This window comes from Chionomys nivalis, chromosome 1 (genome assembly GCF_950005125.1).
Source record: "Chionomys nivalis chromosome 1, mChiNiv1.1, whole genome shotgun sequence".
NCBI classification, from domain to species: Eukaryota; Metazoa; Chordata; class Mammalia; order Rodentia; family Cricetidae; genus Chionomys; species Chionomys nivalis.
This window is the reverse complement of record NC_080086.1, coordinates 154,555,400-154,623,871: the sequence shown is the minus strand read 5'-3', so window position 1 is coordinate 154,623,871 and position 68,472 is coordinate 154,555,400. Positions and strand designations below refer to the sequence as shown.

Genomic DNA, 68,472 nt, shown 5'->3' with positions numbered 1-68,472 from the left:
ATCCAGTTATGATAATTCTTAGGAGTAAGTGTGGAAGAAGGGGTATCGTCGTGTTAGACTGAGTGTCCGCATGCCACTTGTATGCTTGATGGCTCTCAGACCATAGCATTTCACATTTCATTTATCTTTTCCTTGAAAGGAAAAACACACGTGAACTGCGTGGATGTGCAGGATTCCACCCGAGAGAAAGAACTGTACCCACCACCTCAAAAGAAAGCTTGCCTTGCCCACTTCAGCGCAGAGAATAGCACTATCGAGGAAGACTGGACAGGAAGAAACAAGAACCTCCCAAAGCCCCATTCTATCCAGAAGTTGTGGTTCACCCAGTTTCCGTGGTTGGTCATGAATGAGGAACAGACAGTTCTGTTTTGTGCTGTCTGCCGAGAATACCCATCAGTCAGGGATAGAAGGTCAAGACTACTAGAAGGCTACACAGGACCGTTCAAGGTGGAAACTCTCAAATACCATGCCAGGAGCAAGGCCCATCTGTTCTGTGTCAATGCCCTGGCCACCAAGGACCCCGTCTGGGCAGCCCACCTTCAGAGTCTCAGGGAGAGTGCTGCAGATATCCGGACTAGCCCTGAACACCTCTTCATTGCAGACTATCCCACGTTCTACCCTCCAGGGCCCCTGGGAGACTTTGATGGCCTAGCTGAGCTCCAGTCAAGCCCAGGAACTGAACTAGAGGACCCCCCAGGGGGTGGAGCCGACCCTGCTTTGCGTCTAGACTGCATGTCAGATTTGAGGCAAAAGGAAACTGGCAGTGACATCCTCAGTCCCTCAAAGAGCAGCACTTTGTGTAAAGACACTATTGAATTCTGCAGCCAGGTAATGGGTTATTGATTGCTGTGCCTCAGAGAAGATTCCATGCTGAAAGTGACATAAATTGCAAAATGATGGTGGAAAAAAAGAACAGTAGTGATATTCAGCACTGACATCATAGGGTCACCAGGGCACACATGTTTTTCTGTTTTTTGATATTTTATTTATTTTTATTTTATGTATATGAATGTCTGTCTGCTCGTATTTGTACATCACATGTGTGCAGTACCTGTGGAAGCCAGAAGAGGGCATCAGATCCCCTGGAACTGGAGTCATAAGTGTTGGGAGCTGCCATGTGGGTGCTGGGAATTGAACCCAGGTCCTCTGGAAGAGCAGCAAGTGCTCTTAACCACCAAGCCATCTCTCCAGCCCCAACTCACATTATTTTAATGTGCTAGGTATTGCTTTAAATGTTTTACATGTATTATCTCATTTAACTGGGACAGCTACTAGGCTATCTTCTGTTTTATGAACAGCAAAGCCTAATCTATGGTACAGAGAGAGCATCCTAACTTTTCATACAAGGGATGATGATCTTTATCCAGCATCCAGAACAGCTCCAGAACGCAAGTAACGGCCACCATCACAGACAGCGTAGACTGTGTTGTGATGTTCAGTATCTTTTAACATCACAGAGTTTTCACAGGTACTGTGGCATGAACTGTGTCTAAGGTTACCCTGAGCTGATAGAGCAAGCGTTGCCAAATTCACCATAGTGAGAGAAAACTGAGATTCAGGAAAAAGTGACCTCATGGAGTCCAGAATCCACCAGCTGTTGTGGTCAGCACTGGCCTTTCCCCAGAGCCCTGGTGACCAGCCTGGTACTTTCCTTCCGTTTGGTACAGCTCTGCTGAACCCCAGAAGATGATAATGTTCAACTTGTATTTATTTCACAATTACCCAGTTTCCTGGAGAGTCGGTAGCTAAGGAAACTGTTCACTGGGATCTTTGGCTTGAATTTTCTGTAGCTCTCAATTGTCGCAAGCAAGTAGGATTTCATAGTAAACCGTTGGTGGTCAGGAGTCAGTGGGTCGCTCAGATATTCCTCATAGATAGCATCACAGGAGTCTTCTACTGGGTAGCCGAATGTTTTTCAGAATTCAGAGAAAGAGCAAACTTCTCTTCTTGTTGTTTTTTAGTGTTAGGAGGTAATAACAGGTCTGACCTTTAGAGTCTCGGGATTCTAGCAATGCGGTGTACTTAAAGCCCTCTTTAGTTAGAAGTTAGTCTCAGGATTCTAGCAGCATGATGTGCATAAAGCCCTCTTTAGTTAGAAGTACCGTTGGTTCTCGTTAACTCCACTTCCTTTACATCCTGTTGGTCGTCCTTGGAGGCAGACAGTCCTCTCTATAACCACAGAGGGTATCGGGTGACCATGGGTCTCCAAGTGACAGCATGTAGTCAGAGGTGCTGTTCTGTGAATTTCTCTCTTTCCTGAAGATCCTTGGATCTGACTGAGCCAGTTTGGTTTATGTTCTACCTGGGGCTCATAGACTTGATCAATTTCACCACAGAATTCATCCCTGGGCGGCTTGGTAGGGTCCCCAGAAGGAAGGTGTCCTCAAAAGACTGCCTCTCTCATTCCAGCTGGGGGCTGAGTGCTGCTCTGTGTTGCAGGAGCCTCCTGACAGTGAGCAGCTGAAGGTGTCCAGGGCGCTTGGGGAGCTCCCTGCAGCGTTTGAGGATGTGGCGGTGTACTTCACTCGGGAGGAGTGGGGCCTGTTGGACAGGCAGCAGAAGGAGCTCTACAGAGATGTGATGCGGATGAACTACGAGCTGCTGGCGTCCCTGGGTAAAGCTCTCCGTCAGCTTTATAACCACTGTCTTGACGCAGGGGCCTCGGCGCACTGTGGCCTCCTTCCAGTTCCACCCGCTCCTCATGGGCCGAGAGTAAGCCTATCTTCTCTCAGAACATTGCCAGCTTCGGGTCACTGTCCTGTATCACCTCTTCATCTGCCTTCCTCTCCGTCTCTCCACCCATCCTTCACTCACACTTGTCTGATATCCGATACGTGCTGGGTGCTATGGGGCCTTTAGGGACTAGTGGCCTTGTGGCATCATCAGGTGTTTGAGCGAAACTGTGAAACATCTGAGTTCCATAGGAGAATTCTGGAAGAGTGCCCTGGGGCTACTGAAGTGGGGCAGAGAAATCTGGGTGTAGGAGGGAGGAGTCAGGAAGTCTTCACAGAGAAGTATTATGAGGGCCACAATCCAGGTCCCCTGAATGGAGGAAGGGTACCCAGACAGGATGGAGAAGGGAACCAACATGAGCTGAGCCTGAAGACAAATGGGCTTCTCAGGGTTCCCACTCCATCTTAACGCCTGAGGCTCGTCCATCTCTTCCAGGTGCAGCACCTGTCCTGGCAGCAGGCCTGGGCCTGGGAGAGTTAGGGGGGAGCAGAGTGTGTTCTGACCTCCCCCGCATTTGTTTCTCACTCTTTACTTGGCATCTTCGTGGCAGACACCCCAGCTTGCCATGCAGCCCCAGCTGTGGAGACAGCTGCTCTAGAGCTGGTGTTTCTTTGTTGCACTGGTGTGCACTGCAACAGGAGTTGCAGAACAAGCTGCTGGGTGCGCGCAGGAACTGCAGCGGCAGCTCTCATAACTTCTGCTCAGGAATGACTTTGCTAGAATGGGAAATCCAGACTCCAGCTATAATCTGATTACTTTCTAACATACCCTTTTTGTTTTATTTTTTAGTGTGTATGAGTGTTTTGTCTGCCTGTGTATCTGTGCGCCGTGTGTGTGCAGTGCTGAGACCAGAGGAGAGCATCAGATCCCATGGAACTGGAGTAACAGATGGTTGTGAGCTGCCTTGTGAGTGCTGGGAATTGAAACTGAGTTCTCCGGAAGAGTAGACAGTGCTCTTAACCACTGAGCCATCTCTCTAGCTCCACTTTCTAACATAGTTCTATATACTTATTTTTACTGTTATTCTCACATGTGTGTGGTGCAGAAGTTTGAATCCAGGGCCATGTATGTGCTGGGTAAATGTAATACCTCTGCAGTACACCAATCCAGTTGTTTTCAGTACTCAGATGGCTCCCCAGATAGTCCAGAAGTTACTTCAGTAATCATTATTTTATGGTGATGGAGGACGTGTGTGTCCCCAAGATCTGGGTGCCTGTGAATGTGGTGTGCTTTCAGAACATCAACACCACTACTATACAGCTAGGAAGCAAAATGCAGGGGGAAACTCATTTGCAAATATTGCATGCCAGCTGGGCAGGGAACGGAGGTAGGAGGCTCACTGTGAGTTTGAGGTCATGCGAGGTCAGAGAATTCCAGATCAGCCAGGGTTACAGAGTAAGACCTTAAATTAGACAAATAAATAAAATAATTGCATACCCACTTTAAATGTTGGGTTTTCTTTTTTTGTTTTTAAGTAGCCTTCAGTAGGAAGGCAGTTTGCTTCCAGATAATTCTGCATTTTTTTTAAGTTTTGAGATATGTTTCTTGTATCTTATTCAAAATACTATGATCTGCATACTTAGCCTTGCTTCATAGTTTTCTTTTGGTAAGATTATTATTATGATGATGATGATGATGGTGATGGTGATGTCTGGAAGCGGCAGCAGTGGCTTTTGCTGTGGCCTGAATGTCTGCCAAGGGCTAGTTCTATGTTGAAAGCCTTCTGTGTATTTGATGTGATATTTAAACCAGTTCTGCAAGTAGGCAGTAATATTTTCCATGTGAGAGAACCCAGACCGCAGCCATTTATCTGGTAAATGTCCAAAGTGAATCCTACTGCCCTGTCTACTGAATGTACTTTGGACTTGGATAAAATCCTTATTTTCTGTCGGTTACTAGTTGGACTCCCTTTCTTTGAGTTGAAACATTTTTGTTCATTATATTGGTACTAAAATGATGGCCATGCATAAGGTAAGGTCGTTTAAAGGGTCAAGCAGCAGACGATGCCAGCCAGTCGTTTAGTTTGCTGTAGCTAACAGTTGGTCTTTCACACTGTCCCTGCAGGATCACTGTTGGTTTTGTCACCTTGGTGAGAAGTGGATGACGTCCCATTGTGGCACATTTGGACCACACACTTCCTCTTGTTCTTACTTTAATTTACCACCCCCCCCCAACTGTCTTCTGAGGGTTTACAATGGGAAAGATAATTGCAGAGTTAAAATGAGATTGTTTCCGAGTTTGTTATTCTTGAGTCTGACTTTTATTTGCTCTGCAGTGCTAAGGATGGAACTGAGGGCCTTGCTCATTCTAGGCAGTTGCTTCACTGGTGACCTGAAAGGAAATGGCCCCCGTGGCTCACAGGGAGCGGCACTGTTAGGAGGTGTGGCCACTGGGGTGGGCTTTGAGGTTTCAGATGCTCAAGCCAGAGCCAGTGTCCCTCTCTTCCTGCTGCCTGCTGATCCAGATGTAGAACTTGCAGCCCCTCTCCAGCACCACATCTGTGCTTCCATTCATGATAATAATGGACTAAAGGTCTTAACTGTAAGCCAGCCCCAACGAAATGCTTTCCTTCATAAGAGTTGCTGTGGTCATGGGTTCTCCTTACAGCAATAAAACCCTAACTGAGACAACCACTGTCTCAGGGTTACTGTTGCTGTGATGAAGCACTCTGGCCAAAGCACCTTGGGAAAGAAGGGGTTTATTGACTCATGCTTCCACATCACAGTTCACCATCAAAGGGAATGAAGACAGGAACTCAAGTAGGGCAGGAACCTAGAGGCAGGAGCTGATGCACAGGTCAAGGAAGGGTGCATTCTTATAGAACTCGGGACCTCCAACCCAGGGATGGCACCACCCACAATGGACTGGGCCCTCCCCATCAATCACTAATTAAGAAAATGCCCTACAGGCTTGCCTACAGCCTTGTCTTATGGAGGTGGTTTCTCAGTTGGGACTCCTCCTCTCTGATGACTCTAGCCTGTGCCAAGTTAACATAAAACCATCCAGTACAACCGCTGAGCTTCAACCCCAGTCCTTGACCAGGTTTCAAACAGAAATCTCAGTTTGATGCTATCAAGTTTAATATCAATTTCCATCTATTCAGCAGTTGGATGGCTCAGAGCTTCTCAGCAGATATAGACTTCTGGTTTTAGCCACTCACCTGTCACAAGTACCTGTCTGCTCCAACAGTCCTAAACCTACAGAGGCTATTCATCTTCTTACAGGGAAGAGGGATTGATCCTGTTTTGATTTTTCATGGCTTTTGGGGCAGAACCCAGCGCCCCTGCTCTGTCTTTGGGTTCTGTCTTCAGCCTGTTTTGCTTTCAGTGTGCCCTATTAGTCTTTCGTTTTGGGGTTCACTCATTTAGAACGATGCTGTCTGTCACTCTGCACGCTACCCAACTCTTCTGTTAGTCCCATGTTTTTACGTTCTGTTTCACACTTTGATCATGTTTGATGAGGTCTCTTGCTTCCTGCCAAAAATCTTCTAGAAATCTAATTTACATTTGACTGTTAAGCAGCTAAAATTTGTTGTTGGGTATAGTGGTGCATGCCTGTAATCCCAGGACTCAGGTAGCTGAGGCAGAAGGATCAAGGATTTGAAAGGCCAGCCTGAGACTCTGTGAAAGAAAGAAAAGAAAAGAAGAAGAAGAAGAAGAAGAAGAAGAAGAAGAAGAAGAAGAAGAAGAAGAAGAAGAAGAAGAAGAAGAAGAAAGAGAGAGAGAGAGAGAGAGAGAGAGAGAGAGAGAGAGAGAGAGAGAGATGAATATTTGTCAGTAATGTAAACACCCAGGCTGACCTAAGTCTTTTGGGTTTTTGTTTTTTGTTGTTGTTGTTTTTTGTTTTTTGTTTGGTTTGGTTGCTTTGGTTGTTTGAGACAGGGCTCGTGTATTTCGGGCTGGCCCCTTCAACACATTGTATAGCTGAAGATGACACTGAACTTCTAATCTTCCCGCCTCACCTCCCAGGTGCTAAGACTGTAGCATGCACCACACCAGGTTTATATTGTGCTAGGGATGGACCCGGTGCTATGGATACAGGGCAGGCCCTCTACCAGCTTCCACAGCCCCTCAGCCTAGGGTTTTTATTAGTAAAGAAGGCATTGTGTGCTGAGCAGTTGGGTCCTTTACATCAGATGAGCAGTGCCTGCCTCTGAAAGAGATTCTTAACCACAGCCAGACCTGGGTAGTTGGGGAGAAGTTGTATCACTAAGTGGAAACCAGAACAGAGGGCAGCTCTCTCTAGGAGATAAGCAGGGATGTTAGAATGGCCAAGGGGGAGCCAGAGGGCCAGCTTCTCCAGAGCTGTCACAGGCCTGTGCCTTCTAAATTTCTTTTAGATCTGTTTTTTGAGGGGTGGACCCTACCACCCTAGGAATTATAGTAGCCAAGAAGGATCAGAAATCTTTATTGTGTTGAATTTCTTCAGGTCAGGAGGCCAAGTAAGCTCAGCTGGACTCCCTGCTTTGCTTCTCATAGACCCAGAATCAAGGACTACTGGTCCAGAGACTCTGCCTGAGAGGACCTGGGGAGGAAGGGTTGCAAGCTCATTCCCGCTGGTGGCAGAATCCTTTCTGTGGTTGTGGAGCTCAGGGCTTGGTTTTCTTGTAGTTCATTGAGCAAGCTGAACCCACAACTTCCTATGACAAGTCCCACTGCAGGGAGAGGGGTGGTCCATTCCCACCTTCCCTGTGGTAGGGGAGGGACTCACCACAACCCATTGACAGCTTTCCCACACATCTTCAGCACCTGCTTCCTGACCTCTGCAGTGTCCTCACTTTGATTCTTCACAGGTCAGTGGCAACACCGTCTGCTCTCTGTGTTTGTGCCATGATCCTACTTGAATGGTAGATGGCAGGTGCCTCATTTAAAAAAAATAGTTATTTGATAATTTTGTACAATATATTGTATTCACCCCTGTCCTCCAACTCCTCCCAGATCCACACCCTCTTCCTTACCCATTTAAAAAAAGAAATCATTTAAAAAAAGAAAAACTCACCGAGTCCAATCTGTGCTCTTGGATGTATAGTCTTTCATTTGAGCATGGTCAGCCTACCAGGGACTACACCCTTGAGCTGACTCCCTCTCTCCTAGCAGCTACCCATTGCTATGGGGGTGGGATTCTGTGCCCACCTCCCTGCCCAGTGCTTGGAGCTTGCAAAAGCCTTGTGCATGATATCTCAACTACTTTTGGCTCATAGATGCAGCTGCCCTGTTGTGTCCAAAAAATGCTGGCTATTACGATCTTCCCGCTCCCTCTTCTGCAAAGATCCCTGAGCCTTGGGAGGGGGTGTATGATACAGATGTCCCATTTAGGGCTGAGCAATCCACAGTCTCTTATTCTCTGCACCTTCACAGTTGTGGGTCTCCGTTAATTGCTGTCTGCTGAAGAAGCTTCCCTGATGAGGGTTGAGGGGTTTTCTAATCGATGTTATGATAAATCATTAGCAGTTGCTTAAATACTGTGTGCCCTTAGAATTATAGTACGTTCCCCCCCAGGACCTATGACCTGTCTGGCCACAGGTTCTTGGCCTCATTAATGATGCCAGGTATAGCTTCTATCTTACGGAACTAGCATTAGGTCTAGTCAGAAAGTGGTTGGTTACTCCCGTGACATTGGTCCTGCTGTTGCACAAGTGGGCATGTCTTGCTAGGCCAGGCATTATTGTAGCTTGCAGGGTTGACAAGTGGATAGACTTGTGATTCCTTTTCTCTCGGCAGCAGCATGCAAAGCACCGGCCAGCACTATGAGCGCTAACCAATAGGGATGAAGCTTCTAGGTCAGTACCAGCTTGATTTCTCCATGTTATAGGACTCAGTTCAAGTAGCATCTTCATCTGTAGGGTCTCATCATCAAATTCTAGAAGGTAACCATTATCGTTGACAATGGTCTGCAATGTTTGGGGATCTATGGTACCTCACTAGCCAATCCCAAAAGAACTAACCCGTTTCTAGCACTGGGTTTTTATCAGCCTGTGGTATCTAGTCGGGGCCTTGTTGCCCCATTATAGACAACAAAACTCCATTTAAACTCTTTTAGAATTATATTTATTTATTTATTTATTTATTTATTTATTGTATATGTGTGCATGTATGTGGGTGCGTGCTTGTCAGTCAGAGGACAGCTTGTGAAAGTTTGGGTCTCCCGTTCCACTATAGGTCTCAGGAATTGAAGCCAGGTCGTCATGCCTGGTGGCAAATACTCACACCTGCCGAGCCATCTCCCTGGCCCTGGTGCCTCCTTTTTGATGCCTTCAGCCCAAATAGGCAGACAGCGTCATACTTAAGCACCCTGTTGCATGTGTTCACGGTTCTTCCTGGTTTAATTTTAGATGTTACCTAGTGATTCCTACTGTGGAGGATGAAGACATGGGCTCTTACGCCACGCAGGTCCACTTCTCTCCTCCATCCTCTCTGAACAGGTATAGACGCTTTTGTGGTCACATCAGTGTAACTTACTTGCCTGATTGTGCTTATGTGTTATTTACTGCTCAGTGCTATACTCTGCTGTGCCCTTCACTGTAGAATTTTTTCACCCTGGAAGTGGGATTTTTTTTCATATTTTTTATTTGGTTAATTTTTTTTTTGTACTCCCTCTGATTCTTTCCAAACTCTCCTGTGGAGTTAAGAGACACATGTGGGGTGGTGGTGGTGCATGCCTTTAATCCCAGCACTCGGGAGGCAGAGACAGGTGGATCTCTGTGAGTTCGAGGCCAGCCTGGTCTACAAGAGCTAGCTCCAGGACGGGCTCCAAAGCTACAGAGAAACCCTGTCTCGGAAAACCAAAAAAAAAAAAAAGAAAGAAAGAAACACATGTGATGTTTTCCCTGTGGGCAAACATCCTGAGATCTATTGACTTTCATTCTTTTCCTGGGCACTCTCGACCTTCCTCTCTCCTGCTCCATGTAGACGAGTTACCGACCAGTTACTAGGCCTGCCGCACAGTTGTGACTCAGGGCTTCCTTTGCCGCTTTCCTACCTCCTGGATCTTTCCATTTCATGGGTGTTTTAGCAGACACATCTTCTGGCAGCTTTCTAACAAATGGTCGATGCAAAAGCTTCTTCTTAAGACCCTGCAGGTGCCTTCCTGGCGCCCACCCTGTTGAGTGGTGACTTGGTGGGCGCTGGAGTCCAGATGGGAACCGTTTCCTTAGCGCGGTTTGAAAGCATCGTTTTGTGGAGTGTTTACCCCTGCTGCTGGGAAATGGAATACTCTGCTTATTCCTAAATCTTCGAGAACAGCATAGTATTTCTCCTCTGAGAGCTTTAAAATCTATCCCAGTGGGGGGCTGGAAGGACAGCTCAGCAGCTACCATGAACTGCTCTTGCAGAGAACTCTTACTTAGTTCTCAGCACCCACATCTGGCAGCTCACAACTGCCTGTAACTCCAGCCTGGGGCACCTGACACCTCTGGTCACTCCTGTGCATATACCTGCACACAGACATGTGCATAATTAAATGCGATAATTAGCTTTTGAGAATCTATTCTGGTGTTCCAATGTATTTCATCATATGCTCCAGGGGGTGTTACTGTTTGCTCTGCGGCTCCCCGCCGCAACTTTGTAGCTGGGGAAAATGGCCTCCTGTGGTTTCCTCATTCTTTTTTCTTTTTCTTTTTTTCCTCAAAACTCTTCTGTTAGCAGATATTTCCTAGACTTAGACTCTGTTTTGTTTCTTTTTCTCTATTTTCTGCCTTTTATTTTTTACAACTTTCAGATATATGTCTTTATTTTACTTCCTAACAATTCAGGTTTTTGGGGGTGAATTTTCTGGTTTTGCTATTGTTTCTGAGCTGTCTTTCTTCTTTCCTGCAGTACCATCATGGTTCTTCCTACTGTCAATATTAATTCTTTTTCTTAAAGTCCTTTATTTTTAAAAATATTAATTTTGGGGCTGAAGAGGGGGCTCAGGGTTAAGAACATGGCTGCTTTTCCAGAGGGCCTGGGTTTGATTCCCAGCATCTACATGGGTGGCTCACACTTCTGTGACACACATGGTGCACAGACATATGTGCAGACAAAACAACCATACATATCAGTGAATTAAAACTTTTTAAAAGATTGATTTTATTTATGTGCATGTTTATGCATGTCTGCCGTGTGTGTAGGGTGCCACGGAGATCAGAAAAAAGTCATATCTCCCAGAGCTGGACAAGGGGCAGTTGTGAGCCACTAGTGTGGGTGCGGGAACCTAAACTTGGTCACCCTCTCCCAGCCCCTCAGTATTAATTCTTAGTTCCTATTTTAAAGTTCCATGTTGCTCCCTGCAGTATATCTAGATCCCCTGCTTGTTTTAGTCTCTCGTTTTCACATAGGAGACTTTTCTTAAACGATTGTTTTCTAAGTTCATTCCTATTTAAAAACAGAACCTGCTGGACATGGTAGCATATGCCTTTAATCCAAGCCCCTGAGAGGCAGAAGCAGGTCTCTGTGAGTCTGAGGCCAGCCTGGTCTACATAGTGGATTCCAGTACGGGAAGGGCTACATGAAGAGACCCTGTCTCAGAAAACCAAATAATAATAATTAATAATAATAATACAATCATTAGGGTAGGTAACGCTGTAAGGACCAACTGTAATTTGAGTGTGTCGTAGAAGATACTACAAAACTCAGGATATGTTGGTGTGTGGAAGGAAAGGGAGGACAGTTCCAGTTCACAAACATATACACCTAGGTGTATGCGCGCGCACACACACACTCACACACACCCACATACACACCCTGTCTGTCACTGCTGCAGAGGGTGCAAGCCCCAGCCAGGGTGCTTGGTGTGCAGCTGTACCGCCGAAACTATGAACGAAAGCCAGTTTGTTATAAACACTCCCCTTCCCTCCTCAGTGTCCTGGGGGCTGCTCTTGGATTGTTTTCCTGGTGTGCTCGGCCTCTGTCCTCCTTCCCCTGCCGCGGTGCTGTCTCCCTGGTTCCGTGACGACCTGAGGGCTTCTTGGATCTCTGAGCAGGCACTCGTCCTATCAGCTGTCTATTCCTTTCCCACTGATGACACCCCATTCCCGGACACTGGAGCCCACATTTCTGAGTCGGTCTGAGGTTCTGTGCTGCAGACCGCCAGCCTCCCCTGTGGTGCCTGTCTCCGGGTGTGCCTAGCGCGGTGTTTCCCTGGGTTTGTGCTTCTAGTTATTCTCTATCTTCTAAAGCCATTTCGAGAAGGACGGCTGTTCTTCAGTCTGCCACACTGTAATCATTTACCTACTTTGTGTTTATTAAGAGTAGACATGTGATACACACAAATATCCATGTCCTGCACGTGAATATTCAAGTGCTCCAAAGGATAAACCGTCCTTTAGTTTCTCCCGGAATCTACCAGTTACTTCTGTGTGTTTAAAACTGTGTGTTGGGAGGGGCATATGTATGCCATGGCATATATGTGCAGATCAGAGAACAGCTTGAGGGAATAATTTCTCTCCTATCACTGTGTGGTTCCTGGGGAATTTGAACTCGGGTCATCAGGCTTGGTGGCAAGCACCTTTACCCACTGAGCCATCTTGCCGACCCATTCCTGCACATTTTCACAGACATACAAAAGCATGGAAGGGGAGGGTAATGGACTTGACATTAAACAATGTAACAGTTTTTCTGCATGCCCTGAGCTAAGTAAAGAGTAGTGTGTAACTCTCCTAACCCTCTTTCAGGGTCCTTTGCTGATGGCAGGCATCTTCCAAGGTTCTTCGTTCAGATATTTGCAGCTAGCTAGCCACCTGCACAAAAGCCAGCTGCAGTTCTGTGGGGGTGGGGCTCAAACAGTCAGTTCACGGCAACTTCAGCCTCTTGTAAAGGGCTTCGCACTACATCCCTGCATCTTTCTCCTCTTTTATTCTTTGTTTCTTTTCCCCACTTCCCTTCTGGAAGTATCTCCCTAGCTCTTGGTTCCCACAGCTGGCCATAGAAGTGGTCCATCCTGGCTAAGAATTACAATCTTCCCTGGCCTCTATTTTGGCATTCAGATGAGTATGCTCTAAGTCTGTCCTACTAACTGGCCTTTAGGAAGGACAGAACCCAGTCATCTCTGCATATTGAGGACCAGGTCTAGCCTGTGGTGGACTATGTGCCCTGCCAGCCCGGTGACTTTATGAATCTTCATTTCCGCAATAGAGCCACCTGATGCCAAGCCAGATTTGATCACCAAACTGAAACGGAGATCCGCACCCTGGATCAAAGACCCCAATGGGCTAGCGTCAGGGAGAAGTCGCTCCCTAGGTGAGTCTCGCCTCATCGAGTTCTAAACTGCACAAGCCTGGACACACGTAGCACAGGAAGCCACACTACATGTGAGTTCAGCCATGCTTATCCTGGACCGATGGTGTTCCTAGGCCACAGGCAGACAAAGACGAATAAGGGGCTAACCCTGTCTGAGACTGTAGAACAGTCTAGCCGCTGGGGCAGTACAGAAGAAATAAGGTACTCTGACAAGCAGAAGTGCTGATAGCTGTGGCCATGCTGGGGGAGGTAAATGAGAGACACTGGACCTGCCTGTCTGAGCGACTCTCTCTTCTCTCCTCCTGGGGAGCAGCAACAGCTCTGTGGCCGGTGAGAACTCCATGTTTTACTCATCCTGGTCCATAGCTCACTGGCCAGTAGCCACTCTGTGTGAGCCTTAACCTCCTTTCTGAGACTCATGAGAGGGTGAAGACGCTTGGGTTTAACCTGGCGAAGCTTCACAAGATTGAAGTTGTCTGTTTATCGAATAATGTCTGTGGCCAAGGGTGGATGATTAAGTTCATCAGCCTCTGGTGTCTCACAGCCCTGGGGTAGCCAGTGAGTAAACAAACAAGGGTATGCTCCTTCTGTTCGGGAGCCAGGTTGGCCTTCACTCGTAGCGCTGGGAAGGGCTTGTAGAAGCTGGCATTGATCTCTAGAAGGAGAGACTGTGTTGGGCTTCTCTGCTTTGGTGTCTTACTCTGCGCAGGTGCCTTTGCTGGTAGATCAGAGTTTGGAACAGCAAAACCAAATTAATTTAATTTTTTTTTCAAAGGGAAAAAGAAGACCGTGGCAATGAGAGAAGCCAACATCCAAACCCAGGCCTCAGCTGCAGAGCCCACCTCACTTCCAACCTCTGTGGAGACATGTCCCTCTCACTGTCTTCCCAGCACGTGTGGAGGAGAAGTGGGCGGACCTGGGAAAATCAAGAGGACATACAGGCCCCGTTCCATTCAGAGGTCATGGTTTGGGCAGTTCCCCTGGTTAATACTGGACTCCGAGGAGACCAAGCTGTTCTGCTCTGTTTGCAGAGAGAGACCAACAATCCATGACAAGTCATCCCGCTTGGTCCAAGGTTACACTGGGCCTTTTAAAGTGGAAACTCTGAGATACCATGAGGTCAGTAAGGCACACAAACTGTGTGTCAACACCGTGGAGGTCAGAGGTGACAGCACTCAGCCTACCCTCACTCCGGAAATCTCCAGTGACCTCGTGGCCAACATGGAACACCTCTTCAATGCCGCCTACTCCATCGCCTACCACTCCAGGCCTCTGAATGACTTCGGGAAGGTCTTGCAACTCCTACATAACACCGGCACCACGCTATTGGGCAAATACCGGAATCGCACTGCCTGCACCCAGTTCATCAAGTATATCTCCGAGACCCTGAAGAAGGAGATCCTCAGAGACATTCGGGGCTCCCCGTGTGTGAGCCTGCTGTTGGACAGCTGCTCGGACTTCTCCGACCAGGCCTGCGTGGGGATCTACATGCGCTACTTGAAGCAGGCGGAGGTGAAGGAGTCCTACATCACCCTGGCCCCTCTCCCCAGTGAGACTGTATATGGGTACTTCGAGACCATCATTGCTGCCCTGGATGAGCTGGATATCCCTTTCCGGAAGCCTGGCTGGGTGGTGGGTCTGGGGACTGATGGGTCTGCCATGCTGAGCCGCAAGGGAGGCCTCGTGGGAAAGCTCCAGGAGGTCATCCCCCAGCTGCTGCCTGTGCACAGTGTCACCCACCAGCTGCCCCTGGCCGTGCTGGACGCTTGTGGGAGCGTCCCTCTGGTGAGGAGGTGCGATCGGCACATCCGAACCGTCTTCAAGTTTTATCAGTCCTCCAGCAAGAGGCTCGGTGAGCTGCGGCACGGCGCCGGTCCCCTGGAGCAGGAGATCATTCATCTGAAGGACTTGACCGCTGTCAGGTGGGTGGCCAGCCAAAGGCACACTCTGGACGTACTCATCGGGAGCTGGCCCGCCCTGGTTAGGCACCTTCAGAGTGTGGCGGAGGCTGGGGGCCAGACTGGACAGAGAGCCAAGGGCATGCTGAAGCAGATAAAGGGCTTCCATTTCATCAAGTTCTGTCATTTCCTTCTGGATTTCCTGAGCATCTACAGGCCTCTGTCTGAGGTCTGCCGGAAGGAGCTAGCACTGGTCACAGAAGTGAATTCTACCCTGGGGCATGCCTATGTGGCCTTGGAGAGTCTCCGCCAACAGGCGGGGCCTAAAGAAGAAGAGTTCAATGCCAGCTTCCAGGACGGGCAGTTCCATGGCATCTTCCTGGACAGAGTGGAGATGGCAGAGCTGTGGTTCCAGGCAGACAGGGAGAGAACAATCCTGAATGGGATCGAGTATCTCCAGCAGAGGTTTGATGCAGACCGCCCCGCACTGCTCAAGAACATGGAGGTGTTAGACACCACGGCCTGGCCTCGAGGGGTCGAACTGGCCTGCTTTGGGAACAGTGACATTCTCAGCCTTGCCAGGCATTTTGAACTCTCCCTCCCCGTGGGGTACAGTGAGGAAGTGCTTCTGGAGGAGTGGCTGAGCTTGAAAGCAGCTACCCAGAACCTTCCGTTCTCTGTGCTGTGTAAGAACGCCCTGACTCAGCACTGCCGATTCCCTCTCCTGAGCAAGCTCCTGGCTGTGGTGGTTAGCGTGCCCATCTCCACTTCCTGCTGTGAACGAGGATTCAAGGCCATGCACAGGATCAGAACCGAGGAGAGGACCAAGCTCTCCAGTGAGGTGCTCAACACGCTCATGATGACGGCTGTGAATGGCGTGGCAGTGGCCGAGTATGACCCCCAGCCCGCCATCCAGCACTGGTACCTGACCTCTTCGGGACGACGCTTCAGCCACAGCTATGCCTGTGCCCAGGCGCCTGCCCGCTCCCATGCCAGTGAGTACACAACGTCATTAGCGTGGGCACCAAAGAGGTGCCCCACCTGTTCCCAGTCACTTACCGAGCCAGGGGATGAACAAGTCAGCCCACAGAGGAGGGACCTATGGAGCGCTGCAGGGTCCCCAGCCACCTGCAGGGTGGGGCTGGAGGCAGGAGAACTATCCTGGAGGGGTATGTGACCTAGCTAGAGGGACCCAGTGCTCAAGACCATGGCAGCAGGGGTGGTGCCACGGGCAGTTTGGAGTGACCTGCCTCAGCTGTGGGCCTAGCTCCTCCGCAAGCCAGTGTCCTGGTGCTGGCATGTTCATCCAAGAGTTAGCACACAACGGTCTGGCCAGTAGAGCACATGGTGCTAAGATGAAGCCCCCTGCTGGAAATGAAATTCAAGGGCTGGAGGTGTTGGGCAGGGGTGGTTTCATCTTCTATGCTGGGTTGGGTTGGCTTTGGGCCAGGTAGAGAAGACGGCAGTGGGGGTCGGGGTGGCTGTGAGGGACGTGTGTGGGGAGGTAGTTCATTTGGGGCTGTGGGAACCCCTAGAGCAAGGAAGCCTGAAAACAGATGGGGAGCCTCTGTCAGCCACCAGCCAGAGGGTGGGGTTGTATTCCGTCATAGGACAAAGTACTGACAGCTGAATGGGAAATCCCCTTCCTCCCGTCCTGGAGACCAAAGCCTGTGAGGGTTCTCCAGCCGATCACCTTCCTTCTCCCACTGCTTTTTTTTTTTTTTTTTTTTTTTTTTTTTGCCTCTGAGCCTGTGGTCATTGTTAGTGGATTTGAATATGAGGGGAGATAGAGGCTTTGTGGTAAGACTGATGACCCAGCACCCTGTATGGACAGAAACTAGGTGTATCTCCTCCCGTGTGATACCAAAGAATGACCTCATTGAGTCTGCCCCCTGTAACGAGGTGAGGGAGGAAAAGCTTTCCTCTCTGTAGGATTGGGAAGACTGGTACCCATGAGGAAGCAAATGGAGACACTAGCAAACTGTGTGTAGCCGGCCTCGTGGACATTCAGGCCCGACAATTCCCTGCAGTGGGCACCAATGCACTAGATGCTTGCAGGTCCCTGGCCTCTAACCATTATTTTCCCTCTGGAATACCAGTACCTGCATCCCAGTTGTGACAACCAAAAGGGTCTCCCGACATTTCCAGGTGTTTCCTGAGGATAAAGCCCCAACCCAATCCTTTGCCCCGGGGTGGGGGGAGGGGGGGCAACACTGGAGCAGGCAGGCAAAAAGTGGGGGATGCAGTGCTGGCCCGACTGGTCTGTGCTGAAGGTCGCCTTTACCAAACTTAGACAGACAGTAGAGAAGACATCTGTCCTCTGCTCAGTGTGCTCATCCTTGTCTCCTCCACAGATACAGGGCTCAGGAAGAAGGGGATTCCTCTCTGTAAGGAGGAATCCAAGGTCCAGAAGACATCCGTCACATCATATGGGGAGCCATGAGGTTCAGAAGGATCACCTAGTGAAGGTTCCTGGACACTATACCGTCTCGAAAGCCCTGTGGTTCTCAAGAGTGGCCTAGACAGAGCTTTGGGGAACCCTTGATCATGGAGAGAGACTCTCTGAAGATCCTAGGCTGTCGTGGTTGGATACTTCATAGGCCCAGAATGTGGGCAGTGACAAAGGGTTGAAGGGGACAAGGCCCTCAAGGTGCCACGGTGACTCTCAGTGCAAAAGCATGCCCAAGAGGCACTTACCTCAAGTCTGTTTTCCCAAGGAATCCTGCCGTGAGAGGGTTTACACCACACATTCTGGTGGCAGAGGACTTTCCTGAAATGGGAAAGGAGCAGCCCAGCTCTCTGCATCCCTGGCGTGAATAGGAGGTGGCCTCTGGGGAAGGTCACTTTGGTGTGGACATGACCGTGGTCCAGAGACCTTGGCCTGCTACAGGAGCCCCCAGGACTGGCCATTCTGGACCACTGCGGAGCCTCATGTAGTAGAATCCAGGAGCCCCTACTCCTCAAGGGCTGCCTTTGACACACACCAGCACCTGTCGCCATAGCTCCTGCACAGTGAGACATGCTCCCTCTGAAGGGAACCTGGTGTTCCCTCCCCACCTCTCAGCCCTTGGCAGTTTCCTGAGGAGTGCACAAGAGGTGGGAGGTGGGAGATGTGGAATCCTGGCCAGCTTTTCTGCAGATAATGTGCCTATGGTTAATCCCTTCCTCTTTTCTATGCCTCAGTTCACTCCTCATGTGGTTACCATAGAGAATCCAAGTGCCTGTTGGCTCCCTGTAGCTATAGCAGTCGTCAGTGGGAACCTCAGAGTCCTGGAGAGAAGGACTTGTCTAGAGCACTTAGCTGTTCCTACCTGCTCTTGTCCTTAGCGGTAAAGGTGTCAGCTTTGCCCCTGGAGGTGAAAGCGCTGTCCACAGGACAGGTACACCCATCCTTCTGCAGAATGCCCTGCAGACTGTTTCAAACGCAAGCCCCAGGGCTTCTCAGACGTGCCTCATTCTGGACGAGTAGAATCCTACTCCCCACACCAGTTCAGCAGCTGTAGCTTCTCATAGACTCCCCCAGGACCTTTCATAGGTATCCTCTGGCTTTGAAGCCACTTCCCCTCTCGTAGAAGGACCTCCAGTAAAACTGTGGGCCCTCTCACATTTTCCCTTCTATTGTGAATTCCAGGGCAGCCTGACCTTGCAGGCTCAGTGGCTGCCTGTTTGGTTAGGATGATCTGTCTAGGTTCTGTCTTTTAGCTCCAGGTTGGAGAATTGCCTAATGGATGGGCTCCTTGCCTCTGTCTCCTGCTCGTTTTAAGAAAGGGCAGGAGCCTTGCTTGTTGCCTGTCTGCTGCAGGCCCTGCTCTGTGTCATAGGCACATAGCCTCTGGCCATGCCACCCGCCCATTCCTTCCAGCAGGTGCTGCACCCCCCCAGCAGTGCCGCACCCCCAGCAGTGCCGCACCCCCTCCCCCAGCAGTGCCGCACCCCCCAGCAGTGCTGCACCCCCTCCCCCAGCAGTGCCGCACCCCCCCAGCAGTGCCGCACCCCTCAGCAGTGCCGCACCCCCCAGCAGTGCCGCACCTCCCAGCAGTGCCGCACCCCCTCCCCCAGCAGTGCCGCACCCCCCAGCAGTGCCGCACCCCCTCCCCCAGCAGTGCCGCACCCAGCGCTTCAGCACTAGCAGACCCCATGGCTCTCAGCCTCAGCACTAAGCCTTGGTGTGCGGTGTTTTCTCCACTCCAGAACCCCCCCCCCATTCAACCTGGGGGCTTGGGGAAAGGGGGCAGGCAGGCCTTTGACTCCAGGTTGAGTAGGTGGCCCGGGCAGTCTTTTCAGAGTCCAGGGATTTGCCAGGCCAGGGTTGAAGGAAAGGTCTCCATCCACATGGCTCACTTTTCCCATAGCACCTTTCCTTTGACAACCCCTCAGCGAGACGCCGGTCCTGTCAGTGATGGAGGCATACTCCCTGGAGTGAGGTTTTAGGAGCTGAGGTGGCTACCTGTCCTTTCCACACCAGCACCCCAAGGTCACCTCCTGATGTTTTCTTCAGATAGAATAGGGGCCTCCTTGGAGCAGGGTGTTTCTAGAGTAAGTCTACCCAGAAACCCTGGGTGGCCATCATGCAGAGAACAGGTTACTAGCCTAGGTGTTTCCCTTACTCAAGCTTTCTGACCAGAGAAGGTCCTTCCCAGTGCCCTTTGCCAGCTGAAGACAAACGATATTCTTGCGTAGTCCCTCAAAGGTGACACATGGTGAGCACGCCCACCTTGCAGCCTTTGCCCAGGTTGCTCCTGTTTTGCTCTTAGGGACTGGGAACTCCGGGTTTTGTCTCAGGGGAAAGCAAGTCAAAGGGTGTTGTGAGGAAGAGGAGGCACTGCCCATTTGGTCTCAGCCCTGGCCTTCTTCCTTGACTTTTCCCACGCTTAACACTCCCACCCCACCCCACCTGTCTGTCTGTCTCTAGGTAAATGAGGCTGGCCTTGAACTCCTAGAGATCCCCGTGCCTCTGCCTCCCAGAGCTGGGTTTCAAGGTGTGCACCACCTCCCCTGCCCCTGCCTGTTCTCTTGCCAGCAGCTCCTGTCTGGCGCTTATCCCTCCCCTGCCCCGATAACTGGTGCTCACTGGGACTGCTGTGCCCAGCAGCCAGCATTGTACTCAGCACTTTGATTTCAGTAGCCATAGAGACTCAGGCAGTGAGGAAGCTCAGCCCTGGCCAGCTGAACACAGGAGAGTGTAGCCACCTCAGACGTTGTACCACAAAGAGCAAGTCCCTAGCATGCTAAGTGTGGTCAGGATTGTAGAGGTCACCAGTTCCCCCAGACGGGCATCTGTGTAGCCAGGAACAGGGTGACTGGTCTGGGATGCTCTGGGCTCCTGGTTTCAAGGAGGTGCAAATTAGGTTAAAAAACCATGTTCAAGACTCAATACTTCTATTATTTGAATAAAGCAGAATTTGCCTTTTTTGCTGTCTTTGGATGTCCTTCCTCTGAGTCCTGAGTGAGCTGGGAGGTTCTGCCTGAGTGTGAGAAGGTGGGGGCGGAATGAAGCGCAGCCTGAGTTAGAATCAAATGTCCCATGCTCACCACTGCTCAGCACATCATAGATATCAGAGGGCTTTCATCCAAAAGCTGGGCTTTCAGGGGAAATCACCCATTTTCACCAGCAATGCCGAAACAGTGACACTACCCAACAGAATTCCCAAGGAACCATTTCAGGATGCCTTCTGCAGCCCTCCTCGGTGGTCACGTGGCCTCCTAGCCCTCCTGGCCGGATGGAGCAAAGTGGCACAGGTGCTGAGATACCACCAGATCTCTGGCCAGGAGACTCAGTCATACCGTATCTGCATGTGCGGTTTTCAGTGGTACTAGAAGCAACACGCGGGTGACTTTCTGGGCTAAAATTCTGCAGCTACAAGTTAGGAAAGGCAGCCCGCAGACTTCTCCCTGGCCTTCCATGGAGGTGGGAGAGTGTAGCCTAGAAATAGGTGTAGCCTAGAAATAGACTGCCATAGGCATCTCCGCTGGCATGGGCCTTGCATTGTCTTAGCAGGAAAGCTCCCAGGGAAGGCAGCACCTGCCAGGCAGCAAGACAGCCTCTTCAAGGAACATGCTCGAGGGCGAGGTGGTGAGCAGAGACCTGGGGCCTGCTCTGCCTCTGTCTTCTCCCAGTGCAGGAGAGATCCAGGGTGCAGCTGCCTGCTACAGTGAACCTTGCAAGCGTCATTGCCCCTGTTGCTCCAGGGCAGACCCTCTTCAGTATGGGTCTCCCCATGGGTCAACACACTCTTCAGACACCAGAAGACTTTCCTGTGTCAGTACAGCTGCCGGGCCTTTCACTCTGCTCTTTGAATGCTGCCTCTGTCTGTAACTCTTTGCACCCTCGGCACCCAAAGGTACTGAGGTGCCTGAAGAATGGATGCCTGAAGAGACTCATATTTTAGCCCTTTTCCATCAACAAGACAGCTGCCAGAGGCCCCTGTGCAGATGTGCATCTGATTAGAGCCCATCTGCCCCTAGTATGACAGAAAGAGCGAGGCACGATGACACACGCCTGTAATCACAGACATGGAAGGCTGCATGAGGCAAGAGAGTTCAAGGCCAACTTGGGCTATGTAGACTGTGTCTCAACACAATAGGAATTACTGCAACAGAAATGCTTTATGGTTTGTAGCTAAGCATGGGGACTAGGCATCTGCCATAGGTACAATGCTGCCCACATTTGGGGGACAGAGGCCTCCCAGAGTATTTTGCTAGTGTTTCGTGTGGTTCTGGTCCACACTCAGGCTTCACGGGGCCAGAGAGTGAGGAGATACTACTTGTGTTTTGGGTATGTACACCCCATATTTCTAGAGCTTCCTGTGCTTGCAGAGGTCCCCTTGGATTAGACGAAAGGCCTCTGCCACGTGAAAACGCATAAGATCCTCTCTCCTGGGATGTGTCACGGTGGCCACGTCTGTGTAGCTCTTGAAGTTCTTATCACAGTGGCTCGGGCTGACCAGCTTTTCCCACGTCCTAAGGAACCCAGGGTCAAGTTTGGCCTGGTGTTTTCAGCTTCCAGAATCATTAGCGATATCAGTTGCCTCTATGATTATCTAGACGCTTCTATGGTATGGCTCTCAAATTCTGTGAGAAGTCAGTGCAGCTGTGATATCACCAGGGCAACACAGACACTTTTCTTCAGCATCCCGGTCATCCTGTAGTCTCAGCCAGACCTCTTCAGGCAGCAGCGGCATCCTGAAGATAGCACAGCATCCCGACTCACAGAAGTGACCTCATGGGGCTAAGAACACCAAAGTTGGGGCTGGAGAGATGGCTCAGGAGTTAAGAGCACTGGCTGCTCTTCCAGTGACCACATGGTGGCTCACAACCATCTGTAATGAGATCTGGAGCTCTCCTCCAGCAGACATGCAGGCAGAGTACTGTATACATAATTAATAAAAAAAAATTTTAAAAATTCAAACAAAACAAAACACCAAAGTTCTGGAGGGCAGAGGGCTAATGCTTCCTGCTGTCATTACCATCTTGTAGAGTGTGATACATAATTCTGTCAGCTTGGTCTAGAGTCACCTAGGAAACAAATCTCTGGGCATGTCTATATTGGTTTAATTGAGCTGGAAGACTCAACTTAAATATGGGTAGCACCATCCTGTGGGTTAGGAATCCCAGCCTGAAGTGAACATAAAGCAAGCTGAGTCCCAGCATTCATCTCTCGCCTATGGATGCTCCTGCCACTGTGTCTTCCCCATCCTGGAGAAATGTGAACCCAAATAGACCCTTCCTTCCTACTTCCTCCTCCCTCCCTCCTTCCTCCCTCCACCCTCCCTTCCTCCCCCTCCCTCCCTCCTTCCTTCCTCCCTCCTTCCTTCCTTTCTCCCTCCTTCCTTCCTTCATCCCTCCTCCCTCCCTCCTTCCTTTCTCCCTCCACCCTCCTTCCCTTCTTTTATTCTCTCAGGTATTTTGTCACATGAGAAAATTAACAGGTCTATAAATGTCCTTGCTCAGGGAGTCTGTGTTCCAGCTTGGGTACTTGCCACAGAAAATCCAGAAAGCATGATCTGTGAAAAAATGTCAGAGTTGTGGACAGAGTAGCACCAGCGTGTTGGCTCTTGGCTGTGTGGAATTTTCTCGAAAGGCCTTCTGTGCTATCTTTTCTATCTGGACTTACAGTAAGATAAGCAGAAAGCCAGCAGTGTAGGTTTGCAGGAGATAGGCTGAGTGTTCAGGGGCTTGGCGATGGCTCCCAGCGAAACGGAAGCCCTGGCCCCAGCTGCTGCACAGCTGCCCTCAAAAATGACTGCTGCGATTGCGATGACCTGGCTCCCCCTCTAGCTCTCGCCTGGACAGTGAGCCTTCAGTAGTGGCTGACCTTAAGAGTCCTGAATCAGAGAGAGAGAGAGAGAGAGAGAGAGAGAGAGAGAGAGCTGAGTCTTGCTGTGTTCCATATAGATCACCTGAACTCCACTGTAGACACTGTAGAGGGAGGATATCTATCAGTGGCCTGACCAGAGGCTGGGCCTCCACAAGGTTTAGTGGAGCAGTGTGCTCTGCACAGGAGGTCGAGTGGGTGCAAGGTTCACCTCACTGAGGAGAGGCTCCAGTTCAGGCTGAGTCTTCTGTATCAAATCTGCAGGCCACCTCTGCTTGGCAGTAGTGGGCACACACCATGGGGGAAACAGCCAAGCTGGCCTTGAATGCACATGTGCACATGGATCTACATCAGTCCTGAAGCCTGACTTGTCCCTATTGAAAGGAACGGGGCCCACATCAGTAGGGAAAGTTAAGAGGACTCCAGAGATGCCCCAGGCCTTCGCAACAAAGAATGAAGTTTATTTTAGGGCAACATCAGGCGTGCCAGAAGCTGAATAAAATGGTATTACACTTCACTTCCAGAGACTTCTGCACATTCGGGGTTGGGGTAGGTGTGTGGGAAAGGCTCAGTTGGTGAAAAGACACCTGATCTAGTCAAGGTCTTTGTTTCCCCACTGGGAAGCAAGAAAGAGACCAAGAAAGCAATGGACCTCTGCCTTCACCTTCTTCCTCTCAGCCACTAAGTCCCCAGCTCCTCTGCCTTGGCTGAGCAGCACATGGCCGTATGTTTGAGCATCACAAGGCCTTGCTGGAAAAGACAGACATCCAAGATTGTTGCCCACCCCCTACCCACCACCGCCCGTATCTATAAAGTATTGTGTGACAGGTCTTATAGTGTGTGGCACTGAGGCTCGGCTTCCTATTGCTTCCCAGAGAGGATTTGGAAACATTTTTAAAAATCATTATCTTTGAGGGCATGATGTCTGTGTTTGTATGAGGCACACGTTCCTCGGTGCATGTGTGGAGGTCAGAGGACAACTCGATGGGAACCACATCACGGTACCCAGCATAGCCAATGTCAACCCAAAACCTCCACGGGAGAAGGGAGACAAGACAGTGGCTTCCCCTTGCTGCAGTTACAGGCATGTGTCATCACCCTGGGCAGGAACACGGCTTTTAAACAAGTCTTTTATCACATGGCACCTCAGCTAGCTTAGATGTTTACACCTGAGGTCTTTGTATACCACCCCTCTTCACCTCCGACTTGCAGGAAATTTGACAAGATGAATAAAATTATCTTAATTAGGGGAGGTGGACGTGACCTGCCCTGCTCCGGATAACTAGGAGCACATCACTGGCAGAAGCAAGTTCAAGGACAGAAGCTTCTCGTCTGCATCCAGTGTGTGCACATATGTGTATGGGGGTGGGGGTGGGGGGATCATTTCCCATGCTATGCAACCACTGGCTTCCCGGAATGTTTGCAGTCCTGGTCAGCTGCAAGCGGCAGAACCGACTGCAAAGATGTCTCCTGGAGCCACTGTTCTCTATAGAAAGGATCTCTACAGAGGGTGGAGACCAAAAGATCCCATTGCTCTCCACAAAAGAGGGGAGATATGGAAGATATGGGACCAAAAAGCCCAAGGAGGACCTTTCCAGTTCTGCTGAAGAAACTATTGAGTTTTGAGCTGCTAGATGTTTCCCGTGAGCTTGCGACTGAAGGCAATGTGGTATTAGGTGAAAGATGGGAGGCCAAATCTGTGGACTCTTAGCTACCTGAACTCCCCTAGCAGAAGCCCCTATGGTCCCTGCGCAGTCCTTCGATCCGATTCGGGTCTCCTCCTACCCAGTTCCCTTGTCCCCAGACACACGGGGCTGCCAGAGCACGCGTGGCCCACTACGTTCCGGTGGGAATGAAAAAGGAAAAATGCAAACCCAGTCCTGGAACCACCTGCGACGGGGCAAATCCTACTCAGCCAATCAAGGGAAGGACTCCTTGGAAGCCCCGCCTTTGGCCCTGAGTGACAGCTCGTGTGCAGGCCCGTTTAGAGATGCGCGAGCGCAGATTCGCTTGGTCCAGAGCCTGAGCCACTGGGATCCCGTTGCGCATGCTCACAGCCCTCTTCCAGGACGTGCACCTGCTAGGAGAGTCCGCCGCTCGACCCACCATCCCACCTGAGCATCGCGCACCCAGCCATGACAGCACACTCCTTTGCCCTGCCAGTCATCATCTTCACCACGTTCTGGGGCCTCATCGGCATCGCTGGGCCCTGGTTCGTGCCTAAAGGACCCAACCGCGGGTAAGAAAGACTAGCAGGCCTCGATTCCCTGCGGACCCTCCCTGTCCCCTGACTAGGCTCGCCTCTTTACCCTGGGGCTCCCGCTTGCTACCCTGCAGCTCATGACCACATTGGAACACCTGTCCATGACTTCTTCCAGATCTGTACCTGGACCGAGGCAGCCAGGAAACAGGCCAGAGGACCTGGTGAAAGCGTAGATTCAGAAGTCAGGGGACGTTTGAATGTGGTCAAACACACACACACATGCACACACCCGCTCAGTAGGTTAAGCCACCTATGGGCACTGATGCACCATCCTTGCTAACTGTGTGACGCTGGGAAAATACCAGGTCTCAGTTTCCTCACTGAGGGAGATAGGGACGGTGGCAATACCTGCTTTGTAAGGCTGTTGTGAGGGTTGCCCTCTGGGCACATTGTGTATAGTGAATGATTTTAGCTCCCTTCATTTTTGGAAGGCTCCTAGCAGATTTCTGCACCGTTTACCAGTTCCTCCTCTGGTTAGCCTCTCAGTCCACCCTCACATTTTGTCGCAGCACTAACTGCCCAGTGCACAGCCAGGAGTGGTCGGAGCTGTCTCCTAATGCTAAAGGAAGGATCGGACACTAATCTGTTCAGCACCACCTTGAAGTCCTTGGGCTCTGCCCTGGATTAGGTTTAGCCTAAGCTGGAGGCATAGATGGGCGTTGTCTTTATTCCTGCACATCTGAAGGTGGCTGGAGAGATGGCTCAGCAGAGACCCTCCTCTTCCAGAGGACCAAAGTTTGGCACCCACGTTAGGAGACTCACAACTGTCTTAACTACAGCTCCAGGAGCTCTGAGGTCCTCTCTGGCCTTTTGGGGCACCAGCATACATGTTCACATAGCCACATACCGATTCACACATATGTAAGTAAAAATAAAAATATATCTTAAAAAAGATTTAAACTGCCAGGCGGTGGTGGTGCACGCCTTTAATCCCAGCACTCGGGAGGCAGAGGCAGGCGGATCTCTGGGAGTTCGAGGCCAGCCTGGTTTACAAGAGCTAGTTCCAGGATGGGCACCAAAGCTACAGAGAAACCCTGTCTTGAAAAACCAAAAAAAAAAAAACAAAAAACAAAAAACAAAAACAAACAAACAAACAAAAAAACCAGAAAAAGATTTAAACTGGGCTGCACGACTTTACTCTAGGCACTCCAGTGTCACCTCTTCCGAAAGTCTTGGTGAACTCCTTCTTGTCCAGCACATCTATTCCAGCTGTGTTGGAAGCCTCTATTGTTGGTCTTCTCTGAGTGGGTACAAAACGCTGTTTTCTTTACAATAGCCTAGCCCAGCCTCCTTGCTGCTTGCCTATCTTCTGATCTGTTCTTTTCTTTGACGTCGCTGGATGAATTCTGAGGTCATTCTATGGTGGGTTGCGACAAGAGGAGCTTGGGCAAAGCCTTCTTCAGCATTGAGATGGAGATGTGTTTGCTGACAGAGAGGGGAAGGGAGAGATTTACAGCACATCTTGGATGTATATGACCTTTGATGGTCTCATGCTTCATCTTGTAATTCTTACTCGGAACGGATCTCAGCCCCAGGAAGGCTGTCACGGGGAGCTCTTCCTCTGGCCCAGTGTACCAAGGCTGCCTTTTCCTTTCTGCTGTTACAGGGTGATCATCACCATGCTGGTAGCCACTGCTGTCTGCTGTTACCTCTTGTAAGTATGCCTTCCCAAAGAGCCAGGGCCTGTGGTGACCACCAGTGCCGTCTGGCTCTGCCTCCCAGGTGACAGTTGCATGGGCTTTGTGTTGCCCCAGCTGAGCTGTGAGATACATGAGTTGGGCCAGCTCAGTAGTGTCTGCTCCTGTGTGGGCATCAGAATCCTCCAGACTGGTTGTTCAAACACAGCCTTTGTGGTCCACTCTAGACTCTGCAAGCGACATAGAAATCATAGGGCATCATACCTAAGGAATGCCTAGGTGATTGGACTAGAGCCAATGTAGAACCACTAGGGGGCAGCAGAGGTGTGTGGCAATGCTAGGGTGGATCCCAAAGGCCCCCAAGGAACCCTCACCTTGGGACCAGCTCAGGGACCTTACATTCTTACAGAAAATCAAATCATCTCACATCGAAACCCACAAATCCTACGCCCAATTCCCTATGCCAGCCAGGACACAGGCCCTGCCACCTGTTGGGTTAGCTGCATGCTCTTTGAAAAAGAGAGGAGCCAAGTTCTCCCTTGGTATGGGAGATGGGTCCCATCTGTGCCCAGTCCCCTCACTCTGCTGTCCTTGGCAGCTGGCTCATCGCCATCTTGGCCCAGCTGAACCCCCTGTTTGGGCCACAACTGAAGAATGAGACCATCTGGTACGTGCGCTTCCTGTGGGAGTGACCATGAGAGTGACCAGCTGGCTTCTGGCCCCAGGTACTGAGGGGACTCACTGGGGTGAACTGAGGGGCCGGCAGGGGAAGGAAGGGGATCAGGACCATCACAGGGGCTTCCTCTGGACTCAGGAACTAGTTTGTTTAGCAAGGGAAATGAAAGGCTATGCTAGCCTCTAAGAGGGATGGAGGCTGGGGTTCCCGGTCCTTGTCCTCAGTAAGCTTCTTCCTGAGGTACAAACATACAGCCTCAGCTGTGGACTGCCAGACCACAGGTGGGGACAGAGGTGTGGATGAGACCCATCTGTAAGTTGGTCAGGTGAGGCTGGCCATGGGTAATAAGAGACCAGCTTGGAGAGAGGGAGGAGGTGAGGGTGAACTGGTCCAGGTAGGGAAAGGAGTTGGCTTGAGGGAGGTTTCCAGCCAGAGGGGCAGATGAAGGGATGATGGTGTTGATCCTTAATGTGATGTGCTTTTCAGGTGCGCTGCTGTGGATGGCCCAGCCTTGATACCCCTGGAGACCCTGCATTTCTACTGGCCCCGCCCATCAGTTCACCCTTCTGTACTCTCCCTGCCAGTGCTGTGGGATCCACGCCCCCAGAACCAGTCTGGTTTCAACTTCCCAGCCATTAGGGGGCCTCCATTTGGGAAAGCCTTGGCTCAGTTGGGCCACAGCAGCGGCCAACCTGTGCTTAAATCCCCACACTTGGCAGTTTTCTCTCTCTTCCAAGCAGATCCTGGCTACGGGTCTGGACATGCTGGGGGTCTGTTTTCACCCTGAGAGCAGAAGCCGGGACTCAGCCCGGTCCCAGAAAGGACATATGTCTTTGTGGAGAAGAGACTTGTGGCCCAGGATACGCCAAGCTTGCCACCTTGTAAAATACAGGATCCAGCTCTGGTGTGGGTTATTCTTTAGGTTTCAAACACTTCTAGATGTGACAACATGGAGGTGTTGGTATCTCAAAGAAACAGTCACACCAAATTCCCATCCTGCGCTTTGGGTCAAGATAGAAAATTTAGTCTTTTGTAGCAGTGAAGTACTCCGCATGGGATGGAGGTGGTGTCTTTGGAATGTTCTAGTCACTTTCCTCTCCCTTTGTAGATAAGCTCACCCACTCCCCAGAACCGCTCAGTTGGGGTGCAGCCATTCCAGGAGGCTACACTTCATTGGGTTGTGGTGGAGCAGATCCCAATGCTGGTCCCAGGAGCATTGGAATGATCTGGAGTTAGGATTGGGGGACAGACAAGAAGGTAATGTTTATGGGCTACTATTGGCTGTGCCTCCCTGGCTTCTGAGACCCTCTGTTCCCAAGCTCATATGGCTCTGTTCCAGGCACAGTGGAAGACAGAGGATACAGACCACGGGGGGCCACCCCAGGGGACCCCTCCAGCCCATGCCCTCACCCCTTTGAGAGAGTGACTTTGGATTTTACATTCTTGCCTGAGTTCCCAGAGCTAGGACAGAGCCCTGCACAGTCCCTGGTTTCCAGCCAGTGGCTGTCTGAGTTCCCAGGGGGAAGAAAAAGCAGTCTTGATTATTTATTGACTATTTATTTGGGCTTCCTCCCCTTGTAGGGGTCATTTTGGGAGTGGCAGTAGAATACTCTGTAGCTCAGATTCCTGGGCACTGGGCCTGCTGGTTGCAACTTCTCCCTTCCTACCCTAAACCCCTGAAGCCTTCCTGGGGGGTGGGGCCTGGTGAGCATGACCTGTGTTGGAAAGCTGATTCCTGTCTAATAAACAGTGGTGATGCAAGACTGTGACTCAGTAGCCAGATTCTGGCCTCTGCTTACTTTGCCAGCTGCCACGTATTTTATGTTTGTCTCTTTCTGTCCCCTCTGCAGATGTTTTCTGTTTGTTTACCAATGGTTCTGGGGACAGGAAAAGAAAGGGACAGCACTTCTGGGACTTGGATGCAGAGAACCCTCACACATTTTTGAGATCTAGAGGAGAGGCTGGTTCTACTGATTGTCCTACGCTTAGCCCAGTGTCTGCCCAGTAGAACAAAGACCAAGGCTTAGTCCAGTGGCACTTCAACCACTGACTTTTGTCCCCTGAAAGCAGGCTCCATGGCTGAGAAGAACTTTCCCTTTTCCTGAGTATCTGAGCTTGGTGTCTGTTTGTTGGGCTGCCGGCCTGGGGTGAGGAGGGCAGCAGACAGAAACAGGTACTCCAAGGACAGGGCCTGTAGCTTAGGGGAGGGCTAAATTCTATTCTGTGGAGGTCGGGGGAGGGGGAAGAACTCACTCGGGAGGCAGAGGCAGGCGGATCTCTGTGAGTTCGAGACCAGCCTGGTCTACAAGTGCTAGGTCCAGGACAGGCTCCAAAACCACAGAGAAACCCTGTCTTGAAAAAGAAAAAAAAATTAATAATAATAACCAGTAAACTCACCTTTGGGGTCCTGGAGCCAGCGGAGGGGTTTGGGCTGATTCTTTTTGGTTTGTTTGTTTGTTTGAGACAGGTTTCTCTGTGCTCTAGTTATCCTAGAACTGACTTTGTAAAGCAGGCTAGCCTCAAACTCACTGAGATCTGCCTGCCTCTGCCTCCTGAGTTAAGGGAGTATGCCACCACCACCCAGCTTGGACTAATTCTAAGGACAATGAGGAGTAAGCTTGGCAGGGTTCTCAGAGAACAGGATCTGTGTGTGTGTGTGTGTGTGTGTGTGTGTATGTGTGTAGAGGAGAGTAAGCTCAGCAGTAGTCTCTGGAGAACAGGATCTGTGTGTATGTGTAAAGGGGTTTCTTAGACTGCCTTACACAGTGGGCTGGGTAGTCACAAAGGCTGTCCACATGTTGGAGTGACAGAAAGGCGATCGCTGCTCAGTCCACAAAGCTGCATGCCTAAGCAGTCCCAACCTAGTGCTGGAGGCCTGGAGAGCCACTGATGTCCAGGCCAAAGAAACAGAGGTCAGATGGCGGCGGCTGCTGTAGACCCACATTCAAGAAGGGCAAACCGCAGGGGACGCTGCTTTTCCTTGATAGCTAGTTGGAAGCGGCCACCTATTTTGAAGGCAGTCTCTCTCTTCAGTTAATTCTTGTTATCCATATCTTCACAGACAGGTCTAGGGACACATCTCCTCGGCTAATTTTAAATCTTGTCAAATTGACAATTAACCAGTCATCATGAGGAATCAGAAAGGATTTAAGAAAGGTCACAAGCATGTGACCCCGACTTGATCTCTAAATTTCTCTGTGCAGGATTTACCGTGAACAAGAAACTGGGCAATGACCCAGTGGTAGAGACCGGGCGGAAGTGGTGACCCTGAGGAAGAACCTCAGGCAAAGGCAGCCACCATCAGGACCCCCAGCTCTGGCATAACTGTGCTGCGCAGGAAACCAGGGGGTGGAGGGGTATGCTGGGACAGCCACCTGGGACAGTTCACTGCCAACCACAGGGCAGGCTCAGCAGTGGGAGGGTCTTGTCATGCTGGCATTTTCCTTTGTTTATTGTTGAGCTGGGATAGTATTTGGGCTGAAAGGGTCAGGAGAAAGATGTTCCCAGTGGCCAGGGCTGGGAGTAGTCAGAGTAAGAAACACCCCTCCCCAACAGAACTCCAAGAGCCTAGTGGGTGGGTGAGTGCTTGGAATGTCCAGAGACAAAAGGGGAACCAAGGGACTGGGGTGCCAAAGAATCCAGAGGAAGAGGGCTGAAGGGGAGAGAATGGCTCAGGGTATCACATGCCCCCCTTGCCCTCCACACCAAGAAATCAAAGCCAGCTAGGAGCTTTGCTTGTAGGCAAGGTCAGGCTGCTAGGGGCTGAGAGTGGGTGGGTAGGCGAGATGAGAAACCCCAGAGACAACTGGCAGGGAAGGGCCTGTAGCCTCCTGGGGCTGGGGGTAGAGCAATAAAAGGGGGAGCTACGGAAGAAAAGAACCTCTGGGTAAACACGCCAGGCACTTGTGTGTGAGACCTGGGTGTAGGGGGCCATTCCTTCAGCTCCTACTACTGGGACCCAGCCAGGCCCAGCCTGCTGCGTTCCTGTTGCCAGGGCTTCAGGACTAGGTGCCTGAGATCCTCTTTGGCCCAGGGTGGGGACAGGGGAGGGCTCCCCTGTGAACAGCAGCTTCCTCCTCCGGGTTGTTGCCTGCACTCTGAGCGTCTTGGTGCTGGTTTATGGCACTCCTATAGATGCTGCCAGATGTGTCTGTGACTGGGAGTCGCTGAGCTCCCTGGCTGCAGCCTCTGTTCCTGGAGGGTGGAGATGCTCTCTGGGCAACCTTTCACCTCCTTGGGCTTGGCAGCTCCTGGAGACTGTGGCTTTCTCCTGTCTAGTTTCCTTTCTTCTGTGCAGCCATTGGTTTCGTTTAGAACTGTGGAGACGGGGAGTGCCCTGCTGTGGGAAAGGATGTTGCTACTATGGGTCCCCACAGCGTGAAGCACACCCAAACCGTGCACACAGAAGTCAGCGAGCTGTGGAGATGAAGGTCTGGACCCAGGCACTTAACACAAGGGTCAGGCACGGGGCAACCTGTTTAAAGCAAGTGGCTATGGAAAGCCATTTCTTCTCAAATTCATTTCCTCAGAGGACAGGTTATCATGGGATCCCTCTAGCCACGAGGCTTCAGGCTTCTAAGCTAGATAGCTACACACTAAAGGGAATTCAGGCCCCATATTAGCCATAGACTCTAACATAGTAGGGCAAGGAGGGGAAAGACGGAGAGTACATGTCTCCTCACCCTCTGGTAAGATAAGGTCTCCCACCCCTTTGCCAGGAACTATGTTCTACCAGGGCTCTCCCTCCGTGCTCAAGGTGGGACTATGCAGGGCTAGTGGGTCTTCATCAAAGCCACACAAAACCTGGCTTGTGAGATGGCTTAATGAGTGACGGTGCTTGCTGTCAAGTCTGACAACCTGAATTTGATCCCCAGAACTTACCCAACGCAAGGAGGACCAAGTCCTGCGAGTTGTCCTCCGATCCGCAGTATGGCACACACGCACGCATATAATCTAAAAAGATATACAAAACTGGACATTAAAGCTAGAAAATGTATTCATTTGACAACTTCCCTAGAGAAGACTCTGAACTCCGATCAGTGGGACAGAACATTTCAGAGAAATAGAATAAGGGAGTCAAGAGGGGTGTGATCAGGGCCTCAAGTTAAATTAGGATAAGGGAAATTCAGGATTATAAGAAGTTGGTTAAGCCAGGTGTGGTCATGCTTGTGGATAATCCCAGCATTCGGGAGACAGAGTCAGAAGGACAGAGAGGCCAGTCTGGACTACACACTGAGACCCTGTCTCACAGAACAAGGTCTGGGGATGTCTTCCGTGGCAGAATGTTTGCCAAGTGTGCACAAACCTGGGTTTTATGCCCAGCTCCATGTACACAAATAGTCAGTGTGATGAAATGAGACTGTGTTGCAGGTGCTCCAATGATGAGAGTGAGGTCCAGAGGTCACACCTCCCTGATGAAGGCTTTACAGCTGAATGGTATTCAGGTCCTCACAAGTGACAGTCCTCGCTTACAGGAGAAGCACACAGGGACATCTTGAAAACAGAGGAGGGGCGGGCTGCTCTGAGCTGTTTTTAGTAAGTTCTGGGGTGGCTGGGAGTGTCAGAGACACAGAAGCCCAGCACGAGAATAGGATCAGAGCTTGTTCACGGGGACTTTGACCACATTGCTTCCACCCTACATGAAAAAATGCATGTCTTCTGGTTTGTGCAGAAAAGCACGCTCCATGTCCAGAATCTAGCCTTCCTCAGAGCTACCTGAGTCTGAGAGCTCCCTGTCCAGCACTCTGCCTGAAGGGAGGAGGGAAGCAGAGAGAACCAGGACCTCCCAGGCCTGAGGACAGGACATTCCAAAGGAGTGGCCTTGGGCTTCAGGGATGGGGGTGGGGAGTCTTGCTAAGGTTGCTCCTGTTTCTTGGCACAGGTTGGCCATTCTGTGTCAAGGCAACTTTCATAGTTCTTTTCAAACAGGACCTCCACCCTCACCCCCCAGGGGGAGGCAAACCAGTAGTGGCCAGCACAGAGGCCCACAGAATGTCCCTGGAGCAGAGATATTTACAAAGGGGCAGTGGCATGTAGGATGCGGTACTCCGGAGTCATGGCGAGGGCCAAACTGGGAAATCAGAGTGGAGACCATTCCACCCAGGAACAAGTCCACTGAGAATGGTAGAGACAGCCAGAGCAAACTGAAGCATGCAGCCTGCACATGGCCAGCAGAGGGCAGAATGTGCAGGGCGCAAGTCTCCAGAAAGACAGTCCAGTTTATGCAATACTTAGTGGGGCTGCTGATACCACGATCATGGCCTTAGCAATGGCTTTGGGCAGGAGCAATGATGGTTCTTCAGTCTACACCACACCTGCATGAAACATCCTTCAAGGATGTTTAATGATGCTGGCTAATGATTCAATAGATCAGGTATCTGTGAGGTGGGCTACTGAGGCGTCAATACTTCCAGTTATTAGAGGTATTGAAGATGGGTGTGGTGTTGTGTTCCTGTATTTAGTTCCAGCACGCAGGAAGCTGAGACAGGAGGATAATCAATTCCAGGCCAGCCTGGACTACATCTTGGAGTACAAGACATGAATCTTGTCTACAGCCTTGTCCTGGAACTTTCTCTGTAGACCAGGCTGACCTGGAATCGCCTCGTGAGTGCTGGGATTAAAGGTATACACCACCACTGCCCGGCCCTTGTCTGCCTCTAAAAAAAAAAGAAAAGTCTAGTCCTGGTGCATGCTTGCAATCGTGGCACTCAGGACACAGAGGCAGGAGGATTGCTGCAAGTCGAAGGCCAGCCTAGTTAGTCTGTATAGAAAGTTCCAAGAGAGTCAGAGCAATACTTTGAGACTCTGTTTCAAAACACAAAAGGCAAATAAAAGTATGATAAATTTATACTTTTCAAAGCTTGTATGACAGTCCAAGAACTCAATAGATTAGTACAATGGGAAAAATAAGAGTTCAGAAATAATAGAAACTAGAGAACACGTGAACTAGCAAATCAAGTCCACAAGGAAAAGCAGGGTGACACTATCAGCAATGTCTGAACCCCAGAGTCAGATCAGCACCAGCCGATCATGAGATTTAAGGATTAAATGAACCTATAGATGTACTAAAAGGAAACGAGAGAATTTTAAAAATATTGTCATGTAGTTTAGAAGTGTCTAAGGGAAGGCCAGAGCAGGGACTATCTAGAAGCTATGGAGATTAAGTTGAATCACTGATTACAATTTGTAGGTGTGCAAAGTGTCACACACCTGTAGTGCCAGCAGTGCAGACACCGAGGGGAGAAGATTGCACGTTTCACATCAGTGTGGACAATCTATTGAGAGCGCATCTCAAAAGGAAAACATTTCAAATATGCTACAAGGCAAGAAGCTCATAACGATAATGGGCAAAAGACATAAAAAGGCGATTCACAAAGAAGTATAAAAAAGTTAAGTATCTTTTATAATCAAGGGATGTAAGTTAACACGTGACAGCTCCCTGTCACCCGTTCTCTCAGCGAAGGGCAGAATCTAGTACCTCAGCAGACAGAGTCTGGAGGACTCCAACGCACCATGCGTGTCCTCTGTGATGCTCACCCATAGCTCGCCTTGGCTGCTTGCCACTTACACATGCCAGCTCCAGTATTTTTTTTTTTTTTTTTTTTTTTTTGGATTTTTCGAGACAGGGTTTCTCCGTAGCTTTCTTTTGGTTCCTGTCCTGGAACTAGCTCTTGTAGGCCAGGCTGTTCTCGAACTCACAGAGATCCGCCTGCCTCTGCCTCCCGAGTGCTGGGATTAAAGGCGTGCGCCACCACCGCCCGGCCAGCTCCAGTATTTGTAATAAACCCATAGCACTCTTAAGGTTTGCCACATACAGACCTAGTTGGCTAGCAGCCACTTTCCTTTTCCAGGCCTCTGATGACACCCACACTGTTTCTAGGTGTGCCTGTTGTCACAGAGCAAGCAGAAGCTGCACAGCTGTTTCGCTTCCCAATCCTTATCCTGATCATTTAAAGCCACAGTTGTCCCATGAGGTATTCTAAATTCAAGATAGAGGTCTCTGCTAGCCTGTGATATAGGTGCTGGCCCAGGACTTCAAGATCCAGAGGCCTTTGGAGAAGAGAAGGCTCTCTGAGAGGACTCCGCTGCTTGGGGGATTCTGCTCATTGTCTCATCGTAACCCCCAAGTGTCCTGAAGAAGCCCTTTGTACCCTGAGCCCCTCCCCCAGCCCCCCCCCATGGAGGTTTAAGGAAGAAAAGTCTCCTGTACGTTCCTCAGGGGAGGCCCATGTCCTTCTACTAATTCCCTGCCCTCAGGCTTTTGGTAAAGCTGAGCGACATGAACCTTAGGATCCAGTGCCAGGGTTAGCAAAGTCAGCGAGGGGGAAGAGTGCAGGACTGTGGCTTCCACTGTCACTAAGGAGGAGGGGATGCAGGTGTCTGTGGGCCAAGCTGCTGGCCAACAAATTAGGACATCCCTGCCACTCCCAGAAGACATGCCTGAGGCCTCTTGGTGTCTCTTGCTGTACCATCTGGTGTGAGGGAGCAGTCTTCACCACAGAGGCTTGGGGGTTCCTGGTTGGACAAAGATTTAGAGCTCCAAACTCCAGTGATCTTCACCAGAAGGGGTCTTGTTTCTTGAGTTTGACTTTGGGTTTTTTTGCTTCTTGTAACTACTTTGATTTCAGGATGGGTGGCTCAGCATCAACACCAGCTAGCAAGTCCTTTGGGCCTTAGAGGAGCTGACTGGACAGACGGTAGGCTATGGTTATATAACTAAAAGGGAGTCCACGTGACTATGCATGTGGCAACCAATGGAGCTGTCTCCTCCACCACATGAAAATAAGGCAGGAACCTCTCTCTGCAGCTTAATAAATACCCAGTTTGGCCAGGGAGCATAGTCTACCAGGGCTGTAAGATAACGTCCAGTCAGAGGTCTGAGTGACCATGACCAGCTGGTAGGGTATTAATGGGCTGTTACTCCATCCTTAACTTTAGCTTTGTGAAGCTGGAAGCCTGTGCTCTTCCCTATGAAGATGATCCACAGAAAGTGACTGACATTTCTTTTTGCTGTTCGCAACGCTACTTGGGCAGGATATGCAACTCTTTTGAAGTACTCTCTGACTGTAGAGGAAAGAAGGCCGGAGACAGGAAAGATCACTAAGAGGGCACAGAACCTCTATCAGAAAATCCTGCACGGGCTGTTGAGGTGGCTCGGTGGGTAAAGGTGTTTGCTGCCAAGCTGCAGACTTGAGTTCAAACCTGGACTAACACGAGCACACATATCCCATTTACAAATAAACAAATAAATATAATACAAAAAGAAACTCCTGCAGAGTGTGACAACTGGTTAAATAATGGCATTACGGTTATGGAGGTAACCAAAGCTGCTTTCTGATTGGATGTGAGGCCTGTTCCTTAGGAGGGAATTCATGCCTAGTCCTGTAAACCTGGCTCAAAGCCCATGCTACCTAGGTCATGAACTGTAAGGGGATCCTACTCCTGTTGTTTGACTAAATGGACATTGTCTTAGTGATCATTCTGCTGCTGTGAAGAGACAACATGACCAAGGCCACTCATATAAGAGAAAGCATCTAGCCGGGCAGTGGTGGTGCACACTTTTAATCCCAGCACTCAGGAGACAGAGGTAGGTGGATTTCTGTGAGTTTGAGGCCAGCCTGGTCTACAATAGCTAGTTCCAGGACAGGTTTCAAAGCTACAGTGAAACCCTGTCTCGAAAAAACAAAAACAAACAGAAGAAGAAAGAAGAAGAAGAAGAAGAAGAAGAAGAAGAAGAAGAAGAAGAAGAAGAAGAAGAAGAAGAAGAAGAAGAAGAAGAAAGCATCTAATCAAGGTCTTGCTTACAGTTTTGGAGGGTTAGTCCATTACCATCATGCAGAGAACATGGCAAGAGGCAAGTGTTGTCCTAGAGAAGTATTTGAGAGCTATATCCAGAGAGAGAGAGAGAGAGAGAGAGAGAGAGAGAGAGAGAGAGAGAGAGAGAAGACTGGGCCTAGCATGGGCCTTTTGAAACCTCAAAGCCCACCCCAGTGACAAACTTCTTCCAACAAGGACATACCTCCAAATCTTTTTAAATAGTGCCACTCCCTGACCACTAAGTACTCAGATATATGAGCATGGAGGGGGCATTCTTATTCAAACCACCACAGACATGTCAAACTGCCTTCTAAATGTAGATGCTTAAACCCTTAAATGAATGCATCTCTTGGTCTTGTTTGCAATGATGGTTATACATACTCACTGCTGGTCAAAGTGCTTGAGAATAAGTGGCTGTTGAGTGCCCATCCCTAAATGGGACACCCATGTTAGCCCCTTTAAGGCTTAGGGAAGAACGTGTAAGAGGGGACAGAAAGCGTGAAAGTGTTGAGGGATGGGTAGGAACCATGTGAAACACTGACTTCTAAACATGACCTAGCTGATGTATCCATGAAATCAAAGCACCTGTGGTTACCTGCAGAAGACCTGGACAAGTTCAGTTTCATCAATACCACATCACATATGGGGGACGGGTTCATGAAGGTTCACTCCTCCCTAAGAAGCTATGGGCTGTTAATGATTTCTGGGAGAGAAGTCACTTTCCTTTGGTGATATAGCCCTGCTCTTATGACTGTGAAAACGATTTTAATTCAGCTCGGGTGGTCACAGGTATGAAAGTAGGGGGACCTAAGGACAAGAAAAGAAGCATCTTCTTCCCAAAGGCATGGGAGGCGGTGAGAGAGTGGTCTATTATATATTACACATGTTTGCAGGGATCAAGGGAAATCCTTCAATGGCCCTGATCTTGTGGAGGCAGCTCCACCATTAGAATTGAAATCCAGACAACGACAGGTAGTACAAGCAGTACATCCTATACAAATGTGAAAGCCCCAGAAGTTTAAAAATTATCTGTTCAGTGTGTCAGGACTCCATGAGTGTCGATACAGAACCCCTGGAGAATGAGAGACTAGGTAGCATGACTCCTGTAGGGGAAGGCACCCCTGATATTGTTAGCAAGGAACAATTCCAGGATTCTACAGGAATGAATGCAAGAGAAACCAGAAAGGAGGGGACAGGAGCCCCAGTCCCTGAGGCTCCAATGTGAGGTGAGAAAGACCAAACAGATCTCACAAACATGAGTAGACTAGTGCTCATTGTAGGAAGGATGGATGCCTGAGACCAAGGAAAGGGACTAGGAGGGCGAGGGAAGGACAGGCGCACAGAGGGTGGAACTGGCCTTGTCTGGACGCTGAATGAAGAGCCAAGAACTCCCTTGACCGTGAAGTGCCAATTACAATTTTCCCACGGAAGCTCTAGGAAACTGACCGTCAGATCATACTGTGCCATCCGCTGAGATACAGTGTACAGTGCTAGTTATGGTTAGCCTGTTCTGTTCACAATGCTCACATCAACAAAACCAGACAACAAACCCTTTTTATTAGGGCAAGGGGGTTGGATTAGTGGTATTTGTTTCTCTTACAGAGGACCAGGGTTCGATTCCCAGCACCCACTTGCTGGCTCACGACTGTCTGTAACTCTAGCTCCAGGAGGTCTAACACTCTCTTCTGACATTTAAGGTACCAAGATTGCACATAGTGTGCAGACCTATATGCACAAATATGCACAAAATAAATGAAATCAATCTATTTTTTTTTAAACTTTTCTTTCAGCCTGTGGAATCTCAGCTATGAAACAAATCTTCTTGGAGGTGAGGGTGGATCTGGGAGGAGTTGGAGGAAAAGGGGTGGATGTGATCAAAGGTCATATAAAATTCTTAAAGAGTTAATAAAAATATGACTTAAAAAAGAAAATAAAAGTCTCCTTGGAACGAGAGAGATGGCTCAGTGCTTCAGAGTGCATATGGCTCTGGAATATGCAAGGACACAAGTTTTCAACTCTAGGTGAGGTGGCTCACAACCACCCATGACAGCCTTGACTCCAGCTCCAGGGGCTCTGATGTCTCTGGCCTCTGCAGGCACCAGCACCCACACGCATAGACCCACCCACATACACATAACTAAAATTTAAAAATGTTAATTGAACAGAACAATCCCTTCTCTTTGCCAACGTGGTGAATGCTATTATCAGAACAAGATTTGTTATACAATCTGATTGCTCAAATACACAACCTCCAAAGGACAGCAGCTTTACTTAACAAATCCAGCAAGAAGCCTTGAGGTCACAAGGACTGTCTCCTCACCCAGAGGACAAGAATCCCTACCCTCAACCCTGAACCAAGATGTATAAGAAAGTAAAAGCATTTGGGTGGGTGGGACTCTGGGTCAAGGATTAAATGTTCAGCCTGTGAAACTCAAATGAAAAAGGAGATTTAGTGAGAAGCCATGAGAGTGTTAAGGGTTCTCAAGAATGTATTTAGGTATAAAACAGGGATAAACACTCACTGATACGGAATGGTTTAGGCACAGCCACTGATCCGGCTGCCCTCATCCAGTCGTTCTGTCCAGGGGTGAAGAGCAAGCTGCCTGCTCCTCTCTGACCACCCATGAGGGTGTGGGAGCAAGAGAAGGCTAGACCCTCTCCCTAAGCTTATAAACTGTCTTGTTTGCAGAAAAGACCATGCCCTAGGGTTCATAATTGCCAAAAACCATTGGCTAAATGGATTGAAATCCTATAACAGGAGATATTATGGGATATGTCTTGATTAGGTTTTTGTCAACTGAATGAAAACTAGAGTTATCTAGGAAGAGGAACCTCAACTGAGACAATGCCTCCATCAGACTGGCCTGTATATAAGTCTATAGAGTTATCTGGGAAGAGGAACCTCAGCTGAGACAATGCCTTCCTCAGACTGGCCTGTGTGCAAGTGTATGGGGCATTTTCTTGGTTAACAATTGATGTGGAAGGGCCCAGTCTACTGGGGAAAGTGCCATTAATGGGCAGGTGGTCTTGATTGTAAAAAAAAAAAAAAAGCAAGCTGAGCAAGCCATTCGGAGCAAGCCAATAAGCAGAATTCCTCCATGGCCTCTGCACCAGTTCATACCTCCAGATTCCTGCCCTGATTTCCCCTCACAATAGACAATAAGCTGTAAGATGGAATCCACCCTTTCCTCCCCAGATTGCCTTGGTCACAGTGTTTATCACAGCTGTAGAAAGCAAACTGGGACCACGGGGCTCGGGAGATGGCTCCACAGTCAAGAGCACAGGCTGCAGCCAGATGGCAGCCCATTGCCATCTGTGATTCCAGATACCCTCTTGTGATCTCCGGAGAGTACCAGGCCTACATGCGCTACACATGCATGCTGGCTCACACATAAAATAAAATTTAAAAAATTTTAAGGGGTGAACTATTATTGTATCTCAGAAGAAATAGCATTCCCTCAAGAAGAAGACTTCAGGAAGAACTCGGTCAGTGTCGAAGGAACTGCTGAACTGGGGACTTACTCAGTCTGGCTAAGCTTTACCCTGCAGCACCCCAGTTCTTAAGAAACTCATACAAGGGAATATGGATCTGTTCTGGCATGTTTGGTCTTCTGTGCCAAACTTAGCTGAGTGTCACCGGTTAAGGATATGGTGTTCAGCACTGGTCCTCAAAGGTGCTTCCTTTTTGTAGCCAATTTGAAGACAAGGCTCAATTATTATTTGTTTTTGAATGACAAGATTGAAAGAAATGAGGACATGACAGCTCCTAGGTACAGTTGAGGAGAAGGTTTTCATTGCAGATATGAGGGAGAGTACAGCAGAAGCATCTGGAAGGGAGAGAAAACAAGAGACTGAATATGGCCAGCAGCTGAGACGAGCCATGAGAGAAGAGAGGGGTGTGAGGGAGCCGAGGGAGCAAAGAGAGACCCAAGCAGGCAAAAACAACAAGAACAACAAAAATGTGCATGGCTGGAATGGCAGGTTTTTATAGGAATCAGTAGCTGGGGGAAGCGAATCAAAACCCCTGGACTGGAGAGACTTAGGGGAAGAGCGGGGTGAGCAGCTGAGAGGAGCTTCAGGTACTGAGGGAGCCTAGAACTCAGTGCACCCTTTGGTATGCCAGTAGCCACTGCAATCAGCCATTCCTCCTGAGGTTCTTTGGGACTTGTCAAAGATACCAAAACTCACCTTCCAATACTGCAGGGCTGCATCACCTCAGAGCTTCAGAAGTCTCCCCAGAGTTTTTCTTAGGAATTCAGCCAATGACTTAAGAACCCTGTAATCAGAAGGGGGCTGCAGTTCACTGACGATTTTACTCTTAGCAAGTCCTGGAGATGAGAAGTATCTCTCATCAGTTTTGAGAGCTAAATCAGATGCTTTTCTGGATACAGTCATGCCACAAAAATACAGATTTGCAAGCAGAGAATAAATCACCTTTGGTTTCAATTAAAAAAGAACAAAGAGCTTCCTGGAATAGACAATCACCAATATGAAGGATCTTGGAAAGGAGGCAGCTGGAGGCAATTCCAAATCTAGGCAGAGTCCTGGAAAGGCAAGATTTAGTTATACTGAACCACAGAATGTGAATGGGCATTTGACTGATTAAATTAACGTGCTGGAGGTGGTGGTACACCCTTTAATCCTAACCCTGGGGAGGCAGAAGCAAGTAGATCTCTGTAAGTTCCAGGCAAGACTGGTGTATAGTGAGAGGCCAGCAAGGGAAATAGTAATTCCTTGTCTCAAAATAAATATAAATAAACAAATAAAAAATTAACATTGGCAACTGTGTTGGGGCCACTTAGTTCCTGAAATCCTTTCATACTGTGTCCCCTTGAGAAACAGCATAAGGTCCGAGGAAAGGCTGGAGGAAGACCCCATACTCCGATAGTATGTAAGTGCAAAGAGCGTCTATCACCAGCATATGTGGGGTCGTTCACATGTATAATATGGCTCCTCCACAAGAGGAGCGTGCAGGCTCCCTATAAGCACAGCTAAGGGGAGTTTCAGGGACAGTGAGGTCACCTCATACATAATTGGTTAAGCCATTAGTTTACACTAGTTACACTAGTCTACTTTTAATTGGCTGAGGTTTAGTCTTATCATTTTTGAACACACTTGCACAAGCTTGGGCAAATCTGGACGTGACTCAGAAGGGGCTACTGGATTTGTTCTTGAGACATTGTGAGGCTTACTTAGGCCCTGTGTTTGTTCTCTCTCTTGTCCCTGAATGTAAGGGTATTGTGCATAAACAGCCCTTTGTTGAGAGAGACACCTGTTTTGCACTTCTCAGAGAACTGAAACCTAAATTCAGTGGTGAGAGTGAGAGAGTTTAACCCCTTCAACAGGACATAGCTTGGGGGTTCCCTAAGAGAGTCTCCTCAATTTCTAGCACCCTTCCATTCAGAGCCACTAAGCATTTGGTAAGTAGAAGCAGCCTTGGGGCTTTGGTTCCTGGCTTGCACTGAGTTCAAAGTCAGTTACACAGAGCAGGATGGGGAAGGAGCCCAAGAGCGGGATATCACCAGTATGAACACTGACTCATTGTGGAAACTCAATACCCTGGGACACTTAGACTGCCTGAAGCCTGGGACACTGATTTCAGGGTAATGATGCTCTCAAATGACCCTACTTGAAAGAGGGACACTTGCAAAATGCTGTTCAAATGACTGCACAATGATTCTTGTGTGTGATAAAAATAAACGAAATACAAACCGCCCTAGAAAAGAATGCAGTCTCAGAGGATGTGACAGAGGCGACCCTTTGAAGACTGGGAAATAATCCAGGGCATTCAATGCCCTGCTCTAAGCTTCATGAGTACCAGGTAGGAATGTGGCACATAGACATACACATAGGAAAAACACTAATACACATAAATAAATCTAAAAATATACTGGGCTGAGCAAAATAAGTCAGGTACACTTTCAAGAACGCACCTCTTTTTGTCCATTTTGGTTGCTAGCTTAGTTTGGGTTTTTATTGCTATAATGAAACACTATGACAAAAGGCAAGTTGGGGAGAAAATGGTTCATCTGGCTTACACTTCCACATCCATAGCTCATCAGTGAAGGAAGTCAGGACAGAAACTCAATGGTGGTGTAAAGATGGAAGCCAGGGCCTCACATTAGAAAGTGCTCCACCATGGAAATCTTTATTCCCAGACAGTAGTTCCCTCTTGAATACTTTTCCTTCCTGTCTTAAGAGGAATTTTTGTTTTGTGTTATTTTGAAGCAGGGTTTCTCTGTGTAATGACCCTGGCTGTTCTGAAATTTGCTCTGTAGACCAGGCTGGCCTTGAACTCACAGAGATCGGCGTGTCTCTACCTCTGGATCGCTAGTGCTGGGATTAAAGGTGTGCACCACCACTGCCTGGTTTAAGAGGTCTCTTTGGCAATTTTCCCTTAACATTTCTTACTTGAACATGCTGTAGAATGGAGAAATGAATGCTCCCATTTCTGAAGCATGTGTTGACCCCACTGAACAAGAGTAAAGACCAACAACCCAAATTTTCTGGTCGGATTAAGCAAGCTTTATTTTCTGTCAGACAGGGCTATTTCCCTAAAGCAAGGTTTGAGAGAATAACCCCGAACACAGGAAAAATGAGTTGTTTTTCTATAGCCCCAAACTGCAAGGCTAGGGGGTTTCCAAGGACTTTGGAACTTGGCAGAACAGCTCAAAATTATCGGGCTGAACATCTTAGCTTATCAGGGTATAAAGTGCGGAACATGTTAAATTCCAGAAAATAAGTCAAGACTTAAGTTTTACATAAAGTGTGGAACATGTTAAATTCCAGAAAATAAGTCAAGACTTACGTTTTATAGAAAACAGGAATGAACTTATTTTGATCTTGTAACAGATGACTTCTTAAGATGGAACCAGGCTGATCCATCACAGAGAGGTTCAAATAACATAAAACTGTAATAGCGTGCAAAAAAAAAATAATAACGTAAACAAAAATGTGTCTATACTTTGCCCAGGCAAAGAGGGGTGGATTGACCTGGAAGTGCTTTGTCTGAAGGCAGGGGAAGCTTTAGGAGATGGAAAATCTTAGCTCCTGAACGAGTTTGCCTTTCAATGTATAAATCTCTTAAGTAGCCTGTGAATCCAAAGTAAGAGAAGGGTATTCTCCCCTGCGTCCAGTTACGGTGACTTCTTGGACAATGTCATTTGCAAAGGTGGCAGTTTGTGCTGGTGACGTCCCTGAGTGCAAGGGGTCCTTCTTGTCACTGTGTGGCCCTTTTGGTCTGCAGTGCAAAGCGGCGAGCATGACTGCACCACTAGGTGCGGGGTGGGAAGCACGCACCGGGCACCATTTTAATGGATTAGAAAATAATTGCAGCCTGGCACAGTGAACGTCACCGAACACGTATTCGTTAAGGACGTAACGCCGCACCGCTACACGCACTAGTGACCAAACGAACAGGAGCAAAATCCCCCGGCACCACTGCCCGTGGCTTTCAGCCCAAAGAACCTGGTTTATCTCTGGTCTGGTATCTGCGTAACTGCACACCCGGTCAGACAAACCTACCCGCCCGAACCACCACGGATCCCCGCCCCTTCCGGCCATCGCAGCTTCCGGAATGGGCGGACCTGCGCCGGAAGCGTAGTAGCGCAGCGTTCTTCGCGTGCCCCTGGAGGCCGGATCCTTCCGGAACCGCCAGCTATTAGTGGTCACTCCCTCAACGCCAGGAACTGCTCTGATTAGTTACTGACGGAACCGCCTTAACCGGCAACGGTCCCGTGAGGTGGGTGCAGCCGCGGTCGCCAGGCGCCCTAGCCCAAGGTCACAGCAGCTGGGTATACACAGCGACAAGGGTTCTGCTCGTGTGATAGATTATTTAAAAAGAGCAGCTGAGAAGGAGGGAGGGAGGGAGGGAGGGAGGGAGGGGGGGAGGGAGGGAGGGAGGGAGGGGCTGGGTCTGACGTTTATTCACAGTGAGGGAACGTTTTGTCACCCACGTATGCAGATGGCAAAAATGCCTACGGAGGAAGATGGGGTGCGGCCTCTTAGAGGGGTAGAAATGGGTGGAAATTACTTCGGTAGTCTTCCAGCAGTGAACAATCCGTGGTTTTTTTGTTTGTCACTCTTGCCGGTGTGAGCTCAAGATGGTTGAGTGTTATTTTAAACATCTCTCAGCAAATGGCTAAAACCTTGTGTGGCGGGGGAGACCGTAGCACGTCCTTCTGCTGGTGTAGGGAGTCAGAGGATGAGGCAGGCAAATTTGTACGCAGTGGAACTGGAATGCCCAGGGTGAGTTGAGCTGAACACGGCTTGTGGAGTGCAACGGGGTAAAATTGGGAGGCGAGGTTCCTTCCGAGCATGCTCCTGGGAACGAGTGGCAAAATAATAAAGAGGACATCATAATCTAATCAGACAACACATCATATGCTGAGACATCTCCTAGTCTAGGTTGAACGGGTGCCAGAAGATTGTTCATCTGTAGGATGTTGGTTTCATGATTATATGGCTTCCCTGGGGCATTGATAGACTCTGGACAATACACTGTTTCAGGTCCACATCCACCAGCCCTTCATTGATTTGCCTGCCTGCACACCCATTCTGCTTGCTAGTCTGTCAGGAGAAATACGATTCCTTGTGTCTCCATGCACCCCAAACCTTTCTCAAGTGACTCACCTTTGATTTCACCTCTTCCCGGTAGATATCACTTCCCTTTTCCTAGGCACCTGTTCTCCAGCGAACTTTCTCCTCCCTCTGCCTCTCAAGCATTCTGAGTATTCTCATCACTCCAGTGGACCTGCCAGCGGTGTTTTGTCCATAAGCCCTATAACCATTGGGATTGAATTTTCAAACCACTGGGATTGAATTTTTCAGAAACAACAACAAATAACAAACCAGAAACAAGTATTCCAAACATATACAGACTTTTCTCTTGAGTCCCTAAGCAATACAATGTTCTCAGCTTCACTGGTGGTACAGAGGTATTTAAGTGAGGAGGAGGATGCGTGGGTTCTCCACAGTGACCTTTGATGTCCGAGGAGGCCCTGGAATGGGTCCCCTCTAAAACTGGCAGGTGGCTGTACTCACCTCTTCTCAGTGCCCAGGCTCCATCCTCCATTACTGAAGCCATCTTTCTAGAAATCCTCTTCCTGTGGTTTCCCTAGAATCGCTTTTTAAACTTTCTGTTCCTCTCTTTGTGTTTTAGTCATCATTGGTGTCTGTTTATCCTTTGTCTCCTCCGTACTGTCAGCCGTATCCAGATAACCACCCTCCACTCCTGGAGCTTCTCATTTTCTGTAAAAACATGCCTGAAAGTTTGTTCAAAAAGAACCGCAAACTCAGTTAGTCTGGGCAGACCTTTGTGAGTAAATAGGATTATCAGGAAGCCTCTTTGTCCCTCTTCCTCTTCCTCCTCCTTCCTCCTCCTCCTTTCTTCTTTCTTCCTCTTCCTCATCCCAGGGTCTTGTACATGCCAGGTGAGAGGTCTCAGCTAATATTTCTAAGTCATTTCTAAGTTTTCTTTAGTTTGTCAACTAGACAGTTAACTCTTGTACTTTTTTTTTTTTTTTTTTTGGTGCTGAAAATTGAACCCAGGACATTGCATATACCAGGCAACTGTCTGCCACTGAATTATGTTCCCCTTTCCACTACTTTTTTCTTAAAATACTTAGTCCAGGTTAGCCTGTAACTGAGATCTTCTCCCTTGCCCCCCAAACGCTCCAGGTACAGGCACGCTGTGATTTCAAGCATGAGAAAGTGAAGTAGCCACCATGAGTCAAGGCGGCTTCCCCGGAGGTGCTCAGACTAAAGATCTGTGGAGCCGCTCGCGCGAACAGCTTGGGTTCTATAAGGAGTTGTCAGCCTTGGAGTATTTGTCAGGAGCTTTGCTCCTTCACAGCTACAGCTACAGGCGTGTGCTGGCATTCCCGCTGCCCATATGCATGTCTTGAGGGCCATTGTGCTTCATGCATTTTTTAATAATACTTACATAGGACCAGGAATTGGAAACAGAACAGAATTTGTGCTCCAGTGACTCATAGGTCTATGGGTGGAGGTTTTGTGGTGAACTCTGCTGCAGCTTTGACAGGCAGTTTTTTTTTTTCTTTTCAAGACTCTTGTTGGCACTGTTGCTAGATTTAATACCTTGTGCTGTCTTCATTGACAACATCTGGAGGCTTGGATAATAGTCTGGGTGGCAGGTTCTTCAGTCATAAAATAAGAGCTGAGGTAAATGTCCTCACTTCTGGCATTCAAGAATAGCTTTGGCTGGGCAGCGGTGGCACACGCCTTTAAACCCAGCATTCGGGAGGCAGAGGCAGGTGCATCTCCGTGAGTTCGAGACCAGCCTGGGCTACAGAGTGAGTTTCAGGACAGGCTCCAAAGCTACAGAGAAACCCTGTCTTGGAAAACCTAAATAAATAAATACAAAGACAAAACAAAAAAGGACAGTTTGGGCCATGGGTGGTGTTTGCACTCAGAGTTTTCCCAGTTCTTCTGCAAGTGCCCCCTCTCATGGACCTTCATTCACTGTGGCAGCTGAGTTTTATGAGACAAGCCCAAAGCCGTTGACACGTTTCCTGGAGAAGCAGGGGGAGGCACTCTTGTTCCAAGCGCCTACATTGGGAAGGGGAACCATGTTCTTTGGAGAAATCTAGTCTTTGCCCCACTGCTTTCCAGGTGAAGTGCTGGGCCGCCCGGGCAGGGTAAGCCAGGAGGCTCCAGAGCCTGTGGCTGCAGACGTGTGCCTGCACAGCCTGAGAAGGCGTCCAGGTGGAAGGGGTGAGGATGGAGAGAGGGAGGGGAGAAGGCAGCCAAGAAAACCTTTGCTGCTCACTGCTAGCCAGACCTCCTCTAACCTAACTGCCCAGCCCTTCCTTCAGCTTCCCCAAGTGACTGTTCCTGACAGGTTGGAGGTAAACCATTTCAGGGAAGAGGCAGAGATGGCAAACTGACATCCTCGTGGCCATGACTTGGTCAGGATTGCTATTGCTGAAGAGACACCATGGCCACAATAACTCTTATAAAGGAAAACATGTAATTGGGGCTGACTTACAGGTTCAGAAGTTCAGTCCCATTGTCACAGCAGGAAGCCTGGTGGCAGGAAAGCAGACTAGTGCTGGGGAAGGAGCCAAGAGTCCTACATCTGGATCAGCAGGCAGCAGGATGAGTGAGAGGGACACGGGGTCTGGCTTGAGCATCTCAAACCTCAAAGCCTGCCCCCAGTGACACACTTCCTCCAACAACAAGGCCACACCTCCTAATAGTGCCACTCCCCGTGGGCCTGTGAGAGCCATTATCATTCAAACCAACACAGTCCATCTGGCACCTTAAGTATATGAAAGGCTGGGTGCACACCTTTAATCCTAGCGCTCAGGAGGTCTGTGAATCTCTGAGTTCAAGGCCAGCCAGGACTGTTACACAAAGAAACCCTGTTTCAAAAAATCAAAAAGAAAAGAAAAAAAGTATATGACAAAGCTCTTGTGTCCTGGGATGAGGAAGAAGTCAGGGCCTAGACCAAGTCTTTAGGAGCCCCCTGGCTTGAAATGTCTTATCATAAAGGAAGAAACTCAGAGTTTGGATTCTGCCCCACATTCTCCAGACCTGTACAGCACGACCCCAAAGCCCATTTCAAACATTAGAGAAATTTTGTTTGATTGACTTAATGCCAGCTGTATCTCCTGTGTTTGGTGTCACACTGTTGTCAGACAATGTAAATCTCAGGGGTGATCCTGTATTGTAGGCCTGGCCCATCATTTGGTCAGTAAGCGTGGGCTCAGTGCAAAAGGAGGCCAGCTGTGGGCAGTCCGGGTGAGAGGGTGACAGGGACAGAGTAGCTTGTCTACCAGGTCTTGTCTGCTGATCCTGCTGTAGCGGGTTGCCTAATACCCAGATGTCCCACCCCCTGAGGGTACAGGAGATGTTGACACAGTTGGTACTGGGTACACCTGGCTTTGACCCTGCCTTCCCCTGCAGCAGTCAGGGACAGCCAGGATGACATATGTAACCCTAGGTAGCTTCATGCACAGTCCTGGGCTTACAGCATCTCAGAGCAGCCGTGTAGCCCAGCCTTGCACTCTCTGTCTCCTCTAAGCTCTTCAGAGAGTCCACGGCCCAGCAGGCCCGAGTGTTCCAGGCTAATGAGCTGACAAAGGAACAGATATCATAAGAACGCCCTCCTCAGATGTACTGTTGAGAGGACCCATTCCTAACTCTGTGACTCATTTGTGAGGAGCTCTTTGAAGAAAGTCACTGCCAGTGAGTAGCAGTCACTGATGGGGGGTGCGCTGAGCCTGCTTTCGTCGGAGGAGGGGGTACTAAGTGGTACTGATCATGTGAACTTGGTCTTGGGAGTCACCAGTCCCTTGCACCTACAGGCTGTGAGCAGCATTGGCATTGGTAGTGCCCTGATGTGTTTTGCGGGTGTAACTACCCATCTAGCTTAGACTTCTGAGCCTGGGTCCAGCCAAAGTCTGCAGTTGGGGAATAGAATTTGGAATGAGGCCTACTTTTGATTTTCTGTCCAAGCGAACTTTTATCCTCCGTGGGCAGCATCACCATTGTCCCTCCCCTACGGGCAGACTCCTTCTTACATTGACGTCACACACGCATGGGCTCACTGTCCCACAGCCACAGATGACATGCTTGCCCTTTTAGGCTATGATGACATACCAGCACACAGTGAGCATTGCCATCGTGCTGACCTGGGAAGTGATGCTGAAGCCAAAGACTGTTGGGGAGCTGGGGAGACTGGGATAGGGGTGGCCTGGAGTTGGAGCAACAGCATGAAACCAGCTCACTGTAGCTTCTCTGTTAGCCTCCACCCTGTCCTACCCCCCTTGAGTTCAGTTTCTTCTGTACTTAGGACAAATGCCTTCCTACCTCTCAGGCCTTACAACTCTAGCTGGAGGTACAAGCCGGTCTACATATTCTGGATACCATCTTAATTTCAATGATAACATTGGGAAAATGGAAATAACATTTTTGAGTGAATGAAAGAAGTTAAAATGCGTTCTCATTGGGTCTGCATGCCTCGAAGGTGGTAACTACCTGTTGTCTATTTTTTAAAAAATCTAAGCCAGAAGTGGTGGCATAAATCTGTGATCCTAGTTGTCAGGGGTGGGTGGGATGGAGGAGAGCCGGAGGATTAAGAATTCAAAGCCAACTTGAGTTACATGAAGGAGAGCCTGTCTCAAAAAATCAACAAACCAACCGGTCAATTAAAAAAGTTAACTTTTCAAAAAGGAACCTTTTAGTTTTAATAAAGGAATATATCATAATAGTTACTAGAAAAGTCAAGTACCAGTATTTTTATTTGAAGTCCAGATTAGAGCCAAACTGGCAATCTGGGTCCTAAATTCATGTAGTATGGATATGACCAGTGGAGTAGGCCAGAGCCACTTCCCTGGGGCTGTGTCCTGCCCTGATGATCTCAGGCCTTGCCTGACTCTTAACCATTAGCTCCAGGAATCGAGGCCGATGGGTCTGGCGTTGTGGGGACCTCAGCAAACACCTTGACCGGAGAGTGTCTATCCATGTGAGGCAAGAAGAAAATCTGGTTTAATGTGACTCAATAGCTGGTTGTTGGTTCAAACCTCTAAAGTCTGACACCAGGCAGTTTATTTTAGGCATTTTTATGTACAGTACACTTTGGGAAAAATTTCCTGGTGTAACAGTCCCATGTGTACAATAGTGTTTAGGGCATAATTACATTGAAACTTTTCTCAAAGTACATGTCAGCTCTTCCATAAAGATGAGTTCTATAGATAGGCTACATGCGTCATCCTAAGGTCCCAGGGGAGGATCTGGTGTGAGCTCCGTCACACAGATAGCACAGAGGTTACCTAGGCTGTTATCCACCTCCACTTCCAGCCCTCTGAGCAGAAAACAGGTATACATTTCCTCTCTGTCTCGCTCTGGAAGGGACACACCTGTGTGTTTAACACTCTTGATTTCTGTGAGCGAGCACAAGCACTTTGTGCCCTCTGCCTGGCATCCTGCTGTTCCCTGCAGCACAGGACACATGCTCAGGAGAGGCTGACCTGACTGTTTGTCTCTCTTTAGGGCCCAGGCAGAGATGAGGGAGAGCAACCGGCTGATCCCCAGAGACACCACATCCCTGTGACTATACCAGCACCGCCAGGGCCAGGCCATCTGTATCGTCAGTGTCATGGAGCCTCCTGGAGAGAAGCCAGGAGAGGCTGAGGTGCTGAGCATCACACCCCAGCTGCTGAAGTCCCGCTCTGGAGAGTTTGCCCTTGATTCCATTCTATTGCTAAAACTTCGGGGTTTAGGGCTGGTGGACCTGGGCTGTTTGGGGGAGTGCCTGAGCCTTGAATGGCTTGACCTGTCGGGGAATGCACTTACCCACCTGGGCCCACTAGCGTCTTTGCGCCAGCTGACTGTGCTCAATGTCTCCAATAATCGGCTGACAGGGCTGGAGCCACTGGCAGCCTGTGAAAACCTGCAGAGCCTCAATGTTGCTGGTAACCTGCTGGCCGCTCCTGGCCAGCTGCAGTGTCTGGCTGGGCTACAGGGTCTGGAGCACCTGAGACTCCGGGACCCTTTGGCCCGGCTCAGCAACCCGCTGTGTGCCAGTCCCTCCTACTGGGCTGTGGTTCGAGAGCTGCTGCCTGGCCTCAGAGTCATAGACGGGGAACGTGTGAGTGGTCAGGGCAGTGAGCTGTACCAGTTATGCCGAGACCTGGACAGCTCTTTGCGCCCCAGCTCCAGCCCAGGCCCCAGAGCCATAGAGGCCCAGCCCTGGGTGGAACCTGGCTACTGGGAATCCTGGCCCATGAGGAGCAGTTCCATTCTGGAAGAGGCCTGCCGGCAGTTTCAGGACACACTGCAGGAATGCCTTGACCTGGACCGCCAGGCCAGTGACATCTTGACCCAGGCCCAGCAGGCTCTGAACCCTGCAGAAACCACGTCTTCCTTTGTCTTCTGATTGTGCCTCGTAGCCAGGTGCTCTCAGCGTAGTGCTGACACCTGTGTCCCTTTCCTGCCCCAGGCCATGCCTCTGGTTTTCTCTGCTCACTGACGCTGCAAACTTGTTTATCCTAACTCCTACCCTTCATCTCCCCGAGGACACTTCCTGCCCTCCTTCCACCCAAGCAGGGGCATGCTTTCTGGGTGGCCTCTAGCAGGTATCAGAGATTTCCTCACTATCTGGCAAATATTGCAGCTAGGCACAGGGCATGCTGAGCATGGGCTCTCGCTAGTGCCAAGCCTGAGGCTTTGTGGGTAATGTTACTTGCCACCTGCTAACTCTTACTAAACAGTTCTCCGCTCATTTGTGCCATTTATTGTCTCTTCCTCAGCAAAAGTATGGCCTTCCATATCTCTGCTTTGGTCCTGTAGGAGACCCCTGAAGTCACTCTCCCTGCTCCTTCCTGGTGCCGGGAAGAGTGGGGACACACACACGAATCTTTGAGCTTTTCTTGTATGTACAGGTCGAACTGAGGAAAGAACAAGCACACGATTGAAGGACCAGACCAGCAATTTTATTAGCTTGGAGTATGAAATCTTTGGGAGCTGGTGTCCTTCCACTGGGTTTTGCCATGGCAGTGCAGGAAGGCGGAGCTCTAGAGAAGGGAAACCAGATGAGTGGGAGGGAGGTTGTTTTGGCTTGATACTAGCTTTCCTTCAAGTTTCACACAAAACCCATAGCCCAGTTTATGCCAAGGGCTCTCTCTCCCCTCCCAATAACCTACCTGTCCGGGGCTTATTTGGGTCTCAGGGCCCTGGAGAAGGCAAACTGTCCAGGGAAGAAGTAGGTGCCGCGGGGGTCCTCGCCACTCTGCGCTACCTTACCGCACTGGGACTCCTGAGATTCCTGTTAGAACCAGTGTCTGTTGTAGCAGTGCCTGGGAGGAGAGGCATCGCCGCAGCCCCACGGGAAGGTCTCAGCCACCCCCTGCCCCACTCTCCTTTCCCACTTCCAGTTCTTATCACACAGACCCTCATGTGGTCTGTCTCCAGCCCTCTCCCTAACCTCTGACCCTTCTTACCTGAGGCCCTTGCCTCAGTGTTGGACAGTGGACCATCCGGCCCAGAACTTTACCCGTGGTGTCCAGTTTGATGCAGGCCAGGCATTTCCGCTTTCTCTGGGGAGGAGAGTATGAGAGAAGGGAAGAGGAGTGAGGGGAGCCTGAGTGTCAGGGTGTGACTGGCCTGCTTGGCATCCCTAGAGTGGATGGATTTGAATACTTGGTCTCCAGTTGGCGGAAGGTTTAGGTTTGACTTTGATGGAGGACAGGCTTTGAGAGTTTAAAGTCTTATACCATTCCCAATTCACTCTTTCTGCTGCCTGCTTGCTTTTGAGAATGTGAGCTCTCAGCATCTTTCTCTGGCTTCCATGCCTGCTGGTAGCCATGTCTCCCTGCCATGATGGACCTTTTATCCCTTTGGAACCAGAAAACAAACCTTTCCTACTATAGTTGGATCTGTTCATGGTGTTTCATCACAGCAGCAGAGATATAACTAATCCAAGGAGCAGGGGGATATGCAAGCCAGATAGACATGCAGCTTACCCTGGGTAGGAGATTCTTACAAGTTCTTGTCTTTGGACACTTGGACACTACTTTAAGAAATAGCCCAGCCTGATCTAGAACTTGTGGTTCACCTGCTTTAATTTCCCCAATGCTGGAATTTCAAGTATATGCTACCCTGCCTTGCTTGCAGACTGCAGTACCTGTGCAGAGATCACTCCTGTGTGAGCATGCATGTGTGAACTGCTCATATGCAGTACACTGCATGGGTGTATTCACAAGTGCCTGTGTGAATGTGCCAACATGTATAAAGGCAAGAATCTTCTCCAGATGGTGTCTGTCTCTGTTTCCATCTGGTGTGTGTGTGTGTGTGTGTGTGTGTGTGTGTGTGTTTGGGTGTCCTATATCACTCTGCTTTATTCTCTTGGGACAAAATCTCTCACTGAACATGGAGTTAGGCTGGTAGCCAACAAGCCTTGAGTATCCTCGTGTCTCCGCCCACTACTGTTGAGGAGTTACAGGCGTGTATAGCCCTGCCCGACTGTTCTCATATGGGTGCTGGGGATCCAAGCTTAGGTCCTCATGCTTGTCCAGCAAGGGCCTTTACCACCTTGTCCTCATATTTATATTCCCACCTAAGATCTGATAGGAATAAAAGGCCCTGTAAATCACCAGTATAACCCAGTCCCTTGCCTTAACTGATGAAGGGAACCAAGACCTTCGGTGACCCCACAAAGCTGTTAGAAAGCAAGAACCGTAACCCAAAGTGCTGCACCTTCAGCCTAGAGGTAACTCCATAGCAGCAGTGTCACCCCAGGGTGACTGATGACTGAACCCCTGTGATGAACTGGCTGTAGCCTGGTCGGTGTACAGGATAAGCTCCATAGAGAAGCTCTTAGAAGAGTCAGACAAGTGCCCCCCACCCCCCCAGATGGAGAGATTTCCCTCTTCCTTGCAGACAGTCCCCAGTGATGAGCATAGCTTCTCGGGGCTCCAGTTCATACCCAGGCAGCCTGTCCCATCAAAAGAGCCCCTTCACTCACCCCGTTTGGTTTGATTTTGCACTCGGATTTTTTCCAGTCCTTCTTGAGGCAGCTGGTCTGCTGGAGCTTAAATTCCAACCTCACAAAGGTGCCCGCCGAGAAGATCTATAGACAGACAGACAAGAAGGCCAGCAGGTAATTCCTGGGTGTCATTCTCCTCCCCCAAACACCGTAACTTAGAACTGGCACAGCCTAGGAGGACGTCTGACTGGTGACCTTTCCCAGGAAAGCTTTCTGGATATCGCTGGTGTCCAGGGCTTGAGCCCTCCTTTCCCTGCCAGTCACAGTACTAACCGTTTCCTCAGCGCTGTCCACACTGGTCTCCTGGAAGGCCCACTGCACAGGTGGGTGTTTGTGGAACTCCTCCAGGGCCACCTGCAGGCCCCTGCGCTGTGTCTCGCTGAGCTCCAGCTCTGTCCCATGGATGCCCACCATGCCTAGCCACAGGGCCAGGGGGATGAGCAGGCACTTCATGGCTCCACCTCAGTCCTGGTGCTGCAAAGACGGTATGTAGTCTTCAGCTCTTAGAGCTGGGGTGAGGGTGGGGGGCACCTTCCCCCCTGACCTACTCCTGGGGCCAGAGGTGCTCCTTTCCACTACTAATCCAACTAGCCCTTCCCACTCTGCAAGGCCTTGTTCCTTGGTGCCCGCAAAGTTTTAGAGTTCCCTGCCAACAGCCACAGCAAGTAGTCCTGCTGGCTATGACCACTGTAGCCTCTTTTCTGAGCCATTTTCTCCTTCCTCTGGGTCTCCCCCACATCTCCCAAATCCCCAGGCCCTCTCTGGTACCTTGAAGACTATCAGGTTTGTTGCTGTAGCAAGGCCTTTCCCTGTGTGGTCCCTGGAGCAGCTCCCTGGAAGCTGTCCCCTCTCACCCTCTCATCTCCCTTTTCTCCTCTCTCTTGGTCCCCACAGCCCCGCCTTTCCCCACTGACCCTTCTCCCAGAGTCCGGAGTTTTGGAGTTTCCCGTTTCCCAAAGTCCCCTGACCTTCCTCTTGGATTGGGCCAAAGGAGGGGGAGGGGAGGGCCTGGAGCACCAAATAAGACAGGCTGCAGGCTGAATATTTTTCAGAAGACGTAAATGTGGGAGGACATGCCAGCTCAGGGAGGGTGGGAACTGCAAAATGCTTAACCCTCCCCGCACCAGGGTTGCAGCTGCCATCAAGACAACTGTCCCCAGGAGTGGGTGTCCTTTCACCCCTGCCCCAGCCTGGCCTTGGGTTCTCTAGTATCAGACAGCTCTTCCCTCCTTTGCGTCTTTCTAATTATTCCAGCACATGACTTTGGAGTGACTTCTGGAAGAACCCTGCTTGAATAGGTGATCTTCCACTAGAAAGCCGCAGGTGGGGAAACTGAGGCTCCTTTGGTACCAAGGCAGCAGGTTTATTGCTTCCGCTTGTCTTGTGTGCAGTGGGAGATCTGCTGTGTCACTGGCTAGAGAACTGCTGTGTCACTGGCTAGCTGCCTTCATCTCCCTCCAGGCATCCCTCTCCTATTGCCTCTTTCCTGATGGCTCGCTAGCTCGCTCGCTCGCTCACTCACCCACCCACTCACTCACGTAGGCCTAACTTTGCCTGGTATCAGTCTCTCCCTTGCAGAGGCTCCAAGTGGGCCCTCCCTTCTGCAGTCCTGCCTGCAGCCTTACTCCACGGACACACCCCCACCCCCAGAGCTCCACATGTAGACCTGCTTGCCTGGTGTGCTTCCACCTACCAAGTGTCTCCCCTTGAACCGCCGTTTGACTCTTGACTCTGACTCCAGCTAGATGGCCAAAGATTTGAGCAAGTGCAAACATCTTATGTTACTGCTTCCTGCTTGAGGTTGAGAAGCCTTTCCAGGTCTCTGCTGGCCAGATGGACCATTCCCCTGAGCAGAAGGACTGTTGGGCTCCAAAACGTTATTTTACAGTTCTTTGCCCAGAGCTGCCCTTTCTTTCCAGGGTGCTGGAAATCCCTAGCTGAGACTCTCCTATAGTAAACTCTTTCCAGCATGCACTCTGAGCAGGGGAGACTCCTGCAGGGATGCCGTCCTTGTTGGCGCCACGTGCTACTTTTCCTGGTTATTCCTGAGGCCCCGTCCTAAGTGAAATGACTTAAGGTCTCATAGGGCTGTTGGGGTGTTAGGAGCCTTCACGTAGGACAGAATGGTCTGCTGACACCCAAAAAGGAAGGAGTGACGTGTCCAAACACTGGCTCAGCTTCTGGGCACCTTGCACAAATGGGAAAAGCCTGGGACTGTGTAGCATTATCGGTCCCTTTATTCCCTAAGGTTTGTTATCTGAGACCTTAGGGCCAAAGTGTGGTCCCTCTCAGGCCCATTAAGCTAGGCTCTGCTGTGAGTCCCCAATTACACAGCCAGTAATAGTGAAAGCAGAAAAAGATTTACTCGATGTGGCCATATTGGGAAGAGGATAAAGAGCTATAGTGACCCTAGAGTCTGTCTTCCAGACATTGACATGAAGTTTAGATTAAATTTTGAAAAGGTAATTTGTTATTTTTGTATATGAATGTTTTGCCCATGTGTATGTCTCTATACCACATGTACATGCCTATAGTTTATAGAGTCCAGACGAGGGCGTCAGATCATCTAGAACTAGAGTTATACAAGACTGTGAGCCACGGTGTGGGTGCTGGGAACCAGACCTCGGTACTCTGGAAGAATGTCCAATGTTTAACCACTGAGCATCTCTCCAGTCCATGAAATTCAGTTTTAAATAGATTGCAAGGGCCGTGCATATTTAGGAGTCTTGGTCAACATATAGTCCAACCCAGGTCACACTCATCACTGAGCCATCAATGCCTCCTCTAGTCACATTTGTAAGATGGTCTGATAAGTTGCCAGTACTGTGAGAAATCTTTCTGAACGATAAGTTCCTCCTTTTCATCCCTTCAAACATGAGAATCTGTAGCAATGCAGTCCTCTGTCCTCCCCAGACTGTTACAGTTCTGTACTGCTGTGGGGGGCGGGGGAGCCTCCAGCAGAACAGGGCTTTGAAAGGAATCCACGGAGTCCACGGGAAAAAGACACTCACACTCTTGCTGGCTTCCTTCTTTAGCCTTTGTTCTTCATATGTTCTTTCTGTGTTCTTTCTACTGTATACTTTCTTTCTGTAGCCTATATACTCACAAAACAACAGTTTTCCAGGCAATGTAGAACTACCTGTAGTCAGATATAGGGGTTAACGCTGAAGATCAGAGAAGCAGAACAACCAGCCACTAGCTCTTACCTCTGCCTCAGACTGAAAGGGCAACCCTGTCCACATGAATGCTCAGACTCAAAGGGCAACCCTGTCCCCACGAATCCTCAGACTCAAAGGGCAACCCTGTCCCCACGAATGCTCAGACTGAAAGGGCAACCCTGTCCCCACGAACCCTCAGACTGAAAGGGCAACCCTGTCCCCACGAACCCTCACACTGAATGCTCTCTCTATGAAGCCTCACACTGCATCCTCCGACAGAATCCTCAGCATGCTTCTTAGACTGAACCCTCAGATTGCACTGAGCTCTTATCTCCTCCGCCTTATATTCCTCTCTCTGCCCAGACATATCACTTCTGTCTCTACCTTCCTAGTGCTGGGATTAAAGGTGTGAGCCACCACCACCTGGCTGATTCTCTTTGAGACTGGATCAAACTAGTGTAGCCCAGGGTGGGCTTGAACTCACAGAGATCCCTCTGCCTTTGTCTCCTGAGTGCTGGGATTAAAGGTGTGTGGTACCACTGCCTGGCCTCTCTGGCTAACTAGTGGCTTAGCTCTGCACTCCTTTCTTCAGGTAAGCTTTATTTGTTACATTACAAACAAAATATCACTACAATCAATATAGGAATTACAATGTGGCTACATTCTTTTCTGGAATGACTGAGCAAAATCGTCTGTAATGTAGGAATCCTATTCTACCATCAAGACACTCTATTATTCTAAACTCATAAAAGGTATGAAAAATGGGGGTGGGGTGTTGATCCTTTTTTAGCTGCTTCCTGCTGAGGAGGGTCATCTTCAGGAGGTAATAGTCCAGGGTCCACTGAAGAGGGGTCCTCTGGTCACTTAGGAGAGTTTTAACTTGATTGGCTTTGAAGGATCATGCGATTGCCATCATACATTCCTGGAGAAATTTTTGAAAAATGATTATAGAGGGCTGTAAATAGATGATTTGGTTATAGAATAAAATTGAGAGATTTCCCAGAAAGGTGGAGGGGAGGGAGAAATGGGGGTGGGAGAGACAGCGTGCGTTGGCGAGAGGAAGTGGGTATGTTGATACAGGCAGCAGTGACAGGAATGCTGCCCCATAGTGAGCTAGCGGAAGCAGCCAGGAGCCACAGAGCTCAGAAGGAGGGGAACAGGAGAAAACCGAGGACTGATGCAAGGAACTGGCCTGGGGTGAATGGAGGGGAAGTTTCCCTTACAGCCAGAGTCTCTCCAAGCATCCCAAAAGTCCGCAGATGTATCAGGAACCAATGACACTGTTGAAGAGCAAGAGCCATTGGGAGAGCTTAATTGGAACATTCTCTTTGGGTATAGGGGAGGTTCAGTAGGTAAAGCACTTAAAAGATGGTAAAAACATAAATATGGGGATAATAAGGTGGAAAGGAGAGACCCAGGGTAGGAATCAGTGTTAGAGGGAACCAGAAGCCCACACCTAGGAGGAGGCTTGTGGCTGAATTTTTGTCTGGTTCTTGTGCCTTTAGCCCCATCTCCAAGTTAGAATTTGTAGGTGCAGAAGTAGCATCAATTGCGAAGGAGGGCACAAATTCCATCCTCAGTATCATTTGCGGAGAAGGGCACAAATCCCATCCTCAGCATCATTTGCGGAGGAGGGCACAAATCCCATCCTCAGCCACAGTCAGATCTAGTCTTAGAATACTGCAGCAGCCAAAGGATTAAATTGGTGCTCAAGGATGTTAAGCTAATCTGAAATGTAAGGGTTTTTTTGTTTTGTTTGTTTGTTTTTTGAGAGATGGTGAGACAGAAAAGTTAGTTGATGTGAAGAAGGCTTCAGTCCAGATTTCTTAGTTCTGAGTCCTGAAAAGAATGGTGAGAAGAGGCATGAACTGGACGGCCATGGCCCATTAGTCCACCTTTTAGGGGTCACTGGAAGCACTTTCAAGGGTTTGGAGGACACTGATCTATCTTTAACTGCTTCACACTGACAAAATGGGAGATGTGGAAGGGTCAGAAGTTAGAGTGTCTCAGAGGAGGGTCCATCCTAGGGGCTCAACAGATGTAAAACTCAACAGATGACAGAGATCCAGAGCATAAGTACAGCCTGTGGGAACAGTATGAGGCAAAGTTAATGAGGAAAGGGTTTTTTTTACATCAAGATTAACATAAGTTAATGTAAGGTTAAATATAAAGTTAACATAAGGCTAAATGCAATTGTGCAACTGGCTGGACCACGTACCAGAGTTCTGTAGAAGGATATAACTGTAATCAGCTGTTTGTTTACAATGAACTCCTGGAAGCTTTAGTGAGGAAGTCAGTTCAATGGACAGTTTAAAAGAGAAATAGAATTCCATTGAGTCATTTTTTTGTAGCACTGTCTAGCAAAGTTTCTGAAGACACAGCTTGGATAGTCTGAGTACCTTTCCAAAACTATGAGTTTGATGGCAGAGTATCTGACAGCCTCTTTTAATAGGGTGTGGGCCCTGGGATTAGCTTTTGCAAAGAGGCAGAATTAAAAACTAGGGTAAAGGTCATGAGCAATTGAACTAGTATCCAGGTCTCACACCCATCAGGTATGGTAGGTTTAGGGACAAAGTTCCTCTGTTCACAGCATCCTCATATGTCAATTCAGGAGACATTTCAGTGCAGAGTAATTGTACTTTTCTGTTGTTTGAGACATTTGGATGTGGGCACAGACTCTGAAATCCTCTACCATTATTTATATCAAAAAGTAATCTTATTAAAAAAATCTACAAGAATAACAATTCTAAGCTTTTATATATGAAAAACAGTCAGTCAGCTCTACTTTAAATCCTCAGGGTGCAGACTCGATCATCATCAGTTTTTTTTAGCAAATCACATCAGAAAGCTGAGGGCAAAAATGGGTATAAGGAATTAATCATCGCCTTTGGCCACCAACCCATTATAGCAAGAAGGGTACCTCAGCTAGTAATAACTAGTCTAAGCCGGGTGGTAGTGGCGCACACCTTTAATCCCAGCACTCGGGAGGCAGAGGCAGGTGGATCTCTGTGAGTTCGAGGCCAGGCTGGTCTACAAGAGCTAGTTCTAGGACAGGAACCAAAAGCTACAGAGAATCCCTGTCTCAAAAATCCAAAATAAATAAATAAATAAATAGTCTGTCTTTGTTCTTGTTCCTTGACCTCAATGATTCCCTTGCCCAACTGCTATGTGTGCCTTTCCAAACTTTAGATTGTCCCCCAAGGTTTTCTACATCAAAGCCATTACTAAACTCACTGTAACCCAACTTTATTAATAATCTACATATCTAAATTCTTTCTGAAGGTGGTGGTTGAATCATTATCTGCTCCAGCAGCAATGCTTGGAAAAAGTCAGTCACTGTTATTGTAAGTACCAGTAACTCTGCCGGGTGAGGGGCGAGAAACCCCTGAGAGTTTTCATACAACTCGTAGATTATGGGGAATGTGACGACCATGATGGCAACCACCAGAGCTGCTCTTAATAACAACATGCGGTCCTCAGGACACCAGGGCTCTGCCTCGCCAGTGCTCACCCAGCCTGTTTATGCTAACCACCAAGCTGTGTTCCCGAGTTCCAAAGCCGCTTGTTGTTCCCCTGCATGGCCCCTGACATGGAACCTTTTTTGTTATGTTGTAAACTAACTTTTCTCTGCTTGAAATTTTACACCTTTTTAAACCACACCCCCAATGGTCTCACAGATCCTGTGATCAAGTTTAAGTTTCAGCAAGAGCTTCAAAGATATCCATCACCTTGAATGGGGGAACAAAGCCAATAAGAGGGGAAAGTATTCAGAAAATTACATTTAATTTTTTAATATATATATAAGTTTCTCCTGATTAAAAATTTTAAATACCATGAGACATAACAGTAACAAATAAACTTACCATTCATCATCCTAAGAAATTTTTCTAAGGGGAGGTGTTAGGTGACATTTGGAGCCCTTACTCAGTATTTTATGATTTTTTAAAAAATACTGGTGAGTCCCCGGCGGGCCATGTGGCAGCAGGCAGTGGGCTCTGGGAGCAGCCAGTTCCAGAGAGAGACAGCTGCCCATTCCCAGAGGTCCCGCCTGGTGCAGTTTCCCAGCGGCAAGTGGCTGAGCAGGCTGATCCCGCCATGCGGGCGGGTGTGAGCAGGGGGCAGTAGAAGGCACATAAACACATTATACAGAATAGAATTGGATATTTATTACTTACGGGAGAGAGAAAGAAAGAAAAGAAGAGGAGAAAGAGACAAAGAAGAGGAGAAGCAGAGAGAGGGAAGCATACATGCCAGGAGGGGACAGTGAGAGATCCAAGATTGCGGGGAGAGGGGAGCAGGGGTTGCTGGGAGTGGGCGTGGCTTGCCTCTTAAAGAGACAAAAACTATAACATTCCCATCTCTTTTTTATAGTATATATAACAGCTTTTTCACTGTTACACAGGTGGACTACCTCCCCACTCTTTTAGATTGTAGCCTGTGCACCCAGAAAACCTTGTGGTCTTGTATAATTAGGGTCTAATTGCACGCAGCTGGGAGGAGTGCCCGGCTACTCAGGTGGATGAGGACATTGCCTATCTTAAAGTCGAGCTGTGATTATTTTAGGCAGGCACAGCTGGAGTTATCACCAAGCGGTTCTTAGACAGAGGGTCTTCTCTATCCATCGCCAGTTTGCTCTCATTCCACCTGCAGATGGAAGCAGACAACCCAAAAAGCTTAGCAAATATCTGTTCTCTTAGGAAGATGTCAAGTTACCAATACTATCAATATATGTAACCTAGAGACTATCAAACAGAAAACTACATATAAAAATACAAGCAAGAGTATCCGGGATTGGTGGGGCAGAAACAAAAGCAGACAATAGACATAAGGCAAAGGATCCTCAAGAGCAGAGAGATTATCCTGTCTTGGTTCAGGGAAACAGGCTTGGAGATCCAGCAGAAATGGCAGGCATTTTGTTTCTGGATCTGGTTGCATCTGGAGCAGAGTGGCAGGGATGAAAGGCTTAGGGTGAGCTGGGAGTTAAAAGTGGGGGTGGGGGGCTTGGATCATTCTCCATTCCATTTTATGAAGTTATCTAAATCAATTTAGATACTGAAATTTGACAGTTCCAAATTCAGGCTAGCAGTGGCCATTGTCCAATATATATTGAGGCCAGATTTGGACCAAGAGCTGAATAACTGTGACTGCCTGAGGTCCCCCAAATGAAGCTCTTTTATATTCACCTACAGACAGGCTAAGCATGTGGCCTTTGTTGCAGTTTGGAACCCATGATGGGTGTGCAACCAAGGTAAAAATGGGTCAAATTAGGTCACCTGGAGATGTCCCTCAGGTTTCAAATTGACCAAACAGGTCGGAAAAGTAGGAGAGATATCCCCATTCTTGTATGTTTCCGGGAGTTCAGAGACTGTTGGGCCAGTGTGTGTGTGTGGGGGGCTCTCATCCAAGCAGTTTTCACAGCCTGTGGAAAGCTCCTGGAACCTTCGACCAAGAGTCTCAAGAGGAGACAGAGTGGGACCCCTGGAGCCCCTGAGACCTAATCAGAGCCCCTCTGAGGGAGGTCTCATGAGCCACCTTGTCCTGACATTTTTGCTGTGTTGGATTCCTGGTGTGACCAAATGGAGAATTGGCCTGGAGGTCAGACTGTGTCAGAACAAGACAGAGAAAAGTGAGAGAAGGAGAGAGAGAACGAAAGATGTGGCTGCCTGAGAGAGAGGCGCGGTGCCTGGGGGCTGCTGTGGGGTGAGAGCAAAGGAGACCCATGTGGAGGGCTTGGGTTGCCAGGGGGCCATAGATGCTTTGCTTGGGTTTTGACACTAAATGTTAAAGGCAGAGAAGAGGTAGAGTCTGACCTTCAGCAGACAAGACTGTCATTGTTAGCACACAATGAGGGGCAGCGTCTCTCTTGCAGGAAACTGAGGGGTTTGCCTAGGAGAAAAGCTGACTGTGACCCTGTGAAGGGCTTGCAAATTGGAAAGTGGTTGCAGCCATGGGGACTATGTGCAGTTCTGCAATCTGTCTTTCCTGAAATTGTCTGCTTCAAACAAGACATTATCTTGGGAGGTGGGTTATCTCTGAAAACATTCTTTTCTGGGCTGAGCAAGACCATTAGTAACCTTGTAGGAATCCTGTTTTACCACCAAGGCACTCGGTCAGTGGGCAAGTTACAAAGCCAGTCATGAGCCATCATTTCATGACAAACAGTGGACCTGTGACAGTAAACTTGGAAATGTACCCAAAGCTTTACTGCTGTTCTTTCCAAGTGAATTCAGATTGGTCTTAAAATCCCAGAGTGTCTTCCCTTACCTTCAGTACCCCAGAATGTTCTCTGGAGGTGGCGAAGTGAACCCTTGACATACCTCTTCCATAGTGCTGGTCTGTTCCCACAGTTGTGTATATTGACTCCCCGTGCCCTGTCTTACAGGTGGTTCCTAGTCCTGAAGATTTTAGTCTTTCTCTCTGCCAACAGGCTCGCTCCACATGCTGTTCTCATGGCTCTCACGCACCTTTCTCTGCCCTGCTCTCCTTCCTTAATGGGCAATGAAAGTTTAACAGCTAACAAAAAGAACTCGCATCGTTATAAAGTAGATATTCCATGTTCACTTCATGAGTGAGAAATCTTTTAAAAATTGAAGTGGTCAGAATGCAAATACAAATCTGCATATTGAAGACGTCCTGTTCAGAGACCATGAGACGCACTTAAGGACCTACCACTAGGCGGAGCTGCTGAGGAGGAACTCTATCTGGTATTCTTCAGTTGGGGCATTCTAAAGGTTTTCAAATTACAGGAATTTTCTTCCAAACTTACCCGGCCTTCATCACCTGTTGATTGTGATTTAACCCTAAGAATGTCTCCTCCCTCCACTCTGACTCAAACCCATGTCAGTTTATGGTATTGTTTTTCTATCCTCCCCTCCCCCCACACGCTTGCTAGAACTGCCGTCCAGCATGGCAGAGACAAGGGGTAGGAGATCTGGAAGAGGCGCTTCGGTAATTTATTTTCATCAGTGTGTGTGTGCATGTGTGTGTGTGTGGGGGGGTACATATGTACCTGTGTGCATGTGTGTGGAGGCCAGAAGAAAACCTTGGATGTTGTTCCTTAGAAGCCACACACCTTGTTTTTGAGTCTCGCTCTGGCCTAATGCTCACCAGGCAGGTAAGTTAGACTGGCCTTTTTTTCCCCCAAGAAAACCCTTGAAATATTTTATGTTTTTATTAAATATACTACATATTATGATACAATGTACCATTCATAAACTATAAATGTGATCTGTTAAAATTAACTCTAGTATGGTGTCAGGTTGACATGATAATGGGATGTTATTATGTAGTTGCTGAATACAACATATTGTTGCAGTATGTTGTAACTTTAAATGACATCAAAAGAAAAAGAAAGCTTTCTCAACTGGCGCTGTCTTCTGCTGTCCTAAGAAAGCCAAGGCAGACTGCTTATATGACCCCTGAGGTTTCTGGGCTAACTGAAGACGCATGCAGGTTTGGAAACATGCGAGAGGGTACAGACTAAGGCTGGGGTGACTGTTCAGTCTCCTTTCTGTTGCTGTGGTAGGAATCACGATGTGTAGAAGAACGAGTCTATTTGGGTAAGTTCCAGAGGAGAGTCCATGATGCCGGGGAGACATGGTAACTGTGACCCTCGCAGGAAGCTGAGAGAGCACATCTCCAACCAGAAACACAAAGTAGGGAGAGTGAATTGGAAATGGGGCAAGGCAATAACCTCTCAAATCTTGCCTCAGGAGACATATTTCCTTTAGCAAGGCTGCCCCTCCCCATAACCTCCCTAAAGAGTGCCATCAGCTAGAGACCAAGTGTTCAAAACCTTGAACCTATGGGGGCTTCCGCTCAAACCACGGCAGCGACACTAACAAGTCTTTCAAGTCGTCTGAGTGGTTCTGCTGAAAGGAGTTTGGGCAGGCAGGAGCCACAGCTAAGGTTTTAGTTATATGGTAAGCAAGCACAGCTGGCACCTGCAAGCAATAGCACCTGCCACCTCAGGAGACAGAATACCCCATGATGCATCTGTTCTGCTGAACCACAGAGCCTTCGCAGTAATGAACTAGACTTTCCATACATTTCCAAGCCTTTTAGTAGACATTAAAGCAAGGGCAGGTAGATACACACTGACCTCTAAATCTATTTTTTGAATTAAATTGAAGAATCCCAGGTAGGCATTAACAGAGGTGTGAGATTGCAAAAATAGACAGGGTCTATTTTTTTTTGAAAGGCTAACAAAGAAGCGCCTTGTCTCTATGGAAGTACATGATGACTGTAATGTTTCCTGGAAGCACCCAAGACCCTCAACAAAGGTATGAAAGTAAATTGTAGAGTGTCTTCTTCCACCAAGTGTGTTCCTGGGTCACATCAAGCCCCCTTCAGAATCGGGGCTCCTGAAGAGTCTCGCACCCAGTTATCCTACGGAATAATGCTCCGGGTGAACGAGTGTGTGGAAAGCTCTGCTGTGGAGTCCGTCTGAGTGACTTACAGACCTAAGTTTCCGTTTCCGGTTTGCTGCTGCTCTCATGGACGGCTTGAGTCTTTCTCCAGGAGGAGGGGGTACCTTTCCCCCCTTGCTCATGCTCACAGGCTTCCATGTCCTGCTTGACAAGGGCAGCCAAGGGAGAAGCTTGGACATGTCTGTGCGGTTTCCTTAGATCGTCTCAGCTGTGCGATGGAGCTGATGTTGACACATTCCTTTGTCCACAGCACTTAGTGGGCATCTTGGGCCAGACGCCTTTCAAGATGCTGGCTGTAAAAACAACAAGCCAGATATCTGCCTTGCTGTGGATTATTTTGTGGCGGGGAGCAGGAAAAGAGCCCTGTAAACGTTTGACTACATCAACAGGTGCTATGAAGAAAATAAAGCCGAGCACTGGGCTAGAAGGCACGGGAACGGTGCGACGGGCCAAAGAACAGACCCCAAAGGTGATCTGTCTTTAATCCCCTCAGTCTGGGAATGTCACCTTTGATGATGTCTACTATAAATTGTGATGTGAGAGGGTTGGAGAGGGGTCCCAGCATCTACATTGGGCAACTCATATCTGCCCTCTGCTGGCCTCATCAGGCACCTGCAAGCATGCACATGTGCACATGTGTGTGTACACACGTACACACATAAACAAAACATAAATATTAAAATAGTTTTGACGTGAATAGATCAGATTGGTGAAAAGTTATAAACCAAAATATGATAACCTAGAAAATTTCTAGATAAAGATAAAAAAAGGAAGAAAACAGCTTCGATTTTTAGTGTGAAACTAGGAAGAATGAGAGAAGCAACATGGGAATTTCTGAGAGTGCAGACGTGAAAGCCCACCCTTTTACGGAGCCTGGCGATGTACCTGCTCCAGTGCCGTCACCCGTGCGATGGTTCATCTTCGTTGTCACCGCGACTGGACTTGGAATTGCCTAGAAGACACACTTCCCGGCATCCAGAGATGCTGGCTGAGGAAAACACACCCTCAGTGCGAGCGGCAGCACGGGCGAGGGTCTTAGACTGAATAAGAGGAGAAGGAAGATGAGCACCAGTTGTAATCTCTCTGCTTCCTGACTACAGAGGCCATGCGATCACTACCTCATGTTCCTGTGGCCACAGCTAGCTCTGCTTCCCGCCACGACGGACTAGTTCCTCAGACCACATGGCAAGATAAACTCAAGGAGCCGTCAGGTGTTTCAGCACAGTCAGAGGGAAGGACCTCTTACATCCCAGGGACACACCAGAAACTCAGTCGGCAATGCACAGTGTTAGAGGTGGGGCCTTCACAAGGTGAGTGAGCAGGCTGAGAGAACAGATTGCTGCTGTTACTGTCTGAGTGGGTTGGTTGTCATGGGAGTGGGCTCCTGAGAAGAGAACCTAAGGGCCCCGCTCGCCTCCTCCCTCTCCCGCTCCTGTGCTCTTGGTGTGTTTGCTCTCCGCCATCTGTTATGAAGGTTCTCATCAGGCCTGAGCCCTTTGGCTTTGACTTCTCCACTTCTAGTATTGTAAGAAGTAAATCTCTGTTCTGTATAAGTTCCCAGATCTGGAGCTGGGCATGATGGTGCCAGCCTACAATCCCAGGAGTGGGGGAGCTGAGGGTGGAGAATTACAAATGCCACGCCAGCCTGGACTATATAGCAAGGCCCTGTCTCCTCAAAACCAAACCAAAACCAAACAAACAAAATAACATCGCCTACTCTGGAGAAAGCTGTTCTAACAGCACAGCACATGGGAACGCACGAACTGTTACACTTCTGGGTGAGTCGTCCTCAGGCAAGGGGACTTGATCCCACCATCTGTCAGTG

At 49.1% G+C, this 68,472-nt stretch overlaps 4 protein-coding genes across 8 annotated transcripts; 3 read left to right on the top strand and 1 right to left on the bottom strand.

Moving 5' to 3' along the window:
• Positions 1-174: 174 nt before the first annotated feature.
• On the top strand, positions 175-18,733 carry Znf862 (zinc finger protein 862). 2 transcript variants are annotated; one of them, XM_057772928.1, is made up of 5 exons: positions 175-828; positions 2,440-2,614; positions 12,843-12,947; positions 13,723-15,840; positions 17,200-18,733. In XM_057772928.1, exons 1-5 carry the CDS (start codon positions 343-345, stop codon positions 17,286-17,288), a joined length of 2,973 nt encoding a protein of 990 aa, XP_057628911.1. In that variant the 5' UTR covers positions 175-342; the 3' UTR covers positions 17,289-18,733. The 2 variants fall into 2 exon arrangements, with proteins under 2 accessions (XP_057628911.1, XP_057628904.1); XM_057772921.1 differs by having other exon boundaries at positions 2,410-2,614.
• Positions 18,734-25,169: 6,436 nt separating this feature from the next.
• On the top strand, positions 25,170-28,443 carry Atp6v0e2 (ATPase H+ transporting V0 subunit e2). The gene is made up of 4 exons (XM_057775825.1): positions 25,170-25,398; positions 27,029-27,076; positions 27,658-27,784; positions 28,222-28,443. Exons 1-3 carry the CDS (start codon positions 25,295-25,297, stop codon positions 27,749-27,751), a joined length of 246 nt encoding a protein of 81 aa, XP_057631808.1. The 5' UTR covers positions 25,170-25,294; the 3' UTR covers positions 27,752-27,784; positions 28,222-28,443.
• A 16,713-nt stretch (positions 28,444-45,156) lies between these two features.
• On the top strand, positions 45,157-52,798 carry Lrrc61 (leucine rich repeat containing 61). 3 transcript variants are annotated; one of them, XM_057788869.1, is made up of 2 exons: positions 45,157-45,292; positions 51,568-52,798. In XM_057788869.1, the coding sequence occupies exon 2, from the start codon at positions 51,674-51,676 to the stop codon at positions 52,451-52,453; it is 780 nt and encodes a 259-aa protein (XP_057644852.1). In that variant the 5' UTR covers positions 45,157-45,292; positions 51,568-51,673; the 3' UTR covers positions 52,454-52,798. The 3 variants fall into 3 exon arrangements, with proteins under 3 accessions (XP_057644852.1, XP_057644860.1, XP_057644869.1); XM_057788877.1 differs by having other exon boundaries at positions 45,173-45,330; XM_057788886.1 differs by lacking the exon at positions 45,157-45,292 and adding an exon at positions 45,614-45,798.
• A 176-nt stretch (positions 52,799-52,974) lies between these two features.
• Positions 52,975-56,054, bottom strand: Rarres2 (retinoic acid receptor responder 2). Of its 2 annotated transcripts, none has more exons than XM_057788906.1 (6): positions 55,975-56,054; positions 55,334-55,534; positions 55,040-55,144; positions 53,517-53,612; positions 53,220-53,341; positions 52,975-53,090 (listed from the first exon to the last, which is right to left on the bottom strand). In XM_057788906.1, the coding sequence occupies exons 2-5, from the start codon at positions 55,511-55,513 to the stop codon at positions 53,231-53,233; spliced, it is 492 nt and encodes a 163-aa protein (XP_057644889.1). In that variant the 5' UTR covers positions 55,514-55,534; positions 55,975-56,054; the 3' UTR covers positions 52,975-53,090; positions 53,220-53,230. The 2 variants fall into 2 exon arrangements, with proteins under 2 accessions (XP_057644889.1, XP_057644882.1); XM_057788899.1 differs by lacking the exon at positions 55,975-56,054 and adding an exon at positions 55,829-55,968 and having other exon boundaries at positions 52,976-53,090.
• Positions 56,055-68,472: the final 12,418 nt, after the last annotated feature.

Excerpts from the sequence above, each read along its gene's own strand:
- Znf862 (XM_057772921.1), top strand. The coding sequence starts at position 343 with ATGAATGAGGAACAGACAGTTCTGTTTTGTGCTGTCTGCCGAGAATAC. Across the intron at positions 12,948-13,722 it reads AGGGAGAAGTCGCTCCCTAG|GGAAAAAGAAGACCGTGGCA; the intron begins GTGAGTCTCGCC and ends TTTTTTTCAAAG. Across the intron at positions 15,841-17,199 it reads GCCTGCCCGCTCCCATGCCA|ATACAGGGCTCAGGAAGAAG; the intron begins GTGAGTACACAA and ends TCTCCTCCACAG.
- Atp6v0e2 (XM_057775825.1), top strand. The coding sequence starts at position 25,295 with ATGACAGCACACTCCTTTGCCCTGCCAGTCATCATCTTCACCACGTTC. Across the intron at positions 25,399-27,028 it reads CCTAAAGGACCCAACCGCGG|GGTGATCATCACCATGCTGG; the intron begins GTAAGAAAGACT and ends CTGCTGTTACAG. Across the intron at positions 27,077-27,657 it reads GCTGTCTGCTGTTACCTCTT|CTGGCTCATCGCCATCTTGG; the intron begins GTAAGTATGCCT and ends TGTCCTTGGCAG.
- Lrrc61 (XM_057788869.1), top strand. The coding sequence starts at position 51,674 with ATGGAGCCTCCTGGAGAGAAGCCAGGAGAGGCTGAGGTGCTGAGCATC.
- Rarres2 (XM_057788906.1), bottom strand. The coding sequence starts at position 55,513 with ATGAAGTGCCTGCTCATCCCCCTGGCCCTGTGGCTAGGCATGGTGGGC. Across the intron at positions 53,613-55,039 it reads GCAAAATCAAACCAAACGGG|AGAAAGCGGAAATGCCTGGC; the intron begins GTGAGTGAAGGG and ends TCTCCTCCCCAG. Across the intron at positions 53,342-53,516 it reads CACTGAGGCAAGGGCCTCAG|GAATCTCAGGAGTCCCAGTG; the intron begins GTAAGAAGGGTC and ends TGGTTCTAACAG.